This window comes from Carya illinoinensis, chromosome 3 (genome assembly GCF_018687715.1).
Source record: "Carya illinoinensis cultivar Pawnee chromosome 3, C.illinoinensisPawnee_v1, whole genome shotgun sequence".
In the NCBI taxonomy this organism is placed as follows: Eukaryota; Viridiplantae; Streptophyta; class Magnoliopsida; order Fagales; family Juglandaceae; genus Carya; species Carya illinoinensis.
The window spans coordinates 15,147,498-15,219,586 of NC_056754.1; the positions used below are offsets into that span (position 1 = coordinate 15,147,498).

At 38.6% G+C, this 72,089-nt stretch overlaps 4 protein-coding genes across 4 annotated transcripts; 1 reads left to right on the forward strand and 3 right to left on the reverse strand.

Annotated features, from left to right (window-relative positions):
• Positions 1-8,679: 8,679 nt before the first annotated feature.
• On the reverse strand, positions 8,680-11,692 carry LOC122303938 (G-type lectin S-receptor-like serine/threonine-protein kinase LECRK1). The gene is made up of 2 exons (XM_043115933.1): positions 10,179-11,692; positions 8,680-9,810 (listed from the first exon to the last, which is right to left on the reverse strand). The coding sequence occupies exons 1-2, from the start codon at positions 11,665-11,667 to the stop codon at positions 8,969-8,971; spliced, it is 2,331 nt and encodes a 776-aa protein (XP_042971867.1). The 5' UTR covers positions 11,668-11,692; the 3' UTR covers positions 8,680-8,968.
• Positions 11,693-18,696: 7,004 nt separating this feature from the next.
• LOC122304538 lies at positions 18,697-21,516 on the forward strand. Its single transcript, XM_043116810.1, has 4 exons — positions 18,697-19,921; positions 20,045-20,378; positions 20,507-20,594; positions 20,692-21,516. The coding sequence occupies exons 1-4, from the start codon at positions 18,697-18,699 to the stop codon at positions 21,514-21,516; spliced, it is 2,472 nt and encodes an 823-aa protein (XP_042972744.1).
• Positions 21,517-28,806: 7,290 nt separating this feature from the next.
• LOC122305842 (70 kDa peptidyl-prolyl isomerase-like) lies at positions 28,807-32,065 on the reverse strand. The gene is made up of 3 exons (XM_043118367.1): positions 31,711-32,065; positions 29,984-30,244; positions 28,807-29,118 (listed from the first exon to the last, which is right to left on the reverse strand). The coding sequence occupies exons 2-3, from the start codon at positions 30,204-30,206 to the stop codon at positions 28,946-28,948; spliced, it is 396 nt and encodes a 131-aa protein (XP_042974301.1). The 5' UTR covers positions 30,207-30,244; positions 31,711-32,065; the 3' UTR covers positions 28,807-28,945.
• An 18,367-nt stretch (positions 32,066-50,432) lies between these two features.
• LOC122303441 (G-type lectin S-receptor-like serine/threonine-protein kinase LECRK3) lies at positions 50,433-53,441 on the reverse strand. The gene has a single exon (XM_043115222.1). It carries the CDS (start codon positions 53,251-53,253, stop codon positions 50,938-50,940), a length of 2,316 nt encoding a protein of 771 aa, XP_042971156.1. The 5' UTR covers positions 53,254-53,441; the 3' UTR covers positions 50,433-50,937.
• Positions 53,442-72,089: the final 18,648 nt, after the last annotated feature.

The window sequence follows — 72,089 nt, forward strand, 5'->3', positions numbered from 1 at the left end:
TCCCTGTTGTTCCACCATGTAAAACTGGTTCCTTCATAACCCAAATCAACTAATGTGCAATCATCTATCATTCTTCTAAAACTCTCCATTTGGAATTCAGCTCTATCCTTCCCACCCTTCTTTTCCATTCTACTAGTTATTTCATTGAAGTCACCCATCACCAACCATCTCTCATGAGCACCCCTACTTAAAGACCTCATTAAATCCCAAGTTTCTTCCCTCCTATTTGTTTTTGGGTGTCCATACAAACCTGTTACTTGCCAGCAACCTTCACTGTCACTATCCTTCACTTCAGCATCAATATGATGCTTTGAAAAACTTCTAATGGTCAGCTCAACTTCCTGTCTCCATAACAAACTAAGACCTCCACTTCTTCCCTCACAATCAACTGTTAGACAATTATGCAATCCTACCTGATACTTCACTCTATCCATGATTCTGCTACTTACTTTTGTTTCTTGTAAAAACATTATATCGGGACCTTCCTTCTTAACTAAGTCACGAAGGGCTCTAATGCCACGTGGGTTCCCAAGCCTACATGCATTCCAGCTTAAAAGTTTCATGGCTCCCGGCGGGGCTGAAACTCAGCCTCCACCGATCTTCGAGTTAACATCTTCTCAGCCTCCATAACCCTTCTCACTTTAGGTGCTGGTAAGGATTCCAAGCCATTGTCTTCCATTGTACTTCCCTTTCTCTTCATAGAATGTCTAATTAACTGATTATGTGCTCCTTTCTCAGTCAGTTTTCTTTGCCTCAACCACTTTCCCCCTGCCACCTTTAACTTAGTAACTTCTTCCTTAGCTGAAAATTCATATTCATGAACAACTTCTTTCCCTTTCAATTGGGCTGTAGAATTCACCCTTAAAGTTATTGGCTCTTCTTTCAAAGGCCTGACTGCGTTTAACCCATTCTCATTTAGTATGGCCTCTTGTGTAATCTCCATATCTCTAGGGATAGTTTCAACTTTTTTGACATTACTCCCATCAGACACCATAACTTCAGCATTTACCACCTTTTCAGTTTCCTTTTTTTGCTCCTTCACAGTCAATTCCCCTCCTCGAATTAAATCTGCTACATTACTGCATGTAACAGTTGGTTCTAAAACTGCTCCACCATCCTCCTGAATTGGTGCTGATGCCCTTGATTGCAGCCCTGGAACCGTTACAGCCATACCTCTGCCTAGCTCAGGTTGCTGCTCACGGTGGTTGAAGTCATTTCCATGTTTCACAGACTGCTGCATTGGTACTGTTGCATTGACCAGAATCAATGGCTGTTTTACAAACTGCTCAGGTTGCTGCTCTTGATACTCACGATTGTTGAATGGTTTTCCCGAAAAAGTTGACACATGCATCCATTCACCAAATGGAAGACTACCTTCCTTGCATGCTCCTTGTTCAGTCTTCCATATGCTGCAATCCTTATGACTATGGCCCAGACGACCACATGCATAACAGAAAGTGGGTAATCTCTCATATGTAAAACGAACCCAACAACTACCATGATTGCCCAAGTTGATACACTTACCTCGCAACAGAGGCTTTGTAATATCCAAACATATTCTAATTCTGATGAATTCTCCCCATGCAACTTCATCCTTTTCCACATCAATCTCCTCCACCTCTCCAATGCTGTTACCAATCTTTTGAACCACCTTTTCATTCATGGCACCCAACGGGAGATCATACAGTCTGATCCAGAAAGCAGCCTTTGATATCTGAATTCTTGTTGCTTGGACTTCACCTGTGTAATTCTGCATCAGAATGAGATTTCTATCAAAAGACCATGGACCCTCACGTTGCACCTAGTCTTTTCCTGCTGATCTTCAAACTCCACTAGAAAAATTTTAGACCCCAAGTCCTTCACCCATAATTTTTTAACAGGACGCCAAATCTTCTTCAGAGTTTGCTTGAATGCCTCACGGTTGTATAGTTTCTTTGTCAATAAAGAAACTAATAAGCAATGTTCACCCCTTTGCTTTGAATCTTCCAGCAACCCTTCATCCAGTATAATCTCCTCCTTTTCTTGCTCCATCAACGATAATCTCTGGCATAATTCCTCTAATGTTTCTCCCATGATTGGTGCAACCTCGTACTAACCTGTACTAAGACAGGGAATAGACCTCCACGGATGCTAGAGCTTCCGAGAGGAGAAGCACGAGTTGCCCCTTTTTTAAGCTTATTTGATATGGAAGGAAGTTGAAAGGATAGAGATTGTGCCTTGTAGTTGACTTTCTCTAAGTGAAGAGGAAGTTAAGGAAATTGCTTTACTTCCTTCTTGGATTTAAAGTAAACAACTAGCTAAGAGTATAGTTAGGAAAGCTTAATATGAAATGCGTAGTGTCATGTTGCCATTTCATTGAATAAGATTTATTGAAGTGCAAGAGGAAACAAAGGTTGAGCTTCTTACACAATATTTTTCTTCTACTAAATACTCTATTTTTCTTCAAATGCTTTTTTTTAATGCAAACGTGTACGTATATAATGTATAAACCTTCTCGGTAGCCCATGTTAAGCATCCTTTTTAAATATAAATGTGTGTATAAGTATGATGTAAAACATTCACATTCAAGGTTGAGACCATGAATTTATCATGCACATGTTTTCTTAAAGACTAGTGATTTTCTTTATATATATAAAGTTATAACATGAAATGCATTTTTTTATATAAGAAAATGCATACTGCATTGGACTAAGAAAGACAATGAAAATCTTATGAAAGGAAAAATGAAAGATAAAGAAAATGAAGGCTTTATATATGAAAATACGTAATGGCCAACGACGGAATGATGATAGTACCAAAAGAGTGGGGCTGATTGTAATGCTGGGTCGGTTCCATTAGTAGTGCACCTAGTGGTGCCATCATGACTAAGTGATTCCCAACCCTTGGCCATGGGCGTAATCGGGTCTAAAAGAATGCTAATCCTAACACACAAGGCATAATAGTGTATGTTAGCCAAAGGAAAGTAACAATTGATTCAGAATGTTTAATTGAAATGTATTAAACTTGTATGACTTTTCAGAAGAAATGCATAACTGTGATATTTTAACTATATGTTGTACCTAATTACTGAGTATTAGACTCACTTTTATGTTTAATATTTTAAACCCTCATATAATGACATAGATTAAGCTGCAGAGCAAGATGCCCCTTAGGAAGGAGAGAAGGATGCTTAGTACGTAGCCTTTTGTTGGGTCTTGATAATGAAGTTTTAGTTTTCGGTTGGTTTTGTGAAACTGTTTGGACTATAGATTTTGAGAAAGGAAGCATTTGTAAATAGGGAAGATGTTCATACTATGTAATTAGTTACGGTTTTAAATATGTAACTAATATGACAATTTTATATTTTGAGTTTTGAAGTTATGAGAAAATAAATGAGAAAATCCCTTTTAATAAATTGTTAATATATTATTTATGTATTAAAACAAAGTAGGATGAAACGTAGTAGCTAATTCCATCTCTAGGGAGGGGTATTACAAGTTTGGTATCAGAGCAAAAGGCTAATGAGTTTTGTAGACTTTGAGAGATAAACTAGGTTGAAGTCTCTCTCTAGAGTATGCCAAGCCCTATAGCAGGTTGAAAATGGTATTTTCTTATTATGTATCATGACTTTATGCTGGAATGATAGTAAGTTATGCATTTTAATTTTATATGAAGCCATTGCTAATGTCATTGTCATGCACATTCTAGTATGGCACCACCGAACAATAATAAGTAGCACAAACGTCGGGGGCGACCCTCTAGCCAAAATATAGAGAATCAACAAGAGACCCCAAGAGACACAAGGGAACTCATAAATGTAGCTACACTCTTAATAAGGGCATTTGCAAATGGACAAATTGAGACACAAAGGCAAACTCAAAAGTCAAATGCTTTTCATTGATTTTGTAGACAGCATCCTCTACTGTTTGGTGGCAAGGGAAATGAAACAGATGCTAACAACTAGATTGAGTGACTAGAGAAGATTTTCAATGTAGTTCTATGCACACTCGTGGACTTATTCAGGAAGAGCTAGGTTAGGCAACTCCAATTACATGGACAAGATTCCAAGAAGCCTTCAACGACTAGTTCTTTTCTTTATTTGTCAGAGAAGCTAAGGCCTGAGAGTTTGCAAATCTGAAGTAGGGGTCTATGATTGTGAGATAGTGTGCCTCTAAATTTATAAAATTGTTGAGGTTTACTCTGAACCTAATTCCCACTGAGTCACTGAAGGCTGAAATTTTCAAGTAGGGACTAAATCCAAGAATCATGGATTCTCTACTTGCACTGAAAATAAGAAATTTCTCCTATCTTGAAGACCAAGCAGTGATCCTTGAAGAAAACTTGCATGTCAAATCAAAGTTGTTTGACCAAAAGAAGAGGCAATTTCAGTCTTCAGATCAAAGCCGAGGGAAAAGCGTATGTATAGTAATGCGTCGAGACCGATTCAGACAATAGCCCCCATCCATAGCGTAACATGGTAGCACCTTATCCCATTTGCCAAAATTGTAGCAAACTTCATTCTAGAAATTGTTTAATGGGAACCGATACTTGCTTCAAGTGTGGGAAAGCAGGTCACAAGGTGTGAGAATGTCCCACGTTTGTTGCTCCTCTTCCTCAAGTGGCTAGCTCTAGACAGAAGAAGCTGGCTTTGGCTCGAGTCTTTTCTCTTACAATGGACAATGCTTATGCATCCAATGATGTGGTGACAAGTATCCTTTCCCTATTCTCATATCGTGCGTTATTATTGTTTGATTCTGGATCTAGACAATATCTTGTACTTATGCTTGTTTGAGTGCGAAAACACCAGAACCCTAGAGTGTATGATGTCTATTTCTACATCGTTAGGAGAATATGTAAATTGTTAGTCTATGCTTACGAATTGTGTAATTGAGATACAGGGCCAACATCTTCATGCTGCTTTTTTAGTATTTGGCATGGAAGGATTTGATGTGATACTAGGTATGGATTGGTTGGAATGATATCATGTTTGCGTGGAGTGTTTTAAGAAAGCGGCAGTCTTTAGACCTCCAGGTAAAGTAGAATTTCGATTTAGTGTCATGTGTAAAAGCTCTACTCTAAAAATGATTTCCACTATGAGGGCTACAATGATGTTAAAGAAGGGTTGTATGGCTTTTTTGGCTAGTTTAGTGATGTCACAATTGAACAAGCCAAAGTTGCAAGACATTGTAGTGGTGAAGGAGTTCCCTAATGTTTTTCCAAATGATCTACCAGGATTACCTCTAGATAGAGAAATTGAGTTTACTATAGATCTCATTTCGGGAACGACACCAATCTCTAAATCACCATTCCGGATGGCGCTTGTAGAACTTAAGGAACTGAAAGATTAGTTGCAAGAATTACTAGAAAAGGTTTTTATTTGCCTAAGTCTATCACCCTGGGGTGCAGAGATTCTCTTTGTAAGGAAGAAGAATGGCTCGATGTGGCTTTGCATTGATTATTGAAATTTCCAACGTACTCCTGTAAAACCACGAAATTGTCTACCAATTTCCTTGAACAAATAAGTTAGATCTCAATTATTAAGATTATGAAACGAATCAAATACTTTAAAATAAATAATCAAACTTGCAAAATACAATGATTAGTTACGAAGGGAAACCCTTTAAAGAACTCTTTAAAGGTAAAACCCTACGGGGCAGCCAAACCCAGGAAAGTCAATCTTATTATTTGAAGAACAATTAAAAGCAATAATCAATTACAAAACCTTTGCAATTCGACTCTCTTACTTGCCTAGACAAACGACCCGTTTGTCTTCTACCGCAGTAGAAGCCAGAACCTCTGGTGATCTTCAAATGTTGACTTCCCTTCTGGAACTCCAGAGGCTGAAATCCAATCGATGTTGCTTCACACTCAAAGCACGATCACACTCAAGAAGATATGAAAAATCTCATGAAAATTCTCAAGTAAATTTTCTCTCATAAACGCTCAGAATCTCCTCTGTAAAATTCGTAGCTTGAAGTCCTTGAGAAGATACAAAACCGAATCCCTTTAAATAGAAAGCCTGAAAAGAATTCTAATTGCAGTAGGATTCTGCTGACGGTTAGCAACAGACGCGAAAACACGTCCCGACGGACTGCTAACATTTCGTGATAACTTCTTCTGATATATACTAAACTCTGTTTCAGATTTCTTCTGGATAAGGGCAAAGCTATCAGAACTCGATTTTGACTTCAGGGCCTTATCTAAACAACACCTAGGACTTCTAGATAGACTCAATATTGTTTAGATACAAATCAATACTTATTTTACATTCATCCAAAATTAATCAAATAATGATAAGATAAACCTTATCATTTAGTCATCTAATCCTAGCCAATTTTTGCCTTTACAATTATTGATAACTAAACCGGGTGACTATTAAGAATAGGTATTCATTGCCGCAGATTGATGATTTGTTTAATCAACTACAGAAAGTTCAAGTATTCTCCAAAATAGATCTTTGCTCTAGTTACCATCAACATAAGATCAAAGCAAGGGATGCTTCGAAGACTACTTTTAGAAAAGGTTATGGCTACAGAAAGTAATGTTGTTTGGATTAACACTCCAGCAACTTTCATGGACTTAATGAACCACGTATTCTGGGAATGAGTAATGCTACATATAGTCATGGAGTATACAAATGCCGCGCAATCGCTTTGAAAAAGAGTGGAGTCCATGATTAAAAAGTTAGTTTTTTTTTTCATGTGGTCCCATATTAATTCACCTTTTTCAAAGATATTGTATGACGCTTGCACAACCACGACTGCAAATATCATTTCTCTCTGGGAATACATCGATCAGTTTGTGATTGTATTCATTAATGATATCCTCATGTATTCAAGAAGCCTGCAAGAACATACGAAACATTTGAAAGTTGTTTTGTAGATTTTGAGAGAGAAGAAGTTGTATGACAAACTAAAGAAATATTTTGACTACGAGAAATTGTTTTTTTGTGGACCCTGCTAAAGTCAAGGATGTAGTAGAGTGGCCTAGGCCCAAGATTGTTCAAGAAATTAGAAGTTTCCTTGGACTAGCTCGATACTATAAAAGACTTGTCAAGGGATTCTCATGCATTGTAGTTCCTATGACTAAGCTGGCCAAGAAGAATGTTTCTACGTAACAATCCGTTTAAACATATTCAAATTCGATCGACCAATTAGCCAATGTGTTCAAACATAGAGATATAGTTGAACACAACGAATTAAACATTTGAATGTATATTTGGGATGAAATTTAATTGTCCTAGAAAAATCATTACATTCGAAGGCCATCAAACAATTTCGTTCAGTTTTGTCCAAAAAAATATTTTTTGGGATGAAATTCAAATTTTTGTCTCAAAGCATCTTTTGAGAAAGTGATACTCGGACAACCTTGAGACAATTCTTTTCATCCCAAAAAAAAGTTTTTGTTGTAGTGTGATGGCTTGGGTGTCATTGCACTATTGCTGTTTTGGATATTTTGTTGAAAAGACACTTCATATTCCTCGTCTTTGGATAAAGCTTACTCTTGTAACAGGATATAAAATAGGGAGTCCAGGATCCCTTACACATAAGACGTCGTCGCAAAATATCCACTACTATTTAAAAAGGTTTCAAATGGCTTTTGTGCAGGGTGCTAGAATAAAAATAAATGAAGACTTGTGGGCTATGTAAGTTCCAGGTGATTTTCAAGGGTAGTTGTGGTTTGTGGGAGGCAATGGGTCCCTTTGTCAACATGTTTTTTCATGTATAAAAGTGTGTTAGCTCTTGATTTTTGAAAAGTGGTAAAATAGATGGTAAATTATTCTGATCATATTTTCTTTGGCTTCCGAGTTGCTTGAAAAACTATCCTAGTGCATATAGATGATGCGCTAGTCGTGGTATTGAACAAGGCGTCCATCATGTTGCATTGTAAGACGAAAGACACCCGTTGAATGATCAATTTCTGAAATACTAGCCAATAGTTTTTACATGCTAAGAGACGTGTCTATGTCCATAAAACTACAGAGTACAGCGAACGTACAAAAATAATACTCTATATATATATCTTAAACCCTAATTAGCGTGCTGAGTCGGTTCAAGAGCCATATGTCAAACATTTTTAAAAAGTAAATTATGAATGTATGGCCATCAAGCCGTTAAGCTTTAAAATTTTCAATAATCTCAATATTGACTTTTCTAAAATAGTTTATTCTCCAATATTTACTTGTTTATCAATCATTTTGTACGCATTTAATTGCCAAATTACTTTTCCCTAACTGCATTTGGAATTTCAATAGAAATAAATGTTAAAGAAACCTCTCAAGCTGCCCCTATGCATGCATCTTACATATCGTGTATTGGATTGTCCCATATCGATTATGAAAGGAGTTGGTGGTCAGTTTATAAGTGTGAGGAATAACCTCACCTCTTGAACTAGCTTTTAGGTAAAAAGAGGCCCAAGACTAGGGCTGTGCAAATTTTTGAATATTCCGACTCCGTCCAACCTCCGCTCCGACTTGGAGTTGGAGTAATCGGAAATCAGAGTTGGAATCGGAGTAGTTTCAAAATTTTAAATGGAATTAAGAGTCAAAGTCCGTTCAGAGTCGGAGTCGGAGCCAAATTTTACCTCCTAATAGGTTCACACAAGTTCCCACATATGCAAATTTTAGTCCATTAACTAGTTAGTATATAACCGATTAACTAGTTAGTACAAGTTCATAAGTTAATATCGGTACGCTAAATGTATAAATACTGTCATTTTAACTGCAACCTTATAAGATATTAATGTTTATAAATTACTTGTAACACTTTATACTTATAACCAATTAATTAGCTAATGTTGTTTGTGTTTTTATATGATGCCAGCATTCTCTTTGAAATCTAACATTTTCCAGCAAAAGCATAATTTCTTTGCCTAAATGATTAAGATTGGAAAAACAGGTGGCACTATTCTTCTGTAAAACATTTAGGAAAGACTAGAAGTGGAACTTGTAGGAAAAACTACACTTTGACATAAAAACTACGAGGCAAAGTCAGTGGAGAGCTAATCTAGCCCAAATCACACTGAAAAAAGAAGTAGGACTTGGAGGGGTTGGAATATCTACTGTACCTTCCAGCATAAGTAGAACTTTCTTCATCGAGGGCCGGAGTGATGGCTCATCCTGAATGCACCAAAGTCCTAATTTAATCATTCTCTCCAACTGTTTCTTGTCAACCTCATCATTTGGCCCGACTAATTGCTCCAAGTCGCCAGCCTCGAAATAGTGGTAGACCCAGTCTACAAGAATAGCTCTATCCTCTGGTACGCTATTATCCATACTCTTTCGTCGACAGATGACCTCCAACAACACAATTCCATAGCTGTAAACATCTGCTTTGACTGTGACGGGTAGTTTCCGATGCCACTCCGGTGCAACATACCCCCTTGTCCCTCTAATGCCCGTAAAGGTTCTAGTTTGGTCTGGCTTCAGTAGCTTTGCCAATCCAAAATCAGAGATTTTTGCCCACCCGTAATCATCCATGAGAATGTTCTGGGGTTTTATGTCACAGTGAATGATTTGTCGCTCGCACTCTTCGTGGAGATAAAGGATTCCTCTTGCTATGTCGCGAGCAATTCCCATTCTTTCTTCCCAACAAGGTTGTTTTTCTGGTGTGAAAAGTATATTTGCGAGTGATCCATTGCGCATGTACTCATATACCAAAAGCCTATGACTTCCCTCATGACAATATCCAAGCAGACAGACCAGATTTCGGTGATGCGTTCTCCCGATCACTTTCATCTCAGTCTGGAACTCTATTTCCCCTTCAGCCAACACTTTTTCTAGCCTCTTCACTGCCACAAACTTCTGGCCATTCAGTATTGCCCCTTTGTAAACTGTGCCAATGTTGAAATCAACCCAAGTGTGCTCACCCACCACCACCCACCAATTGTTAGGCCACCCACCATGTTTGTTTTACTAGGCACCCACCCTCTTCAAATGCATAAGATTTATGCCATCGTAGAGGTTTGCTCTCATATAAATAGGAGAGCTTAAGTGTGCAGAAAAATTTATCCTCACTGCAGTGAGAGATCAAGGGCAGTGGGTGAAGAGAGAAAGAGGGACGTGAGGGAGAGAAATAGAATTTTGTAGAGTGTTTTGTAAATCTCGTACAAATTCTATAAAAGAGGCTCCAGTGGATGTAAGCAATTTGCTGAACCACTTTAAAATTATTTTGTGTGATTTTTGGACAGGCCGGAGGCACAACAGCCAAATGATCCTCTTCCAACCTCTTCCCTAAAGCCATCGGTAGCTTTCTCAAGTTCTAGATAAGTAAATTGTCGTAGAGCAACATCGTCGCTCAGTTCGACATTTCCATTAAACGGGAGTTTCCTATACCATAAATGATTTTTGTAGAGCGCAATTCCGGAAACTACCGACATCATAAATCCAAAAGTAAGAAAGACAGCACCAACAATTTGAATTTCCAGTCGAAGGTCTTTCTGGTTGTCTTTTGGCGTATCAGCGGGCGTCGATTTGCCTACCTTGATGAAAGCTATATTTGAATCAGTCAACTGCCTTCTCCCATATCTCAATGGGAGCTTTTGTTTTCTGCACGTCCTGTCTTTGAATAGTGCAGCTTCACCGTTACAGTCCTCTAAGCGAGCTCGTTCGCAATCTTCTTTGATGGGAAATGACAAAACAGAATACGAAATATCCTCCCATACGGTATTGGCCAGTTCACGCATGGTGTATTCGTTATATTCATTCTTGTTATTGCAACTTGCAGCATTGAAATTTCTCTCACAGCCTGCAGTCCAGTCCTCCTGGTGTACCATCTCGAACCCTGGAAGGCATACGCATTGAGCTTTATTGTCATTTAACACAATACCGTTCAATCCACAGAGACCCTTGGGATCACACAAATCATAGGAAGATGACCATACATTTGACCAGTTTCCATTCTGTTTTAAGTCATACGAGTACAGTCGGAATATCCCATCTGCATCAATTCTCATAAGATAAATAGTTTCCTTTGTAGGATATCCCCCATCGGTTAGATTCTTAATGTTAGCACCAGTAGCGTTAAGCAAGTAGAGATGGCCGTCAGGACTAAAGTTTAGCGTTACGTTATCTCCCGTTCCATTCGTCCCAGATCCATAATAAACATAAGGAGTCATGTCGGGACTGCCCACCGGGAATTGAAGAAGGTGTCCATCATGTTGCATCTTAAGACGAAAGATACCCGTTGAGTGATCAGTTTCTGATATACTAGAAAACAGCTGCGAACCTGCTAAGAGACGTTGACCAGGTAAAAGGGAATCAGTCGGATGCTCAAAACTCTGCCACAGTATTTCTTGATCGGAATTATTGAGTACAAAATTTCCTGTATCAAGCATGGCAGCTGAAGTAGACCCAAGAGAATCAGCTATGATGGTTGTTTGCTCTGGTTTCGATTGCAGGACAAGCGTGCCATCCCTTGAAAAACTCAAGGTAGCACTGCTGGAGACTGGAGGTTCGTCACGGTTTGCAGTCCAGACAACAGTTTTTTGAGGAATTCCAGCAAGAAAAATACCAACAGCATAGCCATTGCCTTGCTTATAGAATCCAAAAGCAAAGAGACCAGAACGTGACAACCACGTAGAGTTGATTCCGGGCGTTAGATAAGAGCCTGGGCTTACATTGGACTCCATGTGTTGAAATGAAGCAGTAAAAAATGCAGAGAGAACGAGAAACGCAATGATAGAATCCATAACAAGAGAATGAGCTCTTTGTAACTTCTCTGTTCTCCTCTCTGTTGTTTCATTTAATATGACTGCTTCTGCTCAAGATATCAGCCTATTTCAACGTCCTATTTCAACTTCAACCTACAAGTCTACGAAGCCATACGAGTCTACCAAGACAAATTCATAGCAATCTTGCCGACAACGTACTTGTGGGTTCATGCACGCAGGACTTGCGACGTTTTTGACGAATTCAAAATGTGACATTGTTAATTTAGTAAATAAATATTATATTAAAAACTAAAATTAAAAAAAAATCCATTCTTCTAATTTCGAGAACATATCTAAAACGTCATTATCTGAATATTTTGACATATTTTTGCTGTTTTTAAAAATTAAATTAATAATGTATGGTCAATATTTTTTTCAAATATATGATCTCTACCCCGGACTGGATAAGATAATTGGCATGATTAAACCACTACAACAAATTATGGTTTTTCCCACAAATTCTTTCTCCATGACACAAGCTGGTGGCAAAAACCTACTAATTGTCTCCAAAATCATCCTTGGGAAAAAAACAGGCTTTTTATCATGAAATTAGTTCGGTTGGAATAATTTAGTGGGAAAAAGTATTTTTATCACAAATTATGTGTTTTTTGCCACCAGTTTATATTAGTAGGAAAAATAACTAAAATTAATTCCTAGTCCGCATGGATTATATCCTTTAACGACGAAAATTTATATATTTGCCATGAAATGCACTTACTCGCAAAAGTGCATGACCATAGCACTTACGTATCGGTCGGTATTGTATTATTCTCCACGAGACTGGAGGTTTTTCCCACGACTGAAAGTGGCCGCATAAAGGTGATTAAAAAATAGAACCCGGGCCTAATCCCCGCGAGACCCCGCGAGACCCCTCCCTCTTTCTTTCTTTTCTTCCCCTCCCGGCCCTTTCCTTTCTTCCCCAACCATCCCCCAACCCCACTGACCGGTGCAAAACTGCAAGTGCACAGTATCGTAGTTTTATAGTAAAGTAATAAGAAGAGTATCGTCCTCAGGATTGGTACCTTACTCTTGCCAAATACCAAAATTATGCTAATCTCAATTCTATCTAGAGGAATCGCTAAGGTTTTTGTAGTAGCAAATAAAACTAGATCAACTCAAGACAAATAAGCAAAGAAAGTAAAACTGATGTTTGAAGATCAAATTCAATAGGGAAGAAAACTTCTAGGAAATCGATTTCACCATAATTCTTCACTATGCTTTTCTCATCCAGCTAATTTAACTTAAACCTCTTTTGTCTATTAGCAAATCTCTAATTCATCCAAAAGCCTCTTTCGATAGTCAATTGGAATTGATTCTAGTTTATCAATTCACACAAGAGTATGCAAATTAAATAATCAAGAACGCAATAAGACCAATGATTTAATTACTACACAGGTTCATACAAGTCTTTCGATCTCTATACTTACCTATGCTGAAATATCCAAGATCTACCCTATGATTCCCTCTTTCGATAGCAAATCACAAGATTAATAATCATCTAATCAATGGCCAGTTAATTAGAAGCATTAAACTCATAATAAATCAGATAAACAAAGAGAGAATTGCATTAAATTAGCATGGACAAACAAGCATAGTTCGGAATTAGGTTACATCGTTTTCCTAGAAAGAAGAAAATTTAGCTCATACTAGAATTGGAATTCAACATAAACGAATTCACCATAATTGTTCTGAGAAGATGGGAAGAAGAAAATAAACACTGAAAAATCCTCCTTGCAGCCTCAACTGGTCGTCAAAAGCTCAAGAGAACGATCCAACGCCTTTCTACCGTCCGTGCTCGTGTATGAATCCAACGTACGTGCAATAAATTGGAATTCCGTCTCCAAAACAAATGATTTGAATCCCTCTAGCTATGTTTTTCTCTCCCAAAGAGTGTTCTCCCATCAAAAACTGCGGCTCTAGAGTGAAGAATGGCCTTTTATATGGTCCCACGGCGGAAAACCTAAAATCTGTCAAAATACGATGTTCGCTCGAGCGGGGTGTCGAGCGCGCGTCGAGCGTTCGACTCTGCCTGATTTCGCTCGAGCGTCCTATCGAGCGCACATCGAGCGTTCGACTCTGCCTGATTTCGCTCGAGCGGCAAATGTCTCCGCTCGAGCGATCTTCGTTTTTCAGCAACCCGCTCGAGCTCCCTGTCGAGCGGCAGTCGAGCGTTTGAATCTGCCTGAATTCGCTCTAGCGGCCAAAAGCCTCCGCTCGAGCGAACTTGTAAAATCTGCAATATGAAATTTTTGCAAGCCATCACCCACCTAGCGAAAATCACCATGGCCCTCTCCCTATATACGGCGGCGAATTCGCAGGGAGCATAGGACCTACCCCACCTCGCAACCTCACCGCCGCAGCCGCGCTTAAACTCGTCTTCATGCCCTAGCCTCTAGAAGCTCCTCCGCAGGCGGAAATCCATATAAAGCGTCCCCTCTCTCTCTCAATTGAGATACACGGTAAGCCTCTCTCTCTTCTCCCTCTGTCTTCTCTCTCTATTGGTATTAGATTGTTTACATTACAGTTAGACTATTATATGATTGTTACAGATCTGTGGGAAAATTATATGGTTGTTATCCAGATTTTGTGTAATTCTTTGATGTTTCGAATGCCCCAAATCTGGAGAGGGATTTTCTGCATATGCCCTATATTTAGACAAAGGAGTTCTGAATTGATTCGATACCTCTGATTTCTCACATTTTTCAATATATTTATGTTGAAAATGCTAGAACTGTGTTGCACACAACTCCTGTACAAGATTAGTATATTTCAGCATATGATTATTGAAATTATGTTCCTTAAAGTGCCATAAATTTAGCATGCTAATTAGTTCCTAAGGATTTTATAAACAAATTAGTGGAACAACTCAATATTATTAATCATCATTTTAGCCTTCAATGAATAAAACTTAGTTTTTATTTTTCATTTTTTGTAATGGAAAAAAAAACTGAGAAATGGCGTTTTTAATTTTCATTATAATGTAATGGAGGAAAAAACTGAGAGTTGATAGATCAATGAAGGTCCAAATAACACTATGTAAGAAGATGGTGTTTCGTGAGCAGCCCCAAACCTATATCTTTGCATTGACTGTGTTAGTGCTCTTGTTTCCCAAGTATACAAAATCTCATTGTTATAATTATGCTTAAAGTACCTAGGGTCCGAAGCATAAATTGAGTTAGGGTGTCACATACGCACACATGTACCAGTATCTAACCAGCTGGCTCATGATAAGCTAGTTGGTTTTTGGTTCTTTGCACAATGGGGTCTGAATCGACATATATATCATTGTGATTCCGACATGCATGCATACATGCCCAGCTACGCACTTTATTGCTTAGTCTACGTGCAAATGCAGCTGATGCACTATTTTGTAGGGAAGCGCCAAATATTGCTCTTCCTTTTCTCGGAAGAAACTTGGTCTCAAGTTTTAAATGGATATTCCAACAACCTTATATCAAATATTCATCTCAATAGAGGAGTATAGCTGGATATATAAACCTCCATTGGTAGAATATTTGCTTTAATGGAGTGTCAAAATGTACTCAAAAAGTTATTTTATTTACTCGACAGGATTTCCTTTTCCATAACATAATATATATAATCTCATATATATATATTTATATATCTGAATACTCATATATATAGAATTGTCATGGACTACCAACATCTTCATAAAGATTGGGATTCGTCATAAAATCTGTTTTTGACGCTGGAGTTGTGTATGGTTGCATCAACCCTTAACAGAAAGTGTTCAAGGTGCTGTTAACTAGGTAATGGGTTAAGTCCTGACACTGGCAGAATTTTTTATGACTGGAATATCCGCAACATATTAGATCCGGTTTGCTTTAAACTATTGTTATTGCATTAGTGCAGGGTTAATTAGCTTTGATGTAAAACAACACCTCTCTTCTTTTGATACTTGGTATGTTAAGTCAGCTAATGCATATATATTCTAATGGGGCTGCTCATACACTAGCTAGGAACTGTTAGTGTATTAGTAACCGATGTCATGTTGCTATGGAAGATTACATCAAACCATGTCTTTTTCAACTTTCACTTCAAAAGGTTAGTATTAATAGGGATTGACAGAAACATAGTACTTATCTATGAGTATGTGGAATTTCATATATTCACCCCTACTAGGTTATGGAAGGCCATGTCATTCTAGCTGAAAGCAACATAATCTGCATTGTTATATGTTTTAACAAGAATTGGGTGTACTGTGCTAACCTACAGTATCCTTCATTGGTTTCTTTGGCACGTTATATGTATACTCAGGCCAGTCATCTGCCTAATCTACCACCTGAAGCTAGCTGAATATCTATACATATATATTTGTCCCAATGGGGTTCCCCTCTTACTGTCTCCCCTCCCTATCTATCTACATATTACTGTATATGTATTGGCCATGATATTAAGTTACTTATCCACAACATATAAAAAACAGATATGGATTAATATGCATATAATCTGTGCAGGAAAAAAAACTGTGCATTTCTCACTTATCATTTGTGTCCTTAAATTCATGTTCTTAAATTAGTTGCTCGTGTCATGTCCTAATATAGTGTAGTTGGTTATCTTGATCGAGGCATGCTCTTCTTATTGGTCGTTCTCAACCATTATACTCTTGAGATATGGCTATGTTTATTTACACTTTTGACGTTGTTAATAAATGGACTTCAGCTAGGTCACCACATATTTTATGAATTATATATATACTTGATGCTGAACCTTAATTCAATGGATATAAGCACTGAACAGCAGACCCCTAGTTAGGTCTGACATCAATGTTTCCAGTAGGTAAACAATTAGGAAACAAGCAGATTGACCTAACTAGGTAAATTCGCTTTTATGCTTTCCCTCGTGCTTAAATATTCCCAAATGATACAGGCAACTGTAGCTTTGGTCAGTAACTATATTTTATCCGTGAAGATGATACAGACTATAAGACATTGACTATCATAATATGAGTCTTTGAAGTTCATATGTAGATCCATATAAATGTGCACATCAGACAACCCTGTGTTGACACTATCAAATAGCTGGAGAAGTTGGAGTTTGTTATAACCACATAATTATTAACAGAATGTGGTTAATAATTGTGTGTAATTGAGTTCTATATGGTATATACAACTCAACTTTTTTGGTCTACACAGGATTTTACTCACTATGATACATCATTCCAGATATAGTTGATTACAATAGTTGCTGGTACCCTTTTCAAATAAATTGTAGACTTATTTATCTTATTGTACTTTATGTATAATATGTATGCATAGCTCTTCAACAATGTCAACTGGTACATTAACTGATGTACTGAATTGACAGCCCCGATAGCGGACACTAGACCTGCATATTACAACCTTCTTCCTCATAGCCGCTGAGAGCTTACCAACCAAAATGAATAAATGCTTTTCATCGTTTAATGGTCCTGATAGTTAATGCTTCAGCTTTGCTCCTTTGATATGCAAATGGTATTTATTGGACAAAGTTATATTTAAATATCCTATTATTTTCAGGCAAGCCCTATTTATGTAGATTAATCAGTTGCTAACCCACGATTAGGCAATAATTATTAAGTTGAGTTCCTGTTTCTGTAAATGGAATTAAAGTCTATTTAATTCCAGAGTTTGGGCAGCAGTACCAGTAAAATGCTTTTCTAAGTACTCTTCTCCTGACACTTCCTTGGTCAGATATCATCAATACCACTTAACTTTCTTTTAAGTTAAGTGGTATTGATGACCCTATTACTTAATACGAAACCTCAGCAGCCCATAAAATGACAATACCTGATTTGTCTATGATCCCCACCGTGTTGCTATACATGAAGTGATTTTCCTGTCTAATATAGGCAGAGTCTGTGTGTTACAGACAATTTACATCCAATCAACTGATTGGATTGATTTCAAGCTGGTTTCAGTTGTCAGCTATAAGTAAGGAGATGATGTTGTTAGCTTATACATTACACTATAACATGCTTTAGATAGTGAATGTACTGATTGTGATCCAGATATAGTTGGTGAGAGTCAAACCTATATTGTTGTGAAGGGTATTTAATAGCTATTGACAGTTTCATAGCCTATTCAATTGTTAGTGCCATACTCCCATATCCTAATATGATGTTTGTTACTATTTGGTCAGCTTCATACGATGGATAAATCTTGGATGCATATTGAAGATAGATTGCATTCCAGTGAGTATGCTGAAGGGGTTAGACAATTTATCGCTATGGCCATTTCCCACACTGCTAATCCTGATCAGATTAGGTGTCCATGTAGAAGATGTCGAAATAGAGCTTTCCACTCCATTCGTACAATTAAAGATCATTTGTTCTTTAGAGGGATTGATCCATCTTATACACCATGGATATTCCATGGAGAAGATGATCCATTCCTTTCTGCCACTTTTTCTGACGAAGACGAAGATGATACGTTGGCTCATAGTGATTATATTGATGATCTCGATGAGCTTTTAGATGACATCCGTCATGGGTCATCTATGGAAAATCATATCATAAATGACGGATCGTCTTATGCACATGATCAACCCTCTGCCTCTAATGCTCCTGTCAACTCTAATTTCGAGGACTTGGTAGCTGATGCACGACGTCCACTCTATCCTACATGTACTAAGTTCTCAAAGCTATCATTCATCGTCAAGCTTCTTCACATCAAGAGCATCGGTGGGTGGACGGTGAAGTCCTTCGATATGGTCTTAAAGCTCTTGCATGAGGCATTTCCTGATGCCTCATTCCCTGACTCATATCATGATGCCCGTCGCTTGGAGCGGGGATTGGGCTTTAGTTACGAAAAGATCCATGTGTGCCCAAATGATTGTGTATTGTTTTGGAAGGAAAATGCATCGTACAATGAATGCCCCAAGTGTAAGGCATCTAGGTGGGAGCAAAGCACAATTCAGGGATGAAGGATACCACAAAAAGTACTCCGACATTTTCCCCTTAAGCCGCGCTTGCAGAGGTTATATATGTCAAAGAAGATAGCCCAAGACATGAGATGGCATGTAGATGGACGTGTTGACGATCCGACGTGCATGCGACACCCATCAGATTCGAAGGCTTGGAAGGACTTTGATAACAAACATATGGGATTTTCCAAAGATCCTCGCAATGTTAGACTTGGTTTGGCCAGTGATGGGTTTAACCCGTTCAACAACATGAGTAGACCGTACAGCATTTGGCCAGTACTGCTTGTGCCGTACAACTTGCCCCCCTGGGCCTGCATGAAAGAACCATACACCATGCTGTCGTTGTTAATACCTGGCCCTAAGTCACCAGGTAATGACATTGATGTCTTTTTGCGTCCGTTACTCGATGAATTGAAGGAGTTATGGGAAGAGGGTATTCGTACCTATGATGCATACCGTGGGGAACACTTTATGTTGCATGCAGCGCTACTGTGGACAATCAATGACTTCCCCGCATATGCCAATCTTTCTGGGTGGAGTACAAAGGGCAAGATGGCATGCCCTCATTGCACATCTGACACAAATTCACAATGGTTGGTATATGGCCGCAAGCATTGCTATATGGGTCATCGACGATGGTTGGCCCCAGATCACAGTTGGAGACGGAAAAAGAATGCTTTTAATGGTCATGAAGAGCACCAACTCCAACCATCAAGGGTCGAGGGAGAGGAATTGCTACAACAATTAAGTCAATTGTCACATGTTCAGTTTGGTAAATCTTCTTCGAAAAGGAAACGATCTCCCAATCATCTTAATTGGACGAAAAAATCAATATTTTTTGAGCTTCCTTACTGGTTATCCTTAGGTTTGAGACATAATCTGGACGTCATGCACATCGAGAAAAACATATGTGATAACGTCCTGGGAACATTGTTGAATATTGAAGGAAAAACTAAGGACTCTGCCACTGCACAAAAAGATTTGGCAAATCTTGGAATAAGGAAAGAATTGCATTTACAACATGAGGGCGAGTCTACAACCATGGGTCTTGGTTGCTATATGTTAAATTTGAATGAGCGAAGGGCTTTTTGTGCATGGTTGTCAAAAGTTAAATTCCCTGATGGGTTTGCATCCAATATTGCCCGGTGTGTCAATGCTACCGAGGGAAAGATCAGTGGAATGAAGAGCCATGATTGTCACGTATTTATGCAAGCACTATTGCCGGTCGTGATTGGTGGGTTCTTACGGGCCGATGTGCGTCAAGCCTTACTAGAGTTGAGTTGGTTCTTCAAAGAATTATGTTCTCGAAGTTTGAACTTACCAGTGTTGCATCGTCTTCATGCTAATATTCCCATCATTCTCTGCAAACTAGAAATGATATTCCCTCCAGCTTTTTTTGATATCATGGTACACCTTTCTATTCACCTGCCAGAGGAGGCTCTACTTGCAGGACCCGTGCAATACAGATGGATGTATCCTTTTGAGAGGTATCTAGGAAAGTTCAAGCGGTACGTCCGCAACAGAGCCCGGCCTGAAGGCTCAATTGCTAAGGCATATGTGCATCTCGAGTGCCTTACATTTTGCTCTATGTACCTCCATGATATAGAAACTAAGTATAATCGAGAGGAACGCAATAGTGATGTAGGTATTGGTTCCACAGAGGAGGGGAATAGGGCAAGTTTATCAGTTTTCTCACAAAAAGTCCGACCATTGGGGACAGGGCACTCCCACAAATTATCCGACATACTAATGGTCAAGGCCCGATGGTATGTTCTTAATAATTGCACGGAGGTTGAGCAATACATTGAGTAAGTCCATCATCCTACTGGTCAATACTTTAGGTTATGAACAGTAATGTTTGTCAAACCTGCTAACAAAATACTTGTATTGACAGGGAGCACTATAACAAGATGCAAGAAGAGAACCCTGATAACATCGATCATAGGCACCAGAGTCAGTTTCCATCATGGTTCAGGGCACGGGTAAGATACGAAACCTTCCGGTCACATATAGTATAATATAAGGTAAATTTTACTATATGTAGTATTAGTAACCACTTATTCTAATATTGCATGGTAGATTCGAGAGCTGCGTGCAGTTAGGCCAACAGAGGTAACCGAGGACATATATGCATTAGCATGTGGTCCAGATCCTTGGGTCACATCTTATAACGGATGCATAATGAATGGTGTGCGATTCCATACAAAAGAGCGTGAAAGGCATCGCCGCACTCAAAACAGTGGGGTTGTGGTTCATGGCGAGCATCGGGGATCCCCTGTTGACTTCTACAGTGTGTTGCATGATATTATAGAAATACGCTACATGGGTTGGCGTAAGGTTTATATATTTCAATGCACTTGGTATGACGTTGGCGACCCGAGAAGGGGGATACGGGTTAGGGACCACCTAACGTTGGTCAATACTGCTAGGCAATGGTATAAAGATGAGCCTTTTGCCCTTGCGTGCCAAGCAAGTCAAGTATTTTATCTGGCCGATCCAATTTTGGGTGGAAGTTGGCAGGTTGTCCATAAGGTAACAAGTAGAAATGTTTACAACCTTCGTGCAGTGGATGCTGTTGGGGATGCGCATGATGATGGTGAGTCAACTTGGGGTGACTCAGAAGATGAAGATCGCAATAATCTGGACAACGTTCCCCCTATTCTGAATGTGGATGAATCCATGCCCGATCCATTGAACCGACTCGATCAAGAGCATTTGCAAGTTGATGCAACAATGGTACAACGTCAAGACCCGTCCCAACCAGTTGACGATGATGTCTTTAATGAGGCTGACCCACTTGACGATGAAATGGGGATGGAGGACATAAGTGCCACTGACAACTCGGACAACGAGTCCGACCATCCTCTGACTAGGGAGGATGATGATGATTGCAGTAAGATTTGATTGTAGTGAGTTTATTCATTCATGTTCCCAACCATGAGTCTATTAACCATTATACTTGCATGTATAAATAATTCAGCATATATGCTACTGCACGTAAATTAATGTGCCACCAGATCCATGGTGGGATCCACGCAGATTAATAAGTTAAAAAAAAAATTGCAAAGATAGTGGTGGACATAGATAAATTAACACAGAGTACAAAGCGGGAGATCACAGATTAAAGGGCGGGATAGGAAATTTGTGATGGATTTTAGGTGGGAAATGGCGCCAGGGATGGGGTCCACAGCAAGGCTGAACTGCAAGTAGGAATGATAAGGGATTGACAGCTGGGCAGCTTGTGGCAGTGAATCACAAGCTGGAGAAGTTTGAATTAGATTAAACCTGTCTTCGTTGCCTCAGTTCTGAACATGCATCTTTCCAATTGAAAAAAAAGCTGAGAGCTTATCGAGCACTTCTTGCATCTACGGGTTCACCTGAACTTACTGTCTAGTTGCTGGCCATTTCCTCTATATTGCTTCACAACAAGCTGCTTATCTATCATCTTTACAGCTGCCAGGCAAGCCAGAACCTTAAACCAGGTACACAATAAAAAGAAAGTAATTATTTTTGTGCTTCTCCTTCCGAAGAGTTTTAGGGAGTTATCGTGCACTTGTTCTTTGTTTAGCTTCGCAAATCACTTACCCAACATTGGATTCTTGTAAAGCATGGTTTTTTCTTCTTCTTAGGCTTAGGCAGAATGTTGGAGGTAACATTTTCATACATAAATAATGATTACATTAAGGTAAGCTGAGGGAAAAAATATGCAAGCACTATACATCACCAGCATTGTTGAAGTCCTCGTTCAAGCATGTTATTTTTTTCACATACAAAAGCTGAAATAGTACACAATGGGTGTTTTTTAAGCTAATGTTGTAGTGGTTGGACAAACCAGGGGTTAGAAGTGACATTATCCTCCTTCTACATACTATTCTGTAAGTTATGCACTCTCTATCTTTTGTGGGAAATGATATATACTCTAATTTATAGTCTATTTAATGACCAGCTTTGAGGGGTTATTTTGTGGAATACATCCAGCCAAAATAAGCATGCAAATCTACTCCCTAGTAATATTTAAGAAGCAATATTACTATGTTAAAGAGTAGAGTCATGCTGGTCTTGACTAATATTGTTATACAACAATATTACTATATGTCGTCGTTAATTTCATATGAAAGTAAAGACTAACCAAGGCATGCACTAGCTCAGAAAAATCTATGTTATTCTTACAGAATCTCCATGTAGCACTGATTTATGCAACTCTGTTGCATAACTACAGAAATACAACTCAAATGTATTTCAGTACCTGACTTTAGCTATAAATTGTATAATACTGAAAATATTTCTGTAGTATATTTACATCTTGCTCCTCATAAATATCAAGGATGGTGAGAAGTATCAAGTTTCGGGGGGGTCGAGTTAGACATGGTAGGGTTGCGTTGAACAGCAGTCCAGTACAAGCAGCGTTGCCTCCACGAACCATGTTGCGGGATGAGCCTGAGTCAAATGATTCAACTCAGGATGTAGGAGCCTTGGTCCCACAAGAGGTTTTGGGTGGTAACCAGGTTGGAGAGGAGCCACAACATACAGGTATGTCATCTGACAATTCAAAGCTATAACAGTTACTGAGTTCTACTCAATTGATGTACAATGGTCATAGGCAGAATATAATCTTGGTTCATTTTATTACCTTTTTGAATTTACATATATCAATTGATGTATTGATGTAGATCCACATAGTAAGAAAAGAGGTCGAGGGCCAGCGAAGGGCACGCTATTTGAAAGAATGAGAAAAGTGGGGAAAATACCACTGGTTATACAAGATGGGCATCGAGGGCCATCTTGCGAGAATGCTGCAATATTCACTGGCCGCCTAACGGAGATGATTAAAGTACATGCTGACATGAGGCAAGCTAGTTGGAGTTGTGTACCCCAAGCTGAAAAGCAAGAACTGATTGACCGTGTTAGGGTAGGACTCTGGATTTAGTTGCACATTATACACCGAATGCTTACTACAACAACTTATATAAGTTATGCACATGTTTGGCATTTCTTCATGTAACAAAGTGGGATGAATTATATTGCAGGCAGATTTTGTTCTCGATTGGAGTAGAGACAACCATCGTGAGATGGTTGAGACACATTTGGCCGACAAGTATAATGCATATCATTATGCATTACACAAGGTGTATTTAAAATATGAGTCACATGAAGAGGCTCTACGTGGTGGGACGGAGAAAGTGGAGAAAGCTGTATGGGAAAAGCTATGTGAACGGTGGGCAAGTGCAACATTCAAGGTATTTCCTTGCCCAAATGATTGTTTCAGATTTTTTATTTACCACATAAAAAATGTAAGCTAAAATGGTATAGTATTATAGCTGTTTGCAAGTATTAGGCACCTCCCATCAAAGCAGGTTGAACTATTTTATTTGTTATTGCATAAGTTTAACTAATACATTGTACTTATAATTTATTACGGGGCATTAAAAAATTGGAAACTCATGCAGGAGAAGTCAAGAAGGAATAGTTCAAATAGGCAAAAACTGAAAGTGAAACATACCGGTGGGAGAAAATCGTTTATACGGATACTAGAAGAGAAGGTTTGTGATAACCATATGGTATAATATAATTCAGATTATGCGTATAGGGTGGGAAAGATTTAACTGTTAATTGTCTGTTTCAGCGGGAAAGTGCGCAAAATATGGTAGAATTTTATAAGGAAACACATTTTTCAACACGGAAGGGTAAATTCATCAACGCAGCAACCGAACACAATTACGTAAGTGTTCCTAAATTAAATCTTATATGTTTTTACAGGCTGAAAAGGTGTTTAACAGGGAGCATTATATTCCTTTGATAACATTTTCAGAATGTAATGATGGAGAGGTTAGCTGAAAAGGATACGGAGGATGATGTCGAAGAAGCTGCTGAAACAATCTTCAAAGAAGTCTTGGGGTACAGATCTGGGTACTCAGTCGGGCTGGGGCACATGGTGATTCCAGAACCCACTCCTTCAATGAAGAACAGCAGGGCATTTATCCGTCTAGCGGAGGAGAATCAACGTCACAAAAGTGATGCGGAAATGTACAAAAACAAGCTAGACGCTATGATGGGTGACATTGCGGAGTTGAGGAGGAATTTTTCAAAGCATGAGAAGCTCTTAATGAGCTATAGGAGCACTGATGGGAATATCAATGGTAGTGAGTCTCATGGAGAGACTCAGCGAGATGCTTAGGCATTTCACATGAAGTGATATAAATATTTTGTGGTGGGACAATTTTGTGGCTGACAGGATTTTTTGTGGAATGTTTATAACATATGTAACAACCCAATGGCCAACTACCAATGTCCCTATCATAGTTTTTTGGTACTTTAGTATTATAGTTAGGGTGCATATATAGTAACCAGTGCTGGAAAAGTAATGTGGAAGGGTTAAATTTTTGAGATTCAGCTATGTTGTTGTTTTCAAAGGGTAAGTAACTTCATCAGATTTAGTGGATGTATTTTTAATTGAGATATGTAGATTTGGTTTCAATAGTTGGCATATAAAAATCCAATTGCAGAGGCTGATTTAACTGTTTTCAAAATTGCAGGTTAGGAGAATACTGTCCAGCTTTCAGCCATATGGATTAACAGAAAGTAGATGCAGGGGTCAGACCATTAAATCGGACGTTTTCAGTATAATAGGTAATTAGTTCAAAGCTGTAATTTGTCTATGTGCCCACATTTCCATAAAATGACAAGCATTGCTACTGATTCACACATTGATGTCGAAATAACCTAAACGCATATTAGCCCTTAATATTAAGTCAGACACCAATTGGGTTAGTTTATATGCTCTAGATATATATTAGCCCTAAGTAGTTAGAAGATACGGAAACCCTGGCTTTTTCAACTAATTTGGAGCTATAAGGAAACCCACTTCAATGGACTATCATAATCATTTTGGTCAGTTTTAAAAAGTGGATATTATATATAAAATCTGTTTGGTCAAATATGTTATGCTTAGTGCATAAGTATATTGGTTGGAAATTTTAAAATCATTTCTGTCTGTGATTTTTGCATGTCAAGAGACGGAGGTGCATATAGTAGATTTGGTCAAAATATTCAACAAAGGGAGATAATCCTCAAAAGATTTGTTTAATTAAGTTGTTATCCAGATTGTGGGTCATGATGTGATTTTCTGTACACGATAGGAGAGTATATCTTTTTTCATTATAATCTCATATCTTCATTGGTAGAATGGAAGATGGTGTTATTAGTATAAATATTGGAAAACTGTTTTCAGCCAACAGATGATAGATCCATATAGCAATTGGGCTCTTCAGTACATGGGATATATATGGCATGTATTAATTATTGAACCTGAATGGCTGAGGCTATAGCTATGAAATCTTGATGTAAATGCAACTGCAGGAACACAATAGCTAAGTTCTAATGGTAGGTGTATACAATTAATTCAATGATGGGAAATTGTGTGCCAGTATATGAATAAAGGCTTTTTCTATACACAAGCTGAGCATAGGTCCAATATTTCCCGCATTATCCTCTAACTGCAATAGGGGCTAGAGTATGACTAATTAAAAATTGTCCAAGTGTATTCTTAATGATTAGTTGTGTACATGCCCACCCCATGTCATGTCATATATATGTGAAGTATAATCTTATTTTAAATGTTTGTTTTTTTGTAAGGTTAAGTTAACATTTAGCATCTTGCTTGTGTTAATCAGGAAATCAGATTGGTCTGGAGGGGGCTGTCAGCAACATCATACCAACATTTAGTAAGCTGTCTATATGGAAGTTATGCATGTTCTCATAGATGCACCTTGGAGAGGGAAAGAGAGTCAAACCTGCTATATGTACTTGCTATTGAGTTGCACACTTCAAAACGTTAAGGGGCATGTAACTAGCAGTTTAATATATAACTATTGATGGTTGGTGTATAAATGCTATTTCAATGGATGTTGGTAGATTTATGTAACAGATGGTATGGTTATCTGTTTTGCTATGGAGGTTATTATAGAGCATTGGTATCAGATCTAGGTGGGGTTTTTTTTGAGGTTATGGTTTTCAGCAGATATTTGGATGCACTAAAAGTTGGAATCTATTATTGATTTAACAGGTATAAATATAAACTAGTTGTCATGAGGTGAAATATTGTATAAACCAATGATAATTGGTTTATACAATGTGAAGTAAGGTGACATTCTATAAAGGATGCAGCTGTTGTAAAAAATAGGTATATAATTTTTAGATGTCGTGGAACAAAATGTATTGCCCACAAAATGGAATGGTGGGGAAATAATTAGACCAACCAAATGGATGTGCGAAGGGGTTCATGGCAAAATGGCACGTGCTTAATTATTGGACAAGTGGATATTATATTTTTCCCACCAAACAACTGCTGGCAAAAGGAATTTTATCCACGAGACAATGTATATCGGATTCACTAATAGCCACCACAAAATTATATGACCATAGAGTCTATTGTCACCGCAACCGGATGGTGCTAAACGGAGTAATATATGGATATGAAATATGTATTCCCGCAAGAACATTTCATGGCAAAAACATACATTTTACCCACCAAATGCACGTTTTGTGGTAAACTAATTTTGCTCATGAATTATATGCCACCAGCATCTCACCAAAATTTTTGGTGGAAAAATGTTTGTTCCCACTTGGGTGTCACTTTTTCCAACTTATGTTCCTCATGGAAATAACAAGGTCAGCCACCCCACCAAAAGATTAGCTACTACTATTTGTCACGAAAGCAGTGCATGGCTTCCAGAACTTTAGCCACTGTCACATTTGTAGGGAAATACTTATTAGCGATGAAATGTTCTCACGGAGAATACATATTTGCAATGGCAGTGGTGGTAACTTACTGGGTTTTTTTGACAAGTACGCTGGTAACTAAAAAATATTTATCACGAGATCATCTCCTCCCAAAACCTCTTGACTCACGATCAAGTGAGTGGCTAAAACCTTTATACCACTAAACAAGTGACGGTTGAAGTCATGGCAAAATCACTTTTTGGGACTATAGCTCTGGTGGCAACTAAGGTTCCTCTCACCACAAAGGTATAGATTGCAAGTCAATTTGCCACGGACTTAAAGAGTTTTTTCCACTCATTCCTGTCGTGACAAAAGATAGTTTTTTCCCAAGAGTTAGTTCTATCATGCGAAAAGGTTATTGCTCATGAATTATATGCCACCAACGTCTCACGAACGGAATTGGTGAGAAAAGAATTTTTCTCACATAGCCCCCACATATTTCCACCAAATGCCCTTGCGGGAAAAACTTCAATTTGTTGTAGTGAACAGAGGTTCACCTAAGGACTTGATAGACCAACCAAAAAATAAAAACATGAAACTACAGCTTTTGATTGTTCAATATATCTGGTCCCCCGTCCCGTACCGGGGGTTGGGAGTGCAATATTCATGGTCATAAATTCGTATAAGGAACACCCAACAAAACTTTGATCTACCATTCAAATTATTTTATTATTATTCAGTGTATTCACAAATAATATGAGATATTTAATAGCTGGAACCATCTCTAAAAATAAATTCCAAGATCAAAGTTTACAAAAGGTTGTTTCCTCTAATTTCAACGGCGACTATTACAAGTCTACCGAGACAAGTCTTAACAAACGTGAGGACTACATTGTGACTTGTGGGTTCATGCACTACAGAAGATAATGGTATAATCTAAGGTTTTGATTATTGACCAACCAACCAAAAAATAAAAACATGAAACTAAAGCTTTTGATTATTCAATATATTTGGTCCCCGTTCCGTACCGGTTGGGAGTGCAATATTCATGGTCATAAATTCATAGGAACACCCAGCAAAACTTTGATTTGCCATTCAAATTTCAATGCAAATAAGGGATAATGCATATTTAGGGCTGTTCATCTGGGTTTCGGACCGGGTATCCGGGTATACCCGGCCCAGAATCCGGAGTCCAAATATGGACCGGGTTCCGGCCCGGATATACCCGGGTCATGACCCGATCCGAAACCCGGATGAATCCGGGTTTTTATAACTCGGAAATCTGGGTACCGGGCAGTACCCTTTTTTTTTTTTTTTTTTTTTAAACTACTAAGGCTAATATACTACTAAATTTTGGAACAAAAAAGATGTTGTAAAGCAATTTTTTTTAAGAAAATCTAAAGCCTATATTCCATTACATTTTAAAAATATTTTTTTTAATACAGAAAACTTATTATCTTTTTAACTAAATGCATCTAAAAAATAGAAATTTAGTATTTATAATATAAAATGCATGCATCACATAGTACATCTCACTTCATATTACATTATTTGATATTTAATTACATTACAAAATACAAAATTACAAGCTATTATCATTAGTTCAGTCATTAGTTCAAAGACCATGTGGAATGATCTCTTTGTAGGAATGACATGGGTCATGCCTAGAAAGGCTAGTGAATTCCCTAGCAAGTTGGAATGGTCTCCAAGGAAATCCACAGGTGACTACAATATAAACTTCTTTTATAAAACTTGCTCCTTCTGCGAGGCGTTTCACATTATTTGCAACTGCATCACAATTCGAGTAAACCTATAGCCAATGTTAATATTCAATAAAGCAAGCAAAATATATACCACATGTTAAGATGCAAGCCAATAAATATTACATAATTGTGCTTGTTATTTATACATCACAATTTATATGCAAATGTTAAAACAAACTAGAAAATCAGCCAAGGATGCCATTCAAGGATGTTTTTGAACATCGAACTGGAGGAAGAATTGATAGAAATTTCCTTACAATGATCTCAATGATTCTCTATCATGGGATGAAGAGCATTCAATGCTCAAACCAAATTGGTGTTTGGAAAGGCCAAAAGATGAAAATTCAGAATAATTTCAATGATATTCTGGGCATTTAAGATTTTATTTTCTTCAAGCAATCATTAATTATATTGACATATTTTCTGGTACCCTGGATGATCAAAATCATTCAAAAATATTATAAGCTTCCTTCAACAGAAGGATATACTTACCTTGAACAAATATTCAAGCTGGTTTTTCAGTACAGAGTATTCAAACTGCAGTTTTTGCATACATGTCTTGAAAACAAGTACTCTAAAAAATATGGACTATGGATACTTACAGTGGATAATAGCGTACACTGTCTTGGTTTAATATAGAAAAGCATCGAAATCTAAAACAAGAAATTCCAAAAGCTTCAGACTGATATATACAATGAAGATAGGAACTACAGACCATCATCCTTCCAAGCTAAAACAACAACTTGGGGTTTGTTAACAAGTTAATAGCAAAGCTTAGCAAGATTGTAGTTTATTCTTATCAAAACAACTTCAATGATGCATTACTGTATTTTAGTTTATGTTTTTCATGTTTAACAAAAGAAAAACTCTCCTAACACTATCAATATTACCTAGCACTTGATCAGCTTCTCTTGGAGTAGCCCATCCTTCACCCTCCTTCGTTATCTTCTTCAGTATTCCTCCATCACCAGTTATGTCTCTGATAGTGGTCCAAGACAGCATTTCAATATAAAAAATGAGAGTTGAATTGGGAGGAATCAAGGGTGGAGAGCCGAGTTCCCCATAGGCTAAGTTTGGTGGTATTGTGAAGATTGCTCTCTCACCCTTCTTCATGGTCGTGACCCCTTCATCCCATCCTTTTATAACTTCATCTGAAATTGAAATGTTAAAGAAGCATATTAGCGACACCTAATAAATGCAAACGAGATCTAATCAACTATTGTCTGATCTCCAAATAAAAAGAAATGATAAATCTATTAGTTATGCAGAATATTTTGGGTAAAAAGGCTGAATGAAAAGCTATGATGATGTGTCTTTCTGCCCTAAGGAAGAACTAAGAACTATGTTGATGCTTGCTGCCTTGTGACCAAAAGGCATGCATATGCAAAAGAAATATGGTGGAATTATTGAGAAGGTCAAAGAAGAATCTAGTGATATTAAGGTAAACAAAGCTACTACATTGTCCCACATTACAATTATTAGTGAGCAATTCCAACAGCTGGAATCTATATTAAGTATACTAACTAACATTTGAAGATAGTGTACACTGACTTAATGACGAAAACAAAACATAATAAGACAATGGTAAAACATTGTCAGGACAATCACAGGACTCAAACCCACAAATTAAACATAAAGAAAATAAACCAATTCAGGAAAAGAAATGAGAAAGAAAACATTGGGTCATGGATGGGATTAGGCTACAGGACTATGAACCAAGAGTAAATCCACAGGAGACCCCAACACAAACTGAAATAGGACAAGTACCATAGCAAACATTCAAACATCCTCTTAAAAAAAAAAAAAAACTCAAAATCACCAAAGACAGAACAAAAAAATAGAGAAAAAAAAAAAAACATAGCCACGGGCAGCAGACAGCTGCATAGTAGCAATCAGTAGTCTGAGTCATGCAAATTGTATTAAGAAGTTCTTGAGATCTTGAATGCATAAAAATACTCTTGACAAACAGTAGGCTTAGACTTTCTAATCTACTTAGGAGCCATGAAAAATTAACAAGCACATGGAATAACTTCCAACACCACAAAAAGAAACTTAAAGCGTGAAGTTTTCTATTACCTCACAAAGAGCATCGGCATAAGAACTCATATTTGTAAGAATGACAAGAACATGCTTCCCACATTCATAAGCCAAATATTCAGCAGTAGTAAGAGCAATACGAGGAGTGATAATATGTTCAATTGTAGGGTCATTTGCTTGTGCAACAGAACGTCAATAAACACATTTTTGGACTAGCCTACAAGGTATTTGGGCATAAAACACGTTTTTTGAACGTCAATCAAAACCCACACTAGATAGTGATTCACAAACACTAAATACCAAATACCCAGGAGAGATTTTGGCATAAAACACAAAGAAATGAAAACAAAACAGACCCAAATCAACAAAGTACTCAAAACGAAAAAAAAAAAAAAAAAAAAAAACCCTAAAAAAACTATTACAGATCTGAACTTGAACAGAAATGGCTAGCACAGATTTGACCCTAAAAAACCCAAAAAAAAAGAAAAAAAGAGGATACATGCAGATCTAACGTAAATAGCAGATCTAAAAAACTTGAAAAAACAAAACACCCATGTTTAACAAAAAATAGCAGATCTACATTCTTCTTTGGGTCGATCGAACAATCGAGAGAGAGATAGAGAAGAGATAATATCGATCTAAAGTCTGGCGGCTGCGGCGAGAGAGATAGACGGCGGCAAAACTTGAAGGCGAAGGCTGGGTTACATTTGTTGGGCTCGGACGAGAGAGAGAGAGAGAGAGAGAGAGAGAGAGAGAGAGAGAGAGAGAGAGAGAGAGAGAGAGAGAGAGAGAAGAAATGACCGTCGACCGAATGAGAATCATGATTTTTATTTGGTTTAATACAAAAACTGGGTACCGGGGTTTAAATCCGGTACCCGTGTGTAATACCCATAACCAGCCCGGATTGGGCCGGTTTTAAAAATGCGGGTTTCGGCCCGGATCAAATTCGGGCCGAAACCCATAACTGGACACTCGGTTATCCGGGTTCCGGGCGGGGCCGGATAAAATCCAGCCCATATGAACAGTCCTATGCATATTTGGGTAATGAAATGAGATTAAAATTTTATAGATAATAATAAAATAATTTGTAAATAGTTTGACGATTTTTTAAAATCTAATAAAATATATAAATTCAAATCATTTTATGACTGTTTATAAATTATTTCATTCTTATTCAGTGTATTCACAAATGTTATGAGATATTTTATAGCTGAAACCATCTCTAAAAATAAATTCCAAGATCAAAGTTTACAAATAGTTGTTTCCTTTCATTTCAACGGCGACTATTACGAGTCTACCAAGACAAGTCATAACAAACGTGAGGACTACGTTGTGACTTGTGGGTTCATGCACTACAGAAGATAATGGTATAATCTAAGGTATTGAAAGCTACTGACCAACCAAAAAATAAAAACATGAAAAGTGAAAACTACTGCTAGCCTTTGATTATTCATATATTGTGTACACCTTCGCCTGTCCCAGAGGTTGGGAGGCATGGTCAAAAATTCAATAAGCATCTTCTGCGTAGGCATGGAACCGTAAGTTCGTGAGCTCTAGTAAGCATCTTCTGCGTAGGCAGTGTTTATTGGAGGGTCTATTTTGGCCGAGGACCCATTCTATCTTGAGAATTCAATATGAGAAAAGCCCACTAGAGGAGGTCCTTGGCTGACTAAAGGGGATTAGAGAATCCAAAGCTCAACAAAGTTACACACCACCCCACCTTTTACCGAAAGATAAAAGATTTCATTCAGATACGTGATCATCTCGGTTACTGAGTGATGATCCACACCGATAAAATCTGAACAAGATAAGCATCATGTATGAGCCAATATATACCAAGTAACCCTTGATAGTACGGGATCAAACTCTCTTTTGAATTCTGAATCGTTTTAATTATACTTTGCTGACTTAAGCATCGGAGTTTTTTTTAGACGAATCACGTCGTATCTTCTTGACATCACGCAGGTAAACGGTTGTAGAGGGGAAGTGGGACACGTCCTTAACATTGGCGTCGTCTGTGGGATCTAACTATAATCCAGCGTGGTTCTCACATGCCAACTGTAACATGTTCCTTAGCCAAGCCGAGTAGTAGATACATTGCCAACATGCATGGAGGCAAAATTAGCAGCAACTGAGGAGAGACTGAAAAAGGTGTTAGAGGCTATGGAAATCTTGCAAAAGGAAAACAACGACCTGCAGCGGAAGAATGCTAAATTTGGTGATACCACCGTACCCGCTCACAGTGAGCAAGGTGAGGGGCAAGCACACTGCAATACCAAGGCAAACATGGAGCGAACAGAGAAGAAAAAGATGCATGACGAATTCAAAGAACTGGCCGAAAGTACGGGGAGATGGCGAAGAGGATGGGGGGATCTTTCTCGGTGGAATGCCTACTACACCAAATAGATTTGTCGTATAGTGAATGGATTATGGCCATGCTGCTCTCGTCAAAATTCAAGGTCCCTTAGATAGACATGCATGATGGATTCAAAGACCCAGTAGATCATTTGAAAAACTTGAAGGTCCACATCACACTCCACGTTTTCCCAGTTGAGATTACATATTGGGCCTTCCCTTTGACCTTAAAGGGGACGGGAAGAGGATAGTTTGGGACCCTCAGGCCAAAATTGATAGACAGTTTCGCAGAACTGGCAAAGCAGTTCCTAACCCAGTTTATGCCTAGCAGAAGGCATTGAAGTCCGACCGCCTACCTTCTAACAATCAAGCAGAAAGAGGATGAGAACTTGAAGGCTTACCTTACCTGCTTCAACAAAGAGCGGTTAACAACAGATAACTAGGATGAAAAGATTACCCTTGCCGCCCTCCTGGGAGGAATATGAACACGCAGTCCCTTTATGGTGAAGCTGGCCCGAAAGACTCATTCCACTCTCAAGGAGTTCATAGACAGGATGGATGACTCTGTTAACGCAGAAGATACACTGCAAGATTTGGTGGATCCCCTTAAGGAGAATAAAAAGATTGAATGGAGGAGTGGGAAGATTGATAGAAAGGCCAGAGCAAGTCAGCAAGAAAGAGCACGAGAAAGGAGGCCGGATTACAATCCTAGACTGATACATAATAATTTGAACGTACGAGAAGAAGAGAAAGGCAGGGAAGAACGCTGCTAGCTCAAGACAGGCAGTCAATATTGCAAATACCACCAGACAGGTTCACACTGGACTGAAGATTGCACGACCATAAAGAAGAGAGTGACTAAATGGCAGGAGCAGGCGAATTGAACAAATGGTGGTAGAACAGTCAAAGCCCAGAAAGCGCCAGGAATCCAGGCGTGATGCCAGGAAGAGCAGTAGTCCAGAACAAAGGCATCGAGCTAGTGGCCGCAAAAGCAATGGGGACAGGGTGACCCCAAGAGGCGACAAGAATAGGGCGTCCATAGGAGAAATAAGGACCATGGCAAGGGGTTTTGCTAGAGGAGGCGTTTTCGCATCTGGTTGGAAGGCATATGCAAGAAAGGCAAGGTATAAAGAGGTATATGTAGCAGACAAAGCTCCTTCGGCAAAGTGTGCCTTCAGAGTCGAGTCGAGGAAGTTTTTGGATTTTATTGTGTCTGAAAGAGGAATTGACGCATCCCCAGAAAATATAGAAGCCATACTCAACACGAAGTTCCCAAGAAATCTGAAGGAAACTCAGTGGTTGGCAAAGTAGCTGCCCTTGGAAGAGTTATAGCCCAACGAATGGACAAATGTCTCCCTTTTACTGAGTATTGCAAAAAGTGAATCCCTAGAATGGAGAGTGTGATTAGGCGTTTGAGAAATTGAAGCAACACTTGGCCAATCCACCCCTTTTGAAGTAGTCAAAGAAAGGTGATGTGCTTTGTGCATATCTAGCAGTCTGTCTGCATGCTATATCTGCCATATTGCTAAAAGAGGAGGGGCCCAACATCCTGTGTACTACTTTAGTCAGTCTCTCAAAGGAGCAGAAACAAGGTATCCTCAGATTAAGATGTTGGCATTTGCCTTAGTAACGACAACTAGAAAGCTTTGCCCATACTTCCAAGCCCACACAATAAGGGTGCTTATGGAAGCTCTGTTAGCAAAAACCCAAGGAAAACCAGACAGCACAAGAAGATTGATGGGATGGCAAGTTTGATATAGAATATGAGCCAAGAAAGGCGGTTACGGAACAAGCACTAGGAGATTTTGTGGCGGAGTTCTCAGGTTTCCCCCAAGAAGACACAGTAGCCCCATTTGAAAAGCCGTCGGTACTTTTCATAGATGGCTCACCCTGCTGGGCGGGCGGAGGCCTGGGAATACATTTGCCAAGCCCTGACGGCCAAGAGCAGTACTACCTAGCAACACTAGCATTCAAAGTGACAAACAATGAAGCTAAGTACGAAGCACTTGTAACGAGACTTTCTATAGTCACCAAGATAGGGGCAACTGAAATAGAGATCAGGTCAAACTTATAGGTAGTGGTAAATCAAGTGTTGGGCCTGTACGCTACCAAAGGTGAGAAGTTGAAAAAATATCTAACACGAGTCTGGGAGGTGCGTGACCTTTCCTCGTATTTCACTATAACTCAGGTACCAAGGGTGGACAATGAAGTCATGGAAAAATTGGCACGAGCAGCATCAGGTATGGAAGAGGCACCTCTCCCGTGGCGAGTTGAAAGAAGGGTCATCGAGGTCCCAGCCATTGGCGCGGAAGTAGGCACCTTGGGCTCCAACATCCTAGAATGGGCAAGCGGGGTGGTTGAGTACTTAGACGACGGAAAGCTACCAGAAGCAAAGGAAGAGGTGAGGAGGATAAGAAGGAAAGTGGCAAGGTTCTTGCTCATCGACGAAGTCCTTTATAAAAGGGGTTTCTCTGCCCCATTGCTACGATGCATTTCCACACAAGAGGCACAGTACGTCTTAGCAGAGATACACGAAAAAATATGTGGAAACCAGTTTGGTGGAAGGACCTTGGCTAGGAAAACAGTCAAGGCTGGATACTACTAGCCCAACGCTTTAATGGATTCTTGAGAATTCACCAAGAAGTGCATCAAATGCCAGACATATGCGCCGATACTGCATGCCCCTCCAGAAGAGTTAACATCTATGACAGCGTTGTGGCCTTTTGCCCAGTGGGGTGTAGATCTAGTTGGACCTTTCCCACAAGGAAAAGGAGGAGTACAATTCATAATAGTTGTCCTAGATTACTTTACAAAGTGGGCAGAGGCAGAACCGTCGGTAACCATGACAAGCGATATCGTGACCAAGTTCTTATGGAAAAACATTGTTTGTAGATTCGGAATCCCGCAAAACATAATGACAGGCAATGGACACCAGTTTGACTCTGACCATTACAAAGAGTGGTGTGCTGAGTTGAAGATTAAGACAAAGTACTCTTCATTGGGCCACCCCCAAGCAAATGAACAAGCGGAAGCAACAAACAAAGCGCTACTCTCAATCCTTAAGAAGAGACTCGTGGAGAAGAAGGGAGATTGGGGGGACGAGTTGCCCAGGGTACTTTGGGCATATAAAAAATAAGTCAAAACTCCAACAGTGGAATCTCCATTCACACTAGCATATGGGTGCAAGGCAAGGACCATCTCCATTCATTATTATTCATTAGTGTATTCACAGATATTATGAGACATTTTAATAGCTGGAACCATCTCTAAAAATAAATTCCAAGATCAAAGTGTCCAAATAGTTGTTTCGTCTAATTTCAAAGGCGACTATTACGAGTCTACCGAGACAAGTCATAACAAAAGTGAGGACTACATTGTAACTTGTGGGTTCATGCACTACAGAAGATAATGGTATACATCTAAGGTATTGAAAGCTATTGACTAACCAAAAAATAAAAACATGAAAAGCGAAAACTACAGTTAGCCTTTGATTATTCAATATATTGTGTACTCCTTCGCCTGTCCCAAAGGTTGGGAGGCATGGTCAAAAATTCAATAAGCTTCTTCTGTGTAGGCATGGAACCGTATGTTCTTGAGCTCTGGTAAGCATCTTCTGCATAAGCGGTGTTTATTGGATATAGTGTAAGAAAATATGGTGCAGAGTAGCACTTGTGAAAACAAAAGATAGAAGGGAGATATGAGAAAGGAAGATAGCTTCTAATGGAAGAGAAAGCTGTTGAAAATCTCATTCACTCACAACCCATGAATACAGGTTCTGTTACAAGTATATATACATTACAGAAAACAGAAAGACTAAAGAGAAAGAGTCCTAAAGTTAACTTTTTATGTTTTGCTGATTTACAAGTAATCTAAGACATTGCTTTCATGACAACCTAAGACACTACTTTACATAACTTTATCTGCAATTGTGTGCACTCTTAATCAGTTGTTGATGTATGCATTTATGCTTTTCTATTGCCTTACTTTTCTGTCCTAGTGCTTTATACTTTTCAGCTGTGGCATCTTGCTTTTCATCAACTTGTTTGCTGCATGGCATTTCCTGCATGTTATTGCGTGCTTGTTCAGAATGTCCATCTTCCTTCTCATTTTCTGTTTCGTGTGACAATATATAGTACAAGTTTTCCATCTTCTTGCATGATGAGACGGAACCAGCCTGTTGAGTGGTCATCTATATGGTTAAACTGGAGTAGAGTTGAGTTCTAGATAATAGAATCTAACCCCCTAAAATGGTGTCAGTAGGATGTTCAAAACTCAGCCAGATGATTTTGGAATCCTTGTCATTTAGAACGAAATTGCTAGAGTCAAGCATGGATGCTTAGGAAGCTCTGGGTTCCAGTGCAACAATGAGTTTCTCTTTGCCCTAGTTATTTCTCAAAAGAAGCTTGCCATCCTTGGTAAAATCCAGCTTTGCATGTGAGGTGAATGGTAGATCATCATCATGAATTGCCGTCCACACGACTGTCGTAGTGTCTCCATGGACCAACAAAATTCCAACCGCAAAGCGATCAATGCCTTGTTTATAAAACCCAAATGCAAATCGCTTGAAGGAAAAAGCCATGAGTTGTTAGCTGTGGTGGGGGAGAGTGAAGAGCCTGGAGCTATATGGACAATTTGCTTTGGTTGAGCTCTTCCATCTGGGAAGGAACAATGAGCAAAAAGAAAACGATGGATATGGAAGCCATAAAACGATGGATGGTTCTATATTCAAAGAACCATATATGTAAGAGAGGCCAATAAAAATTAATAGATTGCAGTGCTTTCATATCCCACAGTTGCTCTTCCAAGACTTTATTGACACATTGAAATGACAATATCTATTATATTATAATAATTGCTACAGTAATTTTTATTATTTTCTTGTTAACTTTTCCGTTAAGTCTATGCAGGAACCCCTCCCTATATATATATATATATATGTATATATTTTGTTTCAAAAACAAAGAAATCGAATCCAAAGGAAAAAAGTAAAGTAAAACCCACGGAAAGTGTTGCCTCCATGTTCTTTGGTAATGAGCTTGGGAGTTTACGTATTTAGCATATTCTCCCCAACCAATGTTACCTGCGTTTTGCCAGAGACTGGGTCAAAGTGATATATAATTTATTTATTTATTTTGGCTATGTAAATTTATATTCATTTAATTCAAAAAATAACTACTATTGAGTAGAATACCATAGAATTTCTTAACATATCTCATCCCTTCACTTGCGTACGATCATATCAGAGAAGCGATGTCCACCATAGGCACCTGATGATGATAATGAAATATTTGAGAATTATAACTCAATTAGGTAAATATGCATTGTACGTGTTCTGACCTAATTTTTTATATAAAATGTTTATAAAGAGTTTTCACTTGCGGTTGGGTACTGACTACTGTATGGCGGACGGGTCAAGTAAGTTTTCCGGTCTTTTAATTTAAAAAAACAGTTTTTCTTTTAATTAAACCAACAACCAAACCATTCGAGTCAAAAGTAAGTTTTCAATGCAAGCTACTTTTCCTTGAGTAAATTACTCAATTGAAAAATTTCACTTCGATTCGAAAGGAGTGCCTTCTCTGCTCTCTAGAGACAGAGTAAGGCTTCAGTACCTTCACTGGAGTTCCAGTGGAGGAGTTCGGTCTCACATCTTGTGAGTTTAGTTGTCGTGTTATCGGGAGTGGTTTTTTCTTAGTCTTCCTGGTGTCCAAGCGTTACTGGTAATATGGAGGAGGAGGACTTAGCAAAACGGTGGGAGAGGTTAAACCTCTCAACTGAGGAAAGCACATGTTTCCATGTTAAGCAGGAGGGGATCGAACAGGGAGATGTAAAAGGTCGATTCTGCATAGTTGGGAGAGCTCTAACGGAAAAGAGTGTGAACAGCGAGGCTTTCAGAACTACCATGTCCCACATATGGCGTTTGGTGGGCTGGGTAAGATACAAGGAGCTAGGAGATCAGTGTTTCTTGATTGAATTTCAACATCTAGAAGACAAAGAAAAGGTGCTGAGTGGGAGGCCCTGGTTTTTTGATCGGAGTCTGCTAACGGTGGAAGAGCTGGATGGAAAGGTGTCCATCAACAACCTCAAGCTTCGCTATGAGCCTTTCTGGGTACAGATGCACAACCTTCCATTAGTAACAATGACAGAAGAGGTCGGCACTGAGCTAGGGGCATCCATCGGGCATGTTATCAGAGTGGAAACCGAGTCAGATGGACGTGCATGGGGTCGATACATGAGGGTTCGAGTGGCTATAGATCTCCACAAACCTTTGCTGAGAGGAAAATGGATGGTGGTCAATAACCAACGTCACTGGATTTCTTTCAAATATGAGAGGCTTCAAAGTTTTTGCTTTCAATGTGGGATTCTTTATCATCGAGGAAGAAATTGCATGAGACAGAGGTATGAGCAACAGGAAGGAGAGAGTCTTCCACAACAGTTTGGTCCTTGCCTTAGAGCCCAACCAATGCATACCAACATCTTTGACTGTCGAAAGTATGGTGGCTCTCATGGTGGCAACCACCACAAGCAGCAACCAGAAGGGAGAAGCACAGGCATAAGGGGCGAGCCTAGGTCAGGAGGCCAGAAGGCTATGCATGAACAGGTCTCGGACGTGGTTGACTTGACAGAAGCAGAAAAGTTGGTACATGACCCTCAAGTAGGCAAGACACAGAAGGAAAGTAGAATGCAATCTACCAATGTGGAACTTACAGCTGGCACTTCTGACTTTCCCAATGAAGAGAGACTTACAAGTCCAATCCCAAAAGTGCCACTAGGGTCGTACATACAGGAGACAGCCAGCCTGGTAGCTGACTCTACTGACCAAAACCACACACAAGCAAAAGGTATGGATCTGGACCCTGACACAAGCTTATTTCAACATGAGGTAGTTAACATAAAAACATCACAGCATCAATCAATACGAGAAAAACTTTCAACCTCTGAGGGAAATCAAACAGAACCAGGCATTGGAAAGGAACTAAGTGGTACCACTCAACATGTTGGTTCATGTAAGAATCCTATCAGGGAGGGTGAAATCACGATGGGCAGAAAATGGAAAAGGCTTGCAAGAGAGAGGGATATCAGCACTAATCTGAACACTAGGAAAGCTTTAACAGAAATCTCTAATAACCCTTTGAAGATCTGTACTAGAGGTAGTCTCAAAAGACATTTTGATGAGAAAGAACATGAGGGGAAGAATCAAAAGAGAAGGGTGGACCAAACTGAAAACCTTCAACCAATGGCAGTGGCTGGCTCCCAGCCCTGCCATAATCAATGAGTCTCTTAACTTGGAACTGCCGAGGGCTTGGGAACCCTCGGTCAGTTAGAATCCTTAGGAATCTTACTAAGGAAAAGAACCCATTCTTAGTTTTCTTGATGGAAACTAAGAGCAGGAAACAAAAACTTGAGGAAGTGAGGTTGCAGTTGCAAATGTATGGGTGTTTTGCAGTCGATAGTGTCAACTTAAGTGGAGGAATTGCTCTTCTGTGGAGGGAGGAATGGCAAGTCAAAGTCATTAGCTACACAAAATGGCACATAAGTGCACTAGTACATGAGGTTGAAACTGGTCAAACATGGCAGTTCACAGGCTTTTATGGACATCCGGTAACTGCAAAGAGAAAGAGCAGCTGGACCCTACTTGAAATGCTAAAACCATCCAACCCTACTGCCTGGCTCTGTGCCGGAGATTTCAATGAAATATTGGACCAAAAAGAAAAGGTAGGAGGAGCTAGAAGACCTTATAACCAGATAGAAGACTTTAGAAGAGCAGTAGAAGCATGTGACCTCAGTGATATACACACTCAGGGAACTCAATTTACCTGGTCAAACAATAGAAGTGGGGGAGATTTCACAAAGGAGCGCTTAGATAGAGCGATGGCAAATAAAGAATGGAACTTGATGTTTAGTGATGCAACCTGCAGTGTACTAGCAGCAGTAAAATCAGATCACTCTCCTTTGCATGTCACAAAACAGAAGCCAAACAGTGGCAGGAAGAGAAAGAGCTTTTGCTTTAGATATGAAGCAGCCTGGGATCTAAGTGAAGAATGCCAAAGAGTTGTTTCTGAGGGGTGGAAGAGCCTTAATCTTGGAGGGCATGGGGCAGGTACAGTGAGACATAAACTGGAGGCATGCCAAAGGGGTCTACAGAAGTGGCAGCAAGAAACGAAGTTTTCCAACCAGAAGGCCACCAAAATAGCTTTGGACCAGATTCGACACTACCAACAAGTTGGGACTGGCACACATATCCCCTCCATGATTCAATTACAGAAAACAGTAGAAGATTCAATGGCAGTTGAGGAGCTAAAGTGGCGTCAGAGAGCCAAGCAACACTGGCTGCAGTTTGGTGACAGAAACACACGGTTCTTTCACTTACATGCATCTCAGAGGAGAAAAACTAATACCATAAGATGTGTGGAGGATCCTCAAGGTAGGTTTGTTGCTAAGCAAGAGGAAGTAGGGGAGGTATTCACAGGTTATTTTTCTTCCCTTTTTAGAACTTCTGTCCCAACTGGCTTTGAAGAGTGTTTGGGGTCTATGTGCTCAAAACTGAATGATGAGATGGCACAGTGGCTTAAAAATCCCTTCACCAAGGAAGAGGTAAGAGAGGCAGCCTTTCAAATGAACCCTCTTGGCTCTCCAGGCCCTGATGGGTTCCCTGCCCACTTCTTTCAGAAGCATTGGGAGGTAGTTGGAAATGAGGTCTGTCTTTTTGCCCTGCGGGTACTCAACCATAATGGCTCTCTTCAGGAAGTCAATGACACTTATATCTCACTCATTCCAAAGGTTGCAAGGCCAAAGAAAGTTGGTGAATACAGGCCAGTTAGTCTTTGCAATGTTATCTACAAGATTGTTTCAAAAACAATTGCAAATAGGCTGAAAGTGATATTGCCTAGACTCATCTCCTTGAACCAAAGTGCTTTTGTGCCGAATAGACTCATTTTAGACAATGTTCTAGTTGCCTATGAAGCATTACACTCTATGAAGTCAAGGATGTCAGGGAAAAAAGGGTGCATGGCCTTAAAGCTAGACATGAGTAAGGCTTATGATAGGGTAGAGTGGTGTTTTGTCAAAGCAGTTATGGTAAAGATGGACTTCCCCTCCCACTGGATTAACCTCATTCAATCCTGCCTCAACTCAGTTTCATACTCTATCTTGGTTAATGGGGAAGCTCAAAGGAAGTTTAGACCCTCTAGAGGCCTTAGACAGGGGGATCCCGTGTCCCCTTATATCTTTATTATGTGTGCTGAAGCTCTCACAGCTTTGTTGAACAATGCAGAACAATCTGGTCTAATTACACCTGCACCAATAGGGAGAGGTCCCATATCGGTCAACCACCTATTTTTTGCTGATGATAGCCTTCTCTTCTGTCAATCCAACCCCCAAGAGCTGGCTACTGTGCTTGACATTCTCACAGTTTATGGTAGAGCCTCAGGCCAAGTACTCAACAAAGAAAAGTCTTCCATTTTCTTTAGCAAAAACACCAGTCGGGGTGTGAGGGACCAAGTTCTGAAACAGGCAGGGGTAAATTCTTGTAGCAACTTTGAAAGGTACTTGGGATTACCAGCACTTGTGGGTAGAAGGAAAATTGCAGAGTTCCATAATCTTGTGGACAGGACTTGGGCTCGAATTACTAACTGGAAAGCTAAGTTCCTATCTGCAGCAGGTAAAGAAGTTCTTCTCAAAGCAGTATTGCAAGCCATCCCTACCTATTCCATGAGTATTTTTCTGATTCCAAGCTCAATAACAGGAAAGTTGAATCAATTACTAAGGAAGTTCTGGTGGGGCTATAATGAGGAATCCTCAAAGATTCAGTGGGTCAATTGGAAACAGATTAGTCATAGCAAAGAGAGTGGGGGGCTTGGTTTTAGAGACTTTAGAAGCTTCAACTTGGCTTTACTCTCAAAGCAAGGGTGGAGAATCCTTCAGAATCCCACTTCTCTAGCAGCAAGGGTACTCAAGCAAAAGTATTTTAGCAAGACTAATCTGTTGGAAGCACAATTGGGGTCAAGACCATCCTTTGCATGGAGGGGTATCCAGGCAGGTTTGGGGATTCTGAAAAAAGGCCTCATATGGAGGGTAGGGAGTGGAAGCAAGGTGCACATATGGAAGGATAGCTGGGTCCCTTCCCTCCCTGCATTCCAGATTACATCTCCTCGACCAGTTGATTGCAGGTGTGATCAGGTCAGTGATCTCATTGAGGAACACTTGAAGACCTGGAAGGACTCACTCTTACAACAGTTATTTTCACCAAGGGAGGTTGAAGCAATAAAAGCCATTCCAGTAAGCGTGGGAGGTAGAGAGGATAGGATGGTTTGGCCGTATACTACCAATGGACAATACTCAGTGAGGAGTGGATACCATTTCCATCAACAATTGGAGGATGAATTGGAAGGGGAGTCATCAAATAGAGCTCGGGACAAGCATATTTGGAAGGGTATATGGAAGCTGAGAATCCCTCCTAGGGTCAAGATGCTTGTGTGGAGAGCATGCAGTGAGGCATTACCAACCATGGCAAATCTGAAGAGAAGGAAGATTGTGGGTGATGACTTGTGTTTTATCTGCAAGCAAGAACCTGAAACTTCTAGCCATGCATTATGGAGCTGCCCTGCTACACAGGATGTTTGGACCCAGAGCAGCAAAAAGATCCAGAAGATGGTGTGCCATAGTGACTTCATCTTTGATGTGTGGTCTCTCCTTGCTGAGAACTTGGACTCTAGTGAGTTAATACAATGTGCTGCAGTTTTGAAGGGTGTCTGGTCCAGGAGGAACGATGTCCTCCATGGAAAGAACTTCTTGCATCCCACAAGTGTGTTTCAGAAGGCAGTAGAGGAGGCTAGAGCTTATGAAGAATCTGTCACACCCTCAGGTGAAACCAGTGAAAGTGTTCCAGTAGTCATCCAGAGGTGGAAGAAACCTGAAAGTAACTGGTTTAAACTTAATTGGGATGCTGCAATTAGAGACAGGGAGGGGCGTATTGGCATAGGTGCTGTGGTCAGAGACTCCCAAGGTTTGGTTATAGGTACTCTCCGTGCTCAAAGGTCCCTCAAAGGCTGTTCATCGGATGCTGAAGCTTATGGTCTACTTGTGGCTGCAGTTTTTTGCAAGGAACTTGGTCTGCAGCAGGTCTGTCTTGAGGGTGATTCTAAGCATGTGGTGAATCTGTTACTTAGCAAGGAAGTGGACTGGAGCATGGGGGGTTGCCTGGTTGAGGATGCTAGGAAAATACTAAACTCAAGCATCAGGTGGACAGCGTCTCATGTCAAAAGGGAAGCAAACAAGGCTGCCCACCAGCTAGCAAAGTCGGCTTTGGTGGAGTCCGAGGATATATATGATATTGAAGTGTGTCCTCAATGTATTAAGTCCATTGTGGCTTCAGAACTGTTGTAGTTTTCTCATCACTATGCTTGTTGGGTTGTAAAGTGTAGTGTCTGATTGTAATATCTTGGTTAATGAGATCAGTATTTCAAAAAAAAAAATGCAAGCTACTTTTCCTTTGAATCATTTGATGTGACAATCGTGTACACAACATTCATTTCATCGTCAAGGCTCATGGATCAACTTTTTGCATTTACGAAAACTTTGCCCCCGTAGTAATTTAAAATCTAAAGTTGAAGTCCTGCAAATTAAAATATGTCACTGTATAATTATTATAAAATAAAATAAATTTTATTATTAAATATTTTTTTATGTAAATTTTATATTTATTTATTTAAAAAAATTATGCCATAATTATGTATTTCACGACTATAAATCTAATTTTTAAAAATTTATTTAATTTTTTAAAAAGATTTGGGTGATATCTTAGATTTGTAAATATCATTTTGTCGGCAACTTTTATTATTATCTAATATTCCTATCAAATAATCTACGTCTTCTAGACAAAAAGTCAAGGCTATAATGTTTTTCTAATCCTATATATTGAACAGTTCTGTTACGCATTCTATTTTTACATATTTTTTATATATTTTTTTATTATGATTGATTAAAATAATTATTTTATATTAAAAAATAAGATATTTAATTATATTAATGGAATGTACAGAATATATAAAATTAATTACAAATAGAGTTTTAATATATTGAATTCGAATGATCACATTGTGGTATTCAAGATGCCTGGGATGGATAACTTGGAATGCAATTAATAACTTTACCGAATTGCTTTGAAGTTTCTTTTCTAAATTCTTTTACGTACAAGCGAATTCTTATATTAAACTGTGTCCTAATATTGATATCGATTATTTTATCAATGTTAATTCTATAAAACAAAAGAAAAGACAACATGAAGAATAGAAAGAGAAACGAGACATCGAATCATTGGCTTCAACCTTCATCCTCTTGTTTGGGCCTTCTTTCCATCTGCACGGGAGCTCACAAGGTCATTCAGAGGTTGTCCAGTAGCAGTAAGAGAATTCGAGTAGGACTTGACCTTGTGACACTAGTTAGAAATTAACCTTATGACTGTTAATGTATTGATACATTTATTTTTTATTTTTTAAAAATATTTAAAAAGATTTTAAAATGTGGAAAAAATGACATTTGGCCATGCCTACCAATGACTGTTGGGCTGCAGAGTAGCAGTCCCCCCCCCCTTTTTTTTTTTTTTCTCTAAAGACTCGCGGCATATTTACACTAATAAATTTGCAGGATACATGCGTAATGATGGATAGACTTTAAAAGTAAAGCACCCAATTACAACCCAAAAAAAAAAAAAAAAAAGGTGATATAGGGCCAGAAGATTAATGATCCCCACCATTCTCTATTTACTTAGATAAACCAAAAGATGAACCACTTAGAACATTAGTTTTGATACAGTCCTACTTGCGAATTGTGAATGCACATTTTAAAGGCATAACACTACAACCAAAAAAGTAAAAGAAACTTTTTGGGACGATTTGGTTTTGGGTCGAAATAAAAATCACCCCAAAAATTGAGATTTAGAGATGAAATCTAAATTTTATCCTTAAATACTGACGACAGTCATTTATTATTCAAACCATCAATATTACGTTCAAATGTGATATTTATGGATGAAGAAATTCATCTCCAATAAAATTATTATTTGAAGGTGTACTAAACCACTCGATCATAAAAGAAATAACCATTTAAGTGTTGAAAAACTACCTACAGCGTGAAAACAGAGAGAAGCACCATTCTCTCCCTTGGCATATTAGGCGCCTCCCACAGCACCCACAGTGTTTGCACCTCCATTTCTTCTGTAAATCCCTCCACCGAAATTCAACAAGTTGAAGGCGCTCTCTCCTATAAATAGGAGAGAGCTCAGGTGCAGAAAGTAGGGCGCGGCAGCAGCGGTGGGTGAAGAGAGAAAGATGGACGTGAGAGAGAGAGAATTTGTAGATTTATCTGTAAATCTTGTACAAATTCTATAAAAGAAGCTCCAGTAGACGTACGCAATTTGCTGAACCACTTTAAAATTATTTTGTGTGATTTTCGGACAAGCTAGAGGCACAACAATTGGTATCAGAGCTCTGGTTCGAGCTGTCTGAAAATTCAAGTTGCTCAAAATCAATTTTTGACACCTCCACAGTGTTCCTTGCGTCGAGACGAATCCGTTGCCTCAAACGGAATCGAAAACGGAGGTCGGACGAGCCCACACGCGCCCCTAGAAGATCGGCGCGTGCATCTATTGCAACCCACGCACCTCCACGCGCACCAAAGGTTGAAGACGAGTGGTCCACACGAGCCACGTGCCCTCATGCGCTCCAGAGGTAGAAGACACGTGAAGGACACGTGCCTACGCGCCCTACAGGGGTTCAGCGTGTGAACGACACGCGCCTCATGTGCTCCCCACACGCACACAGCTACTGAAGCACATGTTGTCCACGCTCAAACACGACCCCAGACGCCCTACCCGCGCGCGTGCATCCCACGCGCCAGACAGATCTGAACCGTCCATTTTTCAGATCTTTTTTGGGCTAGTCTAAGCCATTCGGAGTCCGATTTCAACAATCAAATAGTCATTTCCAACTATTTGGATCATTCCGGACTCATCCGTACGGTTGGAATGTGGAGATTCACCATCGGTACTGTCAATCTGAACTGTCGATGTGTTGCAGATCATTTTGGGCTAGATCTGTGCCAGTTGGAGTCTAGTTGCAATGATCAAATGGTGATGTTAAACTATTTGAATCATTTTGGACTCATCGGTACGGTGGGAATGTGGAGATTCACCATCGGTACTTTTGATCTAAACCGTCCACGTGTTGTAGATCATTTTGGGCTAGATCCACGCCAGTTAGAATTCCATTGCGATGATCAAATAGTGCTGACAAACTATTTGGATCATTCTGGACTCATCAGTACGGTGGGAATGTTGAGATTCATCATCGGTACTTTCAATCTGAATTGTTCATAGTTGCAGATCAATTGTGGGCTTGATCGTAGCCAGTCAGAGTCATGATAGACTCATTTGTTTTGGGCTTGATCGCAGCCGGTTGGAGTCATGATGGACTCATGTGTTTAGGGCTTGATTGCAGCCAGTTGGAGTCGCAACGGACTCGTTTGTTTTGGGCTTGTTCGCAACCAGTTGGAGTCGTGCCAGACTCATTGATTTTGGGGCTTGATGTCAGCCAGTTGGAGTCCAATGTTGCAGGACTTAGTTCGTTTGGGCTTGATTTAAGCCAGTTGGAATCGTGAAATATGAGAAGCAAACTTCAGACCATTGGACGATGCTGATTAACTTGTTATATCAGTAGGTTTTGACAGTCATACAATTCATGGAGCATATTGTTATTAAGAGGAGAATCCTATTGGATCTCATTATGGCTTTCTTTGAAAAGCCAGTTGCAAATAACAAAGTGCTGATGAAGAAATTGTTCAACTTCAGAAAAGGCAGAAGGTACTATTGTTGCCCAATAGCATTTGACGTTGTGGTCAAAAGGTTGGGAGGTCATGAGAATCGCTATGAGTAATTCTGCAAAGAAGTCGAAATTGAAGTTTCTCAATGTAAGAGATCTTATCCTAGATGAGGAGGTGCGCAGAAGAAATTCTGGCAAGATCTCGAGTTTGTGGCAAGACAGACCACAAGAAACTGCTAAAATCAGGAGAAAACTGACAATGATGTTGTGAATATGGTGATTGAAGAAATACAAGACGTTGTATTTCTTGCAGTGCACAATGCTGTTAAAGACAACTTGAAGACAACAGTCATTCAGGTGTATTTTCTCAAAAGAGCATGGAAGGTCACAAATGATTTATTGGTCTTGGCTTGTGGTAATGGTCGTGTGAATAAGAGCATGAAGAAATCTCCCTAGACCACGACATGAAGTACAGTTGTGAGAGATGGGAACAAAACGTCAGATGTTCCAGGGATATCTACACCTAAAGTTGATGATCACATGGCTGCCAAGACGATCAGACTTTCATGGTGGTTACTACCTTAAATTGTATCTTGCTGAATGAAGGTAGTGAACTACGGTATGAAGAAATCTTGCAAGAAGGAAGATTATGCAAGTCGGGGACTGCACACAAGATGGGCACATGCGACTGAAGACAGCAGCAGGATGATGAGTCAGTCAAGTCAGAGATGGAGACCTCAGCAACAGGTTCTCTGATATGTGTCAAGGCCCGTGCGAGACCATTGATTCCTAGTGCAGTAGAAGATGTGTTGCCCTGTATGTATGTGTTGATTAAGGGCACTGTACGTGATGAACTAAAGTTATGCATCACTTTAGTTAGTCTTCTGACTTGAAGACATGAACTGTAAAATTGTATAGATGATAAGGGATCATGCTGGAGATAAAGGCTAGCATGTTGAAAATCAGTCTCCAAGTTGGAGATTGGTGTGATTGTAGGATTATGGAGCCTAGTTTGAAAGCTGTAAAGGCACCAGGTAGATTGTTCGCTCGGTTGTGGCTCGAGTGAAGCTCGGTTTGCTCAAGGTGTACATGAGTGCGGACTCATGGACTCGAGTGAAAGAAGAATCCTAGAGAGTTGAGATTGTGCAATGAAGCACTTGTAAATCTCCTCTAAACAAAATCTCTTGCAAGCTTCGTGGATGTAAACGATGCTAATGCATTTGAAGATGAATTTGGAGAAACATTTGGACATCCATTTGAAGACGTACCTGCAGATGCATTGGAGCGTATTCGATAGCAGAAATCTCTCATGTCAAAGAAAGAGGTGCATTCATTTGAAGAATGAATCAGTTTACAAGCAGCCTAATATGGCACACTTGGGTGGAGGGGGTGATTGTTGAAAAACCACCTGCAGTGTGAAAACAGAGAGAAGCACCGTTCTCTCCCTTGGCATATTAGGCGCCTCCCACAACACCCATAGTGTCTGCACCTCCATTTCTTCCGTAAATCCCTCCACTGAAATTCAACAAGTTGAAGGCGCTCTCTCCTATAAATAGGAGAGAGCTCAGGTGCAGAAAGTGGGGCGCGGCAGCAGCAGTGGGTGAAGAGAGAAAGAGGGACGTGAGAGAGAGAGAATTTGTAGATTTATCTGTAAATCTTATACAAATTCTATAAAAAAGGCTCTAGTGGACGTAAGCAATTTGCTAAACTACTTTAAAATTATTTTGTGTGATTTTCGGACAGGCTAGAGGCACAACATCAAGCAAATATTAGTTATGGCCAAATGCTAAGTTAATAAATTTAGAGGGGAATTGGCTTACCATTCGAATAATTTATTTGCTTGTTTGAATGAAAATGATTTTTTGTTCGAACAAATTATATTTCATTCAATTGATTAATCTTGATATAGAAGAAGTTGTTCCAAAATAATATAAATGCTCGAGGATGGATAGTAATCATTCAATCGATCTGTACTAATTGTGATGCCCTCAACCCAGTTTGTGTTTTGGCAGAAGTCATGACTCCGGGATGTCAACCACTCAAATCATACAACCCTAGCTAGTGTATTGTGACAGCAAAGTGTGTGCATACAGTGTGCAGTTAATTCGTAGCAGAAAAATAAATAGAGCAGCTATTAATTCTAATAGTACCAAAAAATTAAAGTTACATCATCAAGCTAATGTCCATATGCCACAAGTCTCCAATCTCAAACATAAAAATATTACAGTCATCCAAATTTAATTACGCCAATAAATAACACTTAATAACCAAAGGAAAAAAGACCCCAATCTTCACTCCTCAAGGCGGGGCCAGACCTCCATACTTGTACCTGTTCCCACTCCCCTTATATTCCAAAAAAATAATTAGACTAATCATAAGTTAAGTTTAGAAGGGTGAGTTACCGCCCTAGTAGAACTCCTCTTCAGGAACTTGCCATCTATATGCTTAGGAATTTTAGAGTCCGTACTATAATCTAGCATTTTCCAGTTAATTTCTTTGCTTAAACAATTAAGATTGGAAAAACAGGTGCCATTATTCTTCTGTAAAACATTTAGGAAAGACCAGAAGTGGCACTTGTAGGAAAAACTACACTTCGACGTAGAAACTACGAGGCAAAGTCGGTGGAGAGCTAATCTAGCCTAAATCACACTGAAAAAAGAAGTAGGACTTGGAGGGTTTGGAATATCTACTGTGCCTTCCAGCATAAGTAGAACTTTCTTCATCGAGGGCCGGAGTGATGGTTCATCCTGAATGCACCAAAGTCCTAATTTAATCATTCTCTCCAACTGTTTCTTCTCAAATTCATCATCCGGCCCGACTAATTGCTCCAAGTCGCCAGCCTCGACACAGTGGTAGACCCAGTCTTCAAGAATAGCTTTATCCTCTGGTAGACTACAATCCATACTCTTTCGTCCACAGATGACCTCCAACAACACAATTCCATAGCTGTAAACATCTGCTTTGACTGTGATGGGTAGTTTCCGATGCCACTCCGGTGCAACATACCCCCTTGTTCCTCTAATGCCGGTAAAGGTTCTTGTTTGGTCTGGCTTCAGTAGCTTTGCCAATCCAAAATCAGAGATTTTTGCTCGCCCGTAATCATCCATGAGAATGTTCTGGGGTTTTATGTCACAGTGAATGATTTGTCGCTCGCACTCTTCGTGGAGATAAAGGACTCCTCTCGCTATGTCGCGAGCAATTCCCATTCTTTCTTCCCAACAAGGTTGTTTTTCTGGTGTGAAAAGTATATTTGCGAGTGATCCATTGCTCATGTACTCATATACCAAAAGCCTATGAGTTCCCTCATGACAATATCCAAGTAGACAGACCAGATTTCGGTGATGGGTTCTCCCGATCACTTTCATCTCAGTCTGGAACTCTATTTCCCCTTCAGCCAACACTTTTTCCAGCCTCTTCACTGCCACAACCTTCTGGCCATTCAGTATTGCCCCTTTGTAAACTGTGCCAAATGATCCCCTTCCAACCTCTTCCTTAAAGCCATCGGTAGCTTTCTCAAGTTCTAGATAAGTAAATCGTCGCAGAGCAACATCGTCGCTCAGTTCGACATTTCCATTAAACGGGAGCTTCCTATACCGGAAATGATTTTTGTAGAGCACAATTCCGGAAACTACCGACATCATACATCCAAAAGTAAGAAAGACAGCACCAACAATTAGAATTTCTAGTCGAAGGTCTTTCTGGTTGTCTTTTGGCATATCAGCGGGCGTCGATTTGCCTACCTTGATGAAAGCTATATTTGAATCAGTCAACTGCCTTCTCCCGTATCTCAATGGGAGCTTTTGTTTTCTGCACGTGCTGTCTTTGAATAGCGCAGCTTCACAGTTACAGTCCTCTAAGCAAGCTCGTTCGCAATCTTCTTTGATAGGAAATGACAAAACAGAATACGAAATATCTTCCCATACGGTATTGGCCAGTTCACGCATGGTGTATGCGTTATATCCATTCTTGCTATTGCAACTTGCAGCACTGAAATTTCTCTCACAGCCTGCAGTCCAGTTCCCCTGGTCTACCATCTCGAACTCTGGAAGACATATGCATTGAGCTTTATTGTCAATTCGAGAACAAAACCCGTTTAGTCCACAGAGACCCTTGGGATCACACAAATCATTCGAAGATGACCATACAATTGACCAGTTTCCATTCTGTTTCAGCTTATATGAGTACAGTCGGAATATTCCATCTGCATCAATTCTCATAAGATAGATAGTTTCCTTTGTAGGATATCCTCTGTCGGTTAGATTGTTAATGGTAGAACCAGTGGCGTTGAGCAAGTAGAGATGACCCTCAGCATTAAGGTTCAGCGTCACGTTATCTCCCCTTCCATCTGTCCAAGATGTGAAGTAAGAATATGGAGCGGTGTCCGGAGTGTCCACCGGGTATTGAACAAGGTTTCCATCATGTTGCATCTTAAGACGAAAGATACCCGTTGAGTGATCAGTTTCTGATATACTAGCAAACAGCTCCGTACCTGCTAAGAGAGGTTGACCGGGTAAAAGGGAATCAGTCGGATGCTCAAAACTCTGCCACACTATTTGTTGATCCGAATTATAGAGCACAAAATTTCCTGTATTAAGCATGGCAGCTGAAGTAGACCCAAGAGAATCAGCTATGATGATTGGCGTTTGCTCTGGTGTCGATTGCAGGACAAGCGTGCCATCCCTAGAAAAATTCAAGGTAGCACTGCTGGATACTGGAGGTCCATCACGATTTGCAGTCCAAACAATAGTTTCTTGAGGAATTCCAGCAAGAAAAATACCAACAGCGTAGCCATTGCCTTGCTTATAAAATCCAAAGGCATAGAGACCAGAACGTGAAAGCCACGTAGAGTTGATGCCAGGTGTTAGATAAGAGCCTCGGCTTACATTGGACTCCATTTGTTGCGCTGAAGCAGTACAAAATGCACAGAGAAGGAGAAACGCAATGATAGAATCCATAACAAGAGAATGAGCTCTTTGTAACTTCTCTGTTCTCCTCTCTTTTGTTTCGTTTGATATGACTGCTGCTCAAGATATCAGCCTATTTCAACGTCAACCCACAAGTCTACGAAGCCATGCGAGTCTAACAAGACAACTTCATCGCAATCTTGCCGACAACGTACTTGTGGGTTCATGCACGCAGGGCCTGCGACGTTTTTGACGAATTCAAAATGAGACATTGTTAATTTAGTAAATAAATATTATATTAAAAACTAAAATTAAAAAAAAAAAAAAAAAAGATCCATTCTTCTAATTTCGAGAACATATCTAAAACGTCATTATCTGAATATTTTGCCATATTTTAGATGTTTTTAAAAATTAAATTAATAATGTATGGTCAGTATTTTTTTCAAATATATGATCTCTACCCCGGACTGGATAAGATAATCGGCATGATCAAACAGAGGTTCACCCAAGGACTTGATAGACCAACCAAAAAATAAAAACATGAAACTACAGCTTTTGATTATTCAATATATTTGGTCCCCCGTTCCGTACCGGAGGTTGGGAGTGCATTCATGGTCATAAATGCGTAGGAACACCCAGCAAAACTTTTATCTGCCATTCAAATTATTTTATTATTATTCAGTGTATTCACAAATATTATGAGATATTTAATAGCTGGAACCATCTCTAAAAATAAATTCCAAGATCAAAGTTTACGAGTCAGTCTACCGAGACAAGTCATAACAAACGTGAGGACTACGTTGTAACTTGTGGGTTCATGCACTACAGAAGATAATGGTATACATCTAAGGAATTGAAAGCTACCGACCAACCAAAAAATAAAAACATGAAAAGTGAAAACTACAGCTAGCCTTTGATTATTCAATATATTGTGTACACCTTCGCCCGTCCCAGAGGTTGGGAGGCATGGTAAAAAATTCAATATATTAGATATGTCCTGGTCTTTTTTCCCTGTCGTACTTTTATTTTAGGCTCATAAACCTCACATGGATATGGGCCCTTGGGTTGCTTTCGCCCAAAGCACTGTTATTCGAAGTCCCTCCATGCATAGAGGTCAGCAATCCTTCGAAGAGAAAAATTATTTATAATTATGAATTGTGTAATCACTATATAATTATTTTTAAAAAATAAATAAAATATAAAATTTATATAAAAAAATTAATTTTTTAATAATAAATTCTACTTTTTTTCAAAATGATTATATTGCGTTTACGTATTTTACGGTTGTATGTATGCTGGCTTAGCTATATATAGACCTTTTCGACACTAAAATTTGAGAGACATGTGAGTTCGGGTGATGTGAAAAGCTTAAATTTACACCCTCCAATTAAAAAAAAGACACATAAGCTATCTAATATCTTTGATGTAGAACCAATTTCAGCTGATAAAACTCCCATAGCCTTTGCCCTCAAGCAAGAAGCTCTCTCTCTCTCTCTCTCTCTCTCTCTCTCTCTCCAACCATGTCTGCATCTGAACTTGAACACAATGTTGCATCTCAATCAAGCATCAGTGTTGTGAATATTGCACAGTCCCTCGACTCATTTTATCTCCCCATTTTCTAATAACAAGTGAGATGGGTGTTCATTCGGGCCAGGTTTTTCCCAACTTAATCCAAAGCCCGAATAACTGAGTTCTGGTTCCGATTTTTAGCTTGAGTGAAACTCGCTTTTCGAAATCTAGACATACCCGGTTTGGACCAGATATGAAGCCCAGGTTCTAGGTTTAAAACCCGATACCTGGGTTTATGTATTAAAAAAAAAAAAAAAGTATTGATTTTTTTTTTTTTTTGTTTTGCATGCATTTTTTTAAAAATGTAATTAGTTGTTTCTAGATTTATTTATTTTTGACATAAATTTTAGTTTTATATTTTAATATTTTTTTTATTAATATAGACAATATTCAATGCATTAGTATGATGGTTTTCAATATTATTTCTTGAAAAAAAATTTAATAAAATATAGACTTTTATGTAAAAGAAAACTATGCTTCTCAAGCACACTTTTTTCTTGAAAAGCATTGTTCTTGAAAAGCATTGTTCTTGCTTCTTTTAGATGGTACCTCAAAGGTAGTGAAAAGAAGCCCGAAGTCTTAAGAGATGGAATATAAAAGTTGGTGATGGAAGATCATGCTACTAATTTTGTACTTCATATATTGTAATTTTGTATTTTGTAATGTAATGTATAAATACTAAACAATGTAATATGTAGTGAATTATATTGTTTTGCATGCACTTTACATGATGAATATTGGATTTTGTTTTTAATTCTTTTACATGCATTTAGTTAAAAAGGTATTTAGTTGTTTCTAGTTTTACTTAATTTTGACTAAAAATTTAGTTTTCCATTTTGATTTAGTTTTATTATTCTGGACAATGGTTAATGCATTAGTTTTATGGTTTTCACTGGTGGTGTGCATCCAGACCGAATTTTTTTTCGATCCGATCTAGAACCCAAAATTCCAGGCAGTTTCTGCTAGGATTGGACCTAGGTGGGTAAGCTAAATCCAAATCCGATTATGGATACCGGTTATGTGACTCGGTTATCTGTAACCGGGTCTTTTTCAAAAATAATATTTTGGTCACAAAACGACGTTAGTTTGGCTAAGCAAAACAATGACGTTTTGTTTTGCTGATTACCCCCTCCTTAGACCATTTTGGTCCCAAACTCAGTTTCCTTCTTCGTCTATCGATCTCACTTTTCCTTCTTTCTCAAGTTTCTCTATCTCTAAGTCCCGAAACCCTAGCAAGAACCATACCTATCATCACTATCGATCTATTGTCGTCGTAAGAGGCCATTGCCCGTTAAGTATCCACATTAGTCTCTCTCTCTCTCTCTCTCTCTCTCTCTCTCTCTCTCTCTCTCTCTCTCTCAATTTTGAATGTGAATCTCAATGGGTGTTTAGGGCTTGGTTGTGATTTTGGGTATTTTGGGATTTTTGTGGTTCTGATTTTAAATTCCATACGTAATCCATTGAACCATAATCAAGAAAAAAAGCAAATCTACATCTCAAACATGTGTAGCCATTACAACCATTTATTTGAAAACAAATGTAAAAGATCAATATTAGAATATACACCACATGTAAGACAAGCTAAAAATTAAATTAAGAATGTATGGGCCATGAGGCCATGCTTCTTTAAAATTCTCAATATTGGCATTTCTAAAATAATTTATTCTCCTATATATGCTTGTTGATCACTCGTTTTCAATGCATTTAAATTCCATTTAACTTTCTATCTTAACTGCATTTGGGGTTTTGGGTATTGTTTTTAACAATGCATAGAAAATTTAGGATCTAAATTAAAGAGAAATAAATGTTAGAGAACCCTCTTGAGTTGCCCTTATGCGTATATCTTGCAAGTTGTGTGGTGACCCTATCTTTGATTAAACTAATTACTTTTATCTAGGCAGGTTAGAGATATAACTAGTTGTTAATGCCTTAAGGTAGCATAACATGCTAGAAGGGAAAAAAAACAAAAAGAGTCATTTTTGGCCCCCTATGGCGATTTGGGCCTTGATCAGTGTAATTTGGAGCACCCTGCGATGGTCTAGTGTAGCTGTACAATATCCGTGCATATATCCATGACGGTGAATAGGAAATAAATGCAAGAAAAATAAAAAAGATAGAGACACACAAATTTACGTGGTTCAGCATAATATCTACGTCCACAGGAATTTAGGGAGGAAAGAATCCACTATAATATGGTTGTTTTACAAGCTCTCATAGTCTCTTGTTCTCACTGTACAGTGGAGATCGAAGGTCTATCTTTTGAAGGTGGCTCTGTCATTCATGCTTTGGTTGTGTGGTTGAAGCAGTTGAAGAAGCTCAAAAAGCCCCCTGAAATCGTCTGGTTCCCCCCTTTTATCTTCTACCCCTTGTTCCTTTATGTCATATCTCCTCTCCTTTATGTCACATGCTCTCTTTTTCTTTTGAAACCATATCCTTCCACAACCTTTATCCCTTTCTTGTCTCTTCTTTCCTCTCTCCTTCTGTTGTCTTCTAGCGAGGGCCCTTTGATGGGTTGGGTTTAGTTTATCTGGGCCTAGGATATTTTATCCCCTTCACTAGTAGTTCGTCATATGTTATTTGATGTATATCTTGCTCTATAATTTATAAGACAACAGTATGCATTTATAGAATTGAAAGCTACTATCCCTCAAAAACAAAATGAAGACTACATGCGCGCAACTTTTGATTATCCAACATATTGTGTGCATGGTCATAAATTCGTAGGAAAACCTAGCAGAATGTTCATTTGTTCATTCAAATTTCAAAGTGCCATTCTAAAGGTAGCCCTCTTATTTAAGTTAATTTATTTCAAATGGTTTAACTTAGATATGTTTGGGTTGTTAGGATCTTAGACTTCTCATGCATATAGGATGCTTCTCTTTAATGCACAATTGGTCAGAGTCCCTCCATATTATGAAGATTGTTTTGATAAAAAAAAACAATCTTGATTGATAAAACACTATATATGTAAGAAATTGTATATTATGGGAATGTCCTCCAGTTCAATAAGAGTATCAGTAACGCCTAATGCCTTTTTTCCTGAGACATGAGCAGCCTTATTCTTTTCTCTTCCAATGTGCTTAATCGACCATTGATCAAAAGATGCCAATAAAGTCCTAGTTTCTGACATAATCATTCCAATGCAATTCCATTGTTCCTCTGTACTCTAAATCCCCTTTACAATTTGAAGTGCATCACCCTCTAGCATGATATTCCAAAATCACAAGTCCTTGCGAAAAACATAACTGCCTGAAAGCTGCAAGAGATTTTGCTAGGAGAGGATCAGGAATCAAATTGCTTTTCATCCTCAAAGTTGCCAGAACTACACATTCCCAGTCATAGATCATGGCCCCAATTCCAACCTTACAATGAACTTTATCAAATGCAATATCCCTGTTTATTTAAAGGAGACCTTGAGGAAGAGCCCCCCAGTCTTCATTCACATCCTTTGGTCTTCCAATAGAATTTTTGGTGGGTTGCTCAAGTTGTTTGAGCTCTTGCAATTGATCCTTAGATTGTTGCACTAGTTTGTTAGGGTAAGTGAATTTTGCCTTGAAGACAAATTTATTCTTTCTAGCCTAAACCTTCCAATAAATCACTGCCAACTCTTCCATTTCCTCATTAGTTAAGTTACCAAACATTGCTTCCACCATATCCTTGAATTCTTAGCCTTGAACATTCCCATTATTTAGTGTCTGTGTCTATAAGAGGTGCAACTTTTGTATCTTCATGGAGGAATTTGATTGAGCTTTGGGGCTTGAAAGAATAAGGTTAAGGAATGCATTTATCAAACCAAATACTAACTATGTCACCATTGACTACTCTCCAAAATAAGCCTTCTTCAAGTAGAGGTCTTGCAGCCAACATACTTTGCCATATATAGGAAGGGTTCTTTCCTAGTTTTGCTTTAGATACGCAACATGTGGGATGTATTTGGCCGTAAAAACCTATGCTATTAGTGAGTGTGGGTTCTGAATAAGTCTCCAACATTGCTTTACTAGCATTACAATGTTCTCAAAATCCCTAAACTCGAGACCTTTTAAGTTATTTGCCTTCCTCATTTGATCCCAACTAACCCAATGGATTTTATGCTCCTGAGCTTGGTGATCCCACCAATAGTTCTTCATAATCTTATCAAGTTCCTAAAGCAGGTGCTTTGCAAGTTTTAAAGTTCCGATGCAATATGTAGGAATTTCTTAGATTACTGATTGAAGCAAAACTTCATTACCTGCTTGAGAGAGAAATTCTATTTTCGAGTTACTTAGTCTGGTTCTCACCTTATCAATTACACCTTTGGAAGAACTTGATTGAGACATCCTTACCTAGGCTGGTTCTCACCTTATCTAATACCTACTATGCTGGTGATGATACCTTTGTCTCTTCTCTTGCATTCTTGCTAAAATAAATTTAGGTCTTATCCTTATTCCGTCTTTCACTCGAGGCTTTCTCATAAGAGTCTAGAAGATTGAATAGCCTACTCCATTCCAATGAGAAATCCTTGCAAAAGAGCAAGCTATCATCTAGAAAAAAGTAATTCGTTAATATGAACCTACCCTCTGGCCATTGGAAGGCCAATAATCAAACCTGACTCTTCAGCTTTCTTGAGAAGACTACTAAAACTGTCTAAGAAATGGATGAATAGGTAGGGTGATAGCGGATCACCCAGCCTTATATCCCTTGATGGAGTACGTTTGAAATGTACCTGAAGAGTGGTTTGAAATATCCATTGCCCATACTGGTCATGAGAAACCACTGAAGAGTTCATTGATCTCCTTGTCACAGATATTAATAATCAACCATGAGTCAAAGGTTTGGGGATATCAAGGTCTACTCTAATTCTCAAGAATTTTCCTGGACCAAGGTCCTCATTATCAACACCCACCATGAGGATATTATCGATGGCTGAACTAATGAGTTCACCCATCTCCCTTTGTCATGCCAACTAAAAGAAGATTATGTAATTGAACCAAGAAAGGTTCATACATGAATTGAATCTCATTAGGTGGTAGACTTCCTTTAAATTCCTAGAAGCTAACCAATTGTCTATCAAAAGACAATGCCTTCCTTGTAGGACTTTTTCCTTGTCAAAAAAATTTTGAAATCCTACAAGAAATATGTTCTCTCCGACCTCTTTGAAAGTAACCCGTCCTACTGAGTTCCAAATCTTGGCCATTGTTGATTTGAACGTCTCTTTATTCACTGCTTTCTCATTTATGATCAAGGCTAATAAGCAATGCCTTCCTCTAGATTTAGAGACATTGACAACATCTTTTGAGAATGCGATCACTTGACTTTCTTCTTTTGTAGGTGTTAAGCGTTCCCATGTCCTTGTTAATTCTTTGCCATCCCTAAAGACCTATCAAGACTAAAGTCTAAGGGACTAGAGCTTGTTCAGAGCAAAGCTACGAAACCTCACCCTTCACAAAAGGTGAGGACATCTTTTTTACCCTATTGAAATTGCTAATTCATGTCTCTATATTTTGATGATTAATCCTTGAATGATTATTCTGTTTGAATAGAATTATGGAAACAAATGTACATGTTCATGAAAATCTAGAATCCCATCCCAATCCCAATTTGAAGGGAATGTGGATTCACACTACAATCTCAGTTTAGTGACAACCTCCTTCACGTAGTGCTGCAGCCACTTCTCCTAGCCTACTGTGCCTCCACGCCATGTTAAGCCACCCTGCACTAGTGTCCTTAGCCATGGGAAACACCACATGGTAGCAACCCACTCGCACCACCTCCATGACCCCCCACCGTCCGAAACCCATCCATTGCCTCCATGTTGCTGCCACTAGCCACTGCCCAAAGGTTAGTCTACAGCGCACCTCCACAAGCCACGGTGACTGCAAACCTAACGCCTCCACCCTCACGTATGGCAACACCACAATAAGTCTCTGTAGTGGAAGCTGCAGGTCCTCTTCTTCATACAAGGCCCCTGTTTTCCCTTCCCAAAAATAGAGCATATTTTTCCTCCTAGCTTCCACCCTGGTTACTACCTCCAGTCTCGGCACGGTGAAGCCAAGTGATACCGAACAGTTCCATTGCATCTCTGCCCGTCAATGCTGTAGGTTTCTCTCTATTCCTCTCACTGTCTCCCTTCATTTGAACTCTTTTTCTCTCTTGTCTTCTCTCTCAGATATCTCTCTCTGTTTTCTACAGTCCATTGTCCATTGCGTGCCATCTTTCTTCCTCTCGGTGTTGCTTTGTTCTAGTCTTCTATTTTTTTGCGTAAGCTTGTTGCGTAGTCTCAAGCTATTCCCTCGGTGTATTATTGTTGTAGTGTAGTGTTATTTTTTATGTGTTAACCTATCTTTTGCAAGAGAAATTTATTTACATTTATGCCCTTGATATTTGAAGGCTATATTCATATCTTTGTGGACTCCAGTTTCTTCTTTGTACTTAGGCCTGTTCATCAGATCCGGTCCGAACGGAAAAGGCACTATTCCAACCTGACCCGAAAACACAACCTCCCGATAAAGGGGCTTCCAAACCGATGAGATTAACCGAACCAAAAAATTTCAAAAATTAACCGATTAACTAAAAAAAAAAAAAACACACTCAGAAATAGAAGAAGAAGAAGAAGAAGAAGAAGAAGGCAAGACAAAGAGGCTAGCGTCGAAGAATCTTGTGAACCATGTCCATCAAAACGGCGATTGAATAAAAAACACCCTCCTTTCACACTCCACTTCACTACCGCTTCTTTGAGTCTTGACCTGCACTGATCACTTCCTTCCTTCCTTCCATGGTAGTACCTAAAAGGAGGAAACTTTGCAGATGAAATCAACCCAATAGAACACAAGCAGAACAAAAAGTGGAGGAAATAATAGATTAAGGAAAAAAGAAGCCCCCTCACTTACATGTGAAAGAACAAATCTTGCTTGAAAAAATCTGCTCCCACATTTCTCACTCAAACTCTCCTACCAACAACAAACCGGCTTATCCTCTGGTTTTGCTCAAACCCAAACGATCAATACAAAAGAAATTTTCTTTGCACTGGGGAACTTGAAATGATGAGTACCTTATTGCCGGCCATGTCTGGAGGTAGAAGATGGAACATTTGTTGGAAATTTGGACCTCCAAATTCACCCCTCCTAGGATCTACCCTTTGCAGGAATAACAAGAAAAATAGAGAAATAATAACACAAGAAATTTACGTGAAAACTCCAAAACAGGAGAAAAACTACTTGACCCAGAGAAGAAAATTTACTATGTAAAAAATTGTTACAATCACACAATTTTTCTCCTCACCACACCCACAGAGCTACCCCACTAGCAAATATTTAAATGATCTGAAATAGTTGTACCTTCACTCATTCGCAATGTATGAAACTGCTCCTTCAGGTACACACGATTTGAGAGGCCTTTCGTCTGATACAACTCTTCGAGTTTTTCCCAGAGTTCCTTTGTCGTAGATATTCCATGCACATTTGCAAGAACATTTTTAGCCAAGCACAGACGTATTGCACTTGCTGTTCTCAAATCCAGATCCTCCCAATCTTTATCGCTCATTTTAGATCTGCTACTTTCACCAATCACACTAGTACCAGTGCTGACTTCATGTGTTGGTCTGCCCTTCAATGCCTTGTGTAATCCTGATTGAATCAAGACATCCTTGACTTGTACTTGCCACAAGCCAAAATTGATTCTCCCATCAAATTTCTCCACCTCAAATTTGACAAGATTTGAAAGCCTACTTCTTGACATTGCTTTGATGAATTTACTGTAGAAATGAATAGTACCTCACTAATTCAGTTCTCAGGAAAGATTGGATGGTCACAATGGACACACTTAAAATTTCCAATCTCCTAGACAGAACCTCCTTATACTGTACGTATCCACACTACCACACCAAAACTCCACCCCACAAAAAGAACCTAGTGGCTTTGATACCAATTGTTGAGAATTTGGACCTCCAAATTCACCTCCCTAGGATCTACCCTTTGCAGGAATAACAAGAAAAATAGAGAAATAATAACACAAGAAATTTACGTGAAAACTCCAAAATAGGAGAAAAACTACCTGACCCAGAGAAGAAAATTTACTATGTGAAAATTTGTTATAATCACACAATTTTTCTCCTCACCACACCCACAAAGCTATCCCACTAGCAAATATTTAACTCTACACCTCTTCCCCTTTTACAAAAGGCTAATAGAGGAATTTAACTAAAATCAAAAGTTACTAGATAAGCTTTCAACTGGTGCACTTAAACTAAGAGGCTAAGCCTCTTATTTATAACTTAAGAATTTGCCTCTCATTTACTCACCCACCAATGTGGGACTAAAAAAGTGCAAAACTCAACAATATTCTTGTTAGCTCTCAGTCGATGAAGATGATATGGAAGAAGATCATTGTGTGGAGGAGGAGAAGGCCCTGGCAAGAGACACCAACAAGCCCATGTGGTTCCCACCTCCTTTCTTTCCTTGAAATTCTTTTCTTCTTTGCTATTGGTGGTAGGATAAAGCAAAGGGCCCTACTATTTGACAAAATCACAGAGGATATACAATCAAGTTGCTCTTTGTTCCCTTCAGCTCGATGAGATTTCTATTCTAAAAGTTGCAAAAGCAACAAAGCAGTTACTGGATATACCATGGAAGCAAAGCTTCATATCGTATGGCAACATGATAGCTATTCTATCCTTAAATCTTCAGCCCAAGGGCCAAGACGCTTGTGGAGAAGCATTTTTAGGGGACTATAACAGTGATGCTATGATGTACAAAGACGGGAAGTGCAGAAAACAAAGGCTTCCTTTGAGATTCGGAAGAAGAACATGGTGACTCGAGCGTAGCCCTCATCAAGCTAGGTATGTCTCCACTCTCTCCGAATCCAAGGGTGCCGAAAGAGAGCAAAAAGAAGAATTGAGAAGTCACTTGTATCCAGAAATAAAAAGAAAAATTGAGAAGTCACTTGTATCCAAAAATGGGTATTAGGTAATTCTTGATTAAATCGAAAACAGGTACAGCCATTTCTGCTTCCGAAGAATACTGAAACAGTTCGGGCATTTTTGTTCGAGTCAGATCAGTTAAATCGGCCATGTTGGAAGATCAAATTATTTGTACACCCCTATTTTTACTTGTTTTAAGGAGAACTTATTTTATGATGGCCTTGTTTTAAGTCTCAAAATATTTTGTATTTGTAATGATAGTATTTTATTTAAATTATTTTAAGTATCTATTTACAACTTGATTCCACAGAAAACATTAAGGGATCTTCATTATATTATTTGGTATTAATTTTACAAATTGATTTTAGTAGTATTTTTAATTAAGAAGATTTAATTGATTTGGGTATTATTAGACTTCTTGTAAAGTTGAATAATTATGTTAATTATAAGAAAATAAACCTATTATAAGAACGTTTTAACGACTTATTTATGGGAGCTTATTTTTCTATATGTTATTAGTATTTTAAATAACTGTATTTATTGATTTTCATGATTTAACTACTTTTTTTTTTCCAACTATCTTTCTTGATCGGTATGAACTCGATTATGTGTTATTGAGGAATTAGAAAGTGGAGGTATTTTTGAGGTTAAGAGAAATTTTATGTTTTTGTGGTATTACAATAGATATTTCAAGTGTACATATGAGGTTTTTGGTCAGTTAGAGATTTATTCAAATTACATGAGTTTTTATAGGTGTTGATTGATATTCATTCAGTACTATTGTGAAGAAATTCTGAAAAGTTAAGAAGTTCAAGTAAGCAGAGTTCCTATACTAGATTTTGCGTAAAAATAAAATGAGCTTTGGTTGATTTATGAAAATGTGTATTATATGTTATGAAAAGAATTATGAAAACAACCTCAATTATTTGTTCAATATCATTCATGAACTCTAATGAAAGAGAAAGTATTTTTGTTTTGACTGGTGTAGACATGAGTTTATTTTCTAGCATTTTGTTTTTAAACTGTGCAAAAGAGAGCTAATATGAAATTTTGTGCATAAATTATATTTTTGTGATTTGATTATGTTCTATTCTGAAGATGTTCTGAACTCTGATATGACATGATGTGATTTTTAAAAACTTTTGACATGACATTCTGGATCGGGATGTGGTGTGTGGATGGTGATCTATTTGACCTACCACAAGTGCTAATAGTGCCTTTTGTTTGGGTTAGTACCTACTATTCTGTTTCTGGTGCACTTAATTGGGAAACAAAGTGTTTTTTCTTTTGGTATTTTTCGTGTGCACACTCGGGACTCGGAGAATAAATAAAGGGAAGATTCATATTTTGTTTCTACTCGGTTAGTTATCGAGTTTCGCACAACCATACCACAGGAGTTAAACATGGCCTTTAATATTTTGGTATGATGGTGGTCAGTTATGTTATGCTAAAAGAATTTTGAATAAGAATATTTTTGAACTTTCGCTCTAACATTTTTTATAGCATATTTTGATTCTGCATTTTGAACTCTGTAAATGCTCATGTTTACACACTGGTATATGTTCTCTACTTACTGAGTTATTGATAACTCATCCCTTATCTCCACAAAATTTTTTAGATAATCTTGATGGTTAAGCTGAAGATCAAGAATAGGCAGTGTTAGAGAAGTTTGATGATTGTAGAGGAATAATTATAAGTGCTCGAGTGTACGAGTACTTATTTGAGTCATAGTTAGTAATTTGGTTACTTTTGGTTATTTGATATGTTGAGTTAAGGATATTTTCCAGATTCCGAGTTAAGGATATTTTCAAGTATTTGTAGAGTTATTATTTCTATTTTATAATTGTGATATTGGAGTTGATATTTAGTAATAAGAGCTAACTCTCCGAACCATGCACTCCCAAAATATAATGAATTTATAATCAAAGGTTGTAGTTTCATGTTTTTATTTTTTACGTTTTTATTGAATTTTTGACTCGTTTATATTCATAGTTCAAAGAAATTTCGACCACATGACATTACTAATTTAATTTTTAAAAATAACTAAAATATGGAAAAATATTCTAATAATGATGTTTTAGATTTTTTTTTTTCAAGATTCAAAGATTAGAAGAACGGCTTTTTTAAAAAAATAAATTTAATATCAGATTTACTTATTTATTTACTAAAGCAATAATGTCTTTATTTTGAATCCGTCAACGGTCCTGCGTGCATGAACCCACAAGTTACAACGTCGTCCTCAAGATTGTTATGACTTATCTCGGTAGGCTCATGAAACCCCTAAATCAATTTAGGGGTTAGGGTTTCAATGAAATTTACAACAAAAATGGGCAATCCAAAACATCCAAAATGCTTGAAATCCGAAACAATCACACAATGTCACAAACAACGAATCCATAGCACACAATTCACAAATCCCATCCTCCATCTCCGATTCAACCCCATCCTTCTTCCAATCTCCGATCAAAACTCAATATATATATATATATATATATATAATTTAACGGAGAAAAATTAAGAAAATCAATGACCGGAGGAGAAAAGTATACATACCGTGCGTCCGGGGTGGGAGAGGGAGGAGGGACGGCGTACGGCACGGCGACTTAGGGTCGGAGGGGAGGGGATTGGGGGTTTCGGAGGGGAGGGGAGGGACTCGGGAGAACTGGAGAAGTGTGAAGGACGCCCGCCAGGGGGGGGTAAGGGGTATGCAGCAACTTAAATGAAACGGCGCCGTTTTGTTAATGACAAAACGACGCCGTTTCATTTAAGTATAACTTAAACTTATATATATAATATATATTATATATTATATACATATGGGGCGGGGCGGGGGAAAAACGGACCGGGGGGGTCCATCCCCGTCCCCCGCCTCCGCTGGGTTACACCATACGGGCCGGGGGGGCCCCGCCCCGGCCCTGACGATGCTGATGCCCCGCCCCGCCCTATGCGGGGGCGGGGCAAACGGGGCGGGGCAGCGGGTAACGGGGCCCCGCTGCCCACCCCTAGGCGTGATTCATGATGTTGCTGATCTGTTTTGGCTGTGCTAGACGTCCTGCCTACCAACTGTTTGTCTAATTGCGGAATTGGGTCTGTTATTCCGATTGTGACTGGGTATTTTAAGGAATAGTTAGTAATTAATTTTTTTTATTCATACTAACACAGGGAACGTCGTTTAAAACTTATCCAAAAGTTTAAAGATGCAATTTAAGTTGAATTGATTAGAGGTGGTTTGTCACTTGGACATGCCAAACTATAATCCCCATTGAAAAAAGATAAAGCTCCTCCATCACCAATGCCATTTCACCTATTAAGTAGTGTAATTAAACAAAAAGCAGTACTTCCTTTTCTTTTTTTCTTCAACTTTGATTCCTTTTGTGATTCTTGAATTATTGGTTATTAATTATAAGGTGCAGTGGCATAGTCCATAAAGAAAGATCAAGTAAACCCACCAATTAATACTTCTGTTTAGGGTCCAAGATCATTATGATATACTCAAATTCTGTGGATTATCGGCTCTAAACTGCAAAATGCTTTGCTTGTCCTCTGGTGGTGGTGGTTACAATTTCATATCATTACTAATTATTTGTTAAGCATTCTTAGTTTGATAGGTCTTGTTACACAAAAAAGATTAGTGGAATTGTTTTATAAAGGCATAAATCATGACCTAGTTGTAGTTGTTGTGGGGGCATAAGTCTAGCAGATCTGAATAGCTTTAGTTGACTTCTGAATGATCTTTACAATGGGAATTACAGTTTGGCATGATGTGCGACAAACATATAGCTGATAACTAACCTGCCCATTAAGCTATTAAGACCAATTAACCATTAAGTGGATGATGAGTGCCCCATCTTGTTTTTCTCTTAAAATATTTACAGGTCGATGTGTACTTTTCCTTTCTTTCTTGTGGAATATACGAGTTTTAAGAGAATTATTTATGGTTTCTTTTGTATAATCTAATGAACGAATTCCCTGATTTTAATTTTAGGTTTATGATCACTTGGATGTTCCGACTTGATGGAACTCATCATACATGATGTTAGATGTGGCACAGAAGTACCAAAGAGTGTTCGAGCTGATGGAGGTCAAGGATGGGGGCTTTAAGTATTCTTTGCTGGAGCCTACAGGAAAAAGGCTGGGTGCGCCGGACAAATATGATTGGACTAGTGTGAGGCGTTTCGTCACATTTGTGCAAATTTTTTATAACATCACTATGCAGATATTTGGGACTGCGAACTTGTACTTCAGCGAGCTCTCAGAGCTTCACTACCACTTTCAAGAAGGTTGTGATGACCCTAGCAGACTGTGATCTTGTATGGTTATGAGGATGCAAACCAAATATGATGAATATTGGGAGATGTTGAGAAGAGAAAATAGATTACTTTTTGTGGCCGTAATCCTTGACCCTCAATATAAGTTGGCTGTGATAGAATTTTGGGCAAATTTCGTAATGGGGGTAGTGAGGTCTGCACAGTTTATTCAAGCGTTTAAAAGAGATCTTGATGACTTATATTCCCACTACAATAATAGTAATCAGTCTTCATTCGTAGCGGGTACCTCACACTTGAGCCTAACACCTCCCTCCGATGACCTTTGCCCAGATGGAGCATTGCGTCCACGCTGTCGAGGTTACAACGTTATGAACCTGTATCATCAACTTGTTGCAACGAGGAGTATTATGCAGTGTACTTTTGAGGTTAAATGGTATTTTGAGAAAGAGGTTGAGACAGCTAGTGATGTATTTCAATTATTAACTTGGTGGAAGGTTAATTCCACCAAGTATCCATTTATTTCCCATATTTTCTGAGATGTACTAGCCATTCTTATCACTACTGTTGCCTCTGAGTCGGCGTTTAGCACTGGAGGTCGAGTGTTGGATTCTTACCGGAGTTCATTGTCACCATCTACCATGGAGGCCATCGTTTGCACATAGAACTTGATAAGTGATACGCCCCTTGGACTAGATACCATTGGCATTGATGTTGAGAGTTATAGGCTTGACTTGAGTAACCCTATTTTACTTATTTTTTTATTATTAAAGTTTATTCAAATAATTATTTAAGTATTTCAATCTTCTTATTTAATTCTTTTTATGGTATCATTAATCTATCTAACTTCTACTTTTTAAGATTTCATAGATATAATTGTGAACCCTAGTATACTTGCGCAGATGGCTGATAGTCTGAGTCTAAGATGTGCAACCATTGGGAGTTGGGATGTAGTTGATGGATCATGGAGTATGGATAAGTTGATATCCCCCTTTAAGTTTTATTGATGAGGGATGATAATCAAATTCTACTTTTAGCATGTTCAATTTTTTGAATCATTTTTTTTTCCTTTGATTGATTGTGACTTTTTATCTTAATTTTAAGTATCACCGACAACCAAGCACGGTGCTGCAAATGATGCTTTTACTTTTATGGACTGTTCAATATGTTTTCCCTTATGGACTATTTGAAATATATTGTTTTTAGTATTATCAATGTTTTGAATTATTATATAGGAGTTTTTGAATGATGTATTACATTAAATTTATTATTATTATTATTATTTTATTTTAGGGCCCAGAATGGGCCAATTGGGCGCATTACAAAATCAGAATTTTGATCAGAGGTCGGAGTTCCAATCAAAGCTTCGAATTCTGACCCCCGATCGGAGTCAGAGTCGGAGCAAAATTTTGCCTCCAACTTTGGGTAGTCGTAAAGCGCGAAGCTCAGGCCTACATTCAGGATTAGAAGAATTGATTTAAAATTTTTTTTGTTTAAATAAAATATTAATTTATTTCTTCCACAGAATTGATTAGAGGAAATAGAGCACAGTAGCCCTATCTTCCACAGAAGCAGAATAAAAGTCCCTTACATTAGCGGCAGCAGAAGTCATATGGTTACAAAATGTGCTTCATGAGTTAGGTGTCTTTCTTCCCACTGCTCCAACACTGTGGTGCGATAACATCAGGGCGACGAACCTTTCTATGAATCTTGTGTATCATTCCAAAGCCAAACACATGGACATTGACTTTCATTTCGTGAGAGATCGAGTTGGCGCACATACTCTACAAGTCAAGTTCTGCAATTCTCAATATCAGTTAGTTGATCTTCTTACAAAACCAATTTTGTTGATCGCTTTCTTCATTTCAGGTCGAGTCTCAACTTGGTAGAAACCCTGTTCAACTGGATAGGGCGTATCAAGCAAAGTGACTCTTCTGGAAATTTTCACAAACACATGAAGGGCACTTTGGACAATACAACAATAATGTAATGGCTGAAGGGTCATTCCTCTCAATTGTACATCATTGTCACGGTCTTCTAGAATACAATAGTAGAGAACAAAATTGTTAACTATTTTCTCTAAAGTTATTTGTAACAATTCATTAATTTTTATTCGTTATTCTCGTGTACAAATAGCACTCAATACAAATCAATGAAATCAGGAAAGTTTATTACATTCTTCTATCTATTCTATTATTAGGCCATTCTACAGATGAGGATGGTCTACTGATAAATGGTCCATTATTTTATTTTATTTTTTGTATTTCTCTTAAACATTAAGAATTGTTTTTAATATTTAAGAAAAAAAAAACCTATTCAATACCTTTCATAACATTTAAAAAATAAATAAAAATTAAAAAAAATACACCTATGGGTGCAAATGCTAAGTAGACTAGCAATTCTCCTTGATCTTGGAATTTATCTTTAGAGATCGTTTTAACAATTAAATATCTCATAATATTTGTAAATAGTAATAAAATGGTTGATAAATAGTTGTGAAATGATTTAAATTAATATATTTGATTAAATTTTGAAAAATCACCAAATTATTTTATTATTATCTATAAAATTTTAATCTCATTTAATTACCCAGATATGCCCTTAGTTTCATTACCCCTAATTTGCATATGAATTTGCATGGTAGATCAACGTTTTGCTGGGTCTTCCTACAAATTTATGACCATATATGCACTCCCAACCCCCAGAACGGGGGCCAAATATATTGAATTTATAATCAAAGCTGTAGTTTCATGTTTTTATTTTTTGGCTGGTCAGTAGTTGTCAATTCCTTGGATTTATACCATTATCTTCTGGATTGCTGATTATATCTTATTATCTCTAACCTAAACTAGATAAATAAATAATAACCTTTTATAGCTAGATTGAATTTGACCCGTTTATATTAATAACTGAAAGAAATTTCGACCACATGCACTACAAGAGAATTGGTTTTTAGAGACAAAAAATTGTCTCAAAAAACCCAAATTTCGTCACTAGAAGTTTTTGGACAAAAATGTTTTTGTCTCTATTTTGTCTCAGAAAGACCATCTCAGAAAGTATTTGGAGACAAAAATTGATTTTCATCTCCAAAAAGTACTTTTAGGGACGAAATTGGGAGGAACAAGTCGAAATCGTTCGAATGGGTTTTTTTTTAGACAAAAAATGTTGTCTCAGAATCAAGTTCGAATGAAAAAATTGTTGTTCGAACAATATGAAATGTTTATTCGAACTAATAACCGTATTTGATCTTGTTCATTCAAACTAACACATTTTTTAAGTGACTTTTGTTCAAAAATAAATTCTACCTGTTCGAATAGACATTTTATTTTTAGAAATTTTCTGTTCGAACGGAGTTTTAAAAAATAAAGTTATTCGAAGAAATATTTAATTGTTCAAACAGACGTACAGAATGAATTTCTTCGATACAGTTCGAATGGGCCGATTTTTGTTCAAATGGATGCATAAATGGTAATTCATCATTCAAACAGGTTATTTACTGTGATACCCCGTTTTTACGTGTATTTTCACTGAAGGGTTGTTTTTAATTTGAATAATATATTGGTTTATTTATTTTAAATTAATGTGTTTTAATTGGTTTTAATTTATTTGATGTGTTTAATTTATTTTAGTCGTTTTACGGTTTTTAATATCGTTTTCGGCGGATCGGTTTTTGGTCTCCGGAGTGAGGATTGGACCTCATTTCTTTTCTTTCCTCTTTTTCTTTTTCCCTTTTTCCTTTTCTTTTTCCTTCTTTTTCTTTCTTTTCTTCTTCTTTCTTCTCCTTTCTCTCCCACGTACGCCCAGCTGCCCCTTTTTCTCATTCCCGTTGCCGCCACTTTGACCGGCCCGTCCGGCCACCGTTTGGTGCGCCGTCACCACCATTCTCTTCCCCTTCCACCAGAGATCATCCCCACCAATTTTCAGAGCCATCGGACCAGTCGTTAGCTTTCGAGAGCCGTCGGAAGTCGCTGCACCTGCTCTGTTTTTGCCCCTGTCGCCGGTTGCTTTCGCAGCCCAGAACCGCCGCTCGCCGGGGGCGTGGCCGACACCACCCACCCAGTTTTCTTCCCCTCTCACCGGTGAACATCCCCACCAAGTTTCACCTCCATCCGAGCCACCGTTAGCCGCCACGAGCTCCTCCAAGCCATACGGTTTTTCAC

Bases quoted from the DNA above. Each gene is read 5' to 3' on its own strand.
- LOC122304538 (XM_043116810.1), top strand. From the start codon at position 18,697: ATGAGATGGCATGTAGATGGACGTGTTGACGATCCGACGTGCATGCGA. The intron at 19,922-20,044 runs GTTTGAACTTAC...TTCACCTGCCAG, and splicing joins CAAAGAATTATGTTCTCGAA to AGGAGGCTCTACTTGCAGGA. The intron at 20,595-20,691 runs GTAAGATACGAA...ATTGCATGGTAG, and splicing joins CATCATGGTTCAGGGCACGG to ATTCGAGAGCTGCGTGCAGT.
- LOC122305842 (XM_043118367.1), bottom strand. From the start codon at position 30,206: ATGAAGAAGGGTGAGAGAGCAATCTTCACAATACCACCAAACTTAGCC. The intron at 29,119-29,983 runs GTAATATTGATA...ATTGTGATGCAG, and splicing joins AGAAGCTGATCAAGTGCTAG to TTGCAAATAATGTGAAACGC.
- LOC122303441 (XM_043115222.1), bottom strand. From the start codon at position 53,253: ATGGATTCTATCATTGCGTTTCTCCTTCTCTGTGCATTTTGTACTGCT.
- LOC122303938 (XM_043115933.1), bottom strand. From the start codon at position 11,667: ATGGATTCTATCATTGCGTTTCTCGTTCTCTCTGCATTTTTTACTGCT. The intron at 9,811-10,178 runs GTGCCTCCGGCC...ACATTGGCACAG, and splicing joins AAGAGGATCATTTGGCTGTT to TTTACAAAGGGGCAATACTG.